This window comes from Microtus pennsylvanicus, chromosome 7 (assembly GCF_037038515.1).
Source record: "Microtus pennsylvanicus isolate mMicPen1 chromosome 7, mMicPen1.hap1, whole genome shotgun sequence".
NCBI classification, from domain to species: domain Eukaryota; kingdom Metazoa; phylum Chordata; class Mammalia; order Rodentia; family Cricetidae; genus Microtus; species Microtus pennsylvanicus.
This window is the reverse complement of record NC_134585.1, coordinates 34,809,520-34,881,608: the sequence shown is the minus strand read 5'-3', so window position 1 is coordinate 34,881,608 and position 72,089 is coordinate 34,809,520. Positions and strand designations below refer to the sequence as shown.

Genomic DNA, 72,089 nt, shown 5'->3' with positions numbered 1-72,089 from the left:
GCTGGGAATCATAAATGTCCTAAGCAGGTGCCCCTGCTTCTCAGCTGCAGAGAGGTCATAACCAGACTCTAGAGTGAGGAAGTCCTTTCCCTTTTCATGGCCGTGATGGTCTCTGTTTTTCGAGCTGCACCAGTTCCCTGATGCTCTGGCCTTCACACCATCAATCACCATGCCTGCGGTCAGCTTCAACTTCCAGGATTTTTCTAAAACCTCACATTGGAAACAGAAGGCCCTGAGGCGAGGGGTGCCTGTTTTCTTGTCCTAGATGCAGCCGCATCTGTCCCAATCCCTGTGGTCTCTGTCCCCAGAGACCTCTGTTCTCTCCAGTAACTTTTCCTTTAGAGCAGAACCACGGCCTGGCTCCTGCACTCCAGTTCCTCTGCCGTGAGTAGCTTCTGCTATAGCCTCTTCCTGAAATACGTTTCCCTTTAATAAGACACACACAGTGTGATAACCATCTGGCTCCTTTATTTCTCAGCGGAGCTGAGCATGTTCGGTACTGACCTTTGCTGGCCTTGCACTTCGCTGGAAGCAATCCGCTTATTAAATCAGAAACCAGAGAAGACCCCTGATCCTTACCCCTGACCGCATGACAAGCCTGAGGCTGGTGTCCTCCTGACTTCTGGCAGACTGGCATTTAAATGCCAACATCTCTCCAAAGAGCTGTGATGTGGGCAGTAGGCTGGGCATAACTTTTTATACTTCATTTCTCACGTACAGGAAGAAAAGGACATAGAAAATGTCATGAGGTCTTGATACTATCACTAATGGCTGCTTGAGCAGAGGAGCCACGGCTGTGGACTGGGGCTGTGGTAGGCCCTGAAGAGGTTGGGAACGCTCCCACGGTACCCCAGTGATTCTCTGAGTTTCTGCCTGTCATCGCTCTATAAAGCATAGTGACTGACCTATGGCTACAGAAACTGAGCGCAAGAAGGGAACTCATCATGGAAACTAAGAGGCAGGGACACTGCAGCCAGGTTCTTCTTTTCTATTGGGCGTGGCCATATGGAACAATGATGAGAAATGTTTGCTTAGCCAGCAAAGGCTTGGACCGGACCGTGAGGTCAGTGCAAGAAGCCATGTCCACGTCAGCTTCCATGGGGACCTGACTGGGGTATCCTGCCATCTAAGAATCCAACAGAAACCCCACCGCAGGATGGTAGAACTCGAGGCAGCACTCGTCCTGGAGCATCTGCCTCTGGTTACCCCCATCACTGATGTCGTGGCTAGAGTGGCGTGTGCTGAGAAGGAGTCCATGGTCCTCTTAGTGACACCTGTCATTAAAACCTTCATGTTCGGTTCTGAATTTAACCAGTGCCTTATGCTCAGGAGCTACTCTTTAGGGTTGGTTCACCCAGAAATTGTTGCATTTCCTGAATCCAGCTTAGGGCCATCTTTTTCTCTTATACAAAGAGGCCTAGTAGTTTATTACTTCTGTGCCAGGCACAGGCCCCATCAAGAAGCCACATTACAGACACGAATACAACAGGACTCAGAAGCGTGGGGCCCTTTGCTTCAGTGTGTGGCACCCGGAGATGCTGAGCAGGACCCAGAGTAAGTTGTCTCGTTCTAGACATCACTCTGCTGCCTGGCTTCATAGAAATTTTATATGCTGTCACGCTTGGTTTGCCTCCAAGGATTCTCTTTTTTATCTCCTTTTGTTTTGATCCTCTCAAAACTGCTTCCTTATTAGTCTTAATGACGCTTTGGTTACTTCCTCGTTGTCTACAGAAGACAAGTGCTTTGAATTGGTTTTCAAAATCCTCCAGAATTGTGCCCAACCTACCTTTCTTTTCTATTATAAAAACACTACATGAACTGACACATGATAATTGGCTCCCCAAACCTCTGTAGTCTGCTGTCTCCTCTGTTTCTGGTACATGGTACTCCTAATTCTACCGACCCCCAAACTGATGTAGGGTGGCTTTGGAACCCGGCAGTGGGTAGAATCAGGAAGAACCTTTATAAACACATAGAAAGATCCTGGGCTATTTCAAAGAGCTTGCTAAATATGGACAGTGCTGAGGTAAATGATAATTTTAGAAAATTCCTCAACTACCGAAGAGAAAGTCTAAACTTCACGGAACAGAATGCTAGCAGACACGTGTGTGGAGGAGGTTCACAAAGAGGGCTTCGTGGTAGTTTTCTAGCTTTAGGATATTAGAACAAATGGTATCTTTATGATTATAAACGAATACTGACAGCCTAGCAAAAGTGTGTCTTGTATGATCACAGAGGCATTTGAGATGTAAGGAGAACTAGAGGGCAATTATCGGCCCACAGCTGAAAAGCACAGCAGATAGGCTTTGCAAGTTCACTTTTGGTGGTGAAGGATAGATTGGCCACTCTGTTGCCCTGACAAAATAGCAATGCCTGATGGGTGCAACTTAAGGAAGGAGGGGCTTATTTGGCTCTCAGCTGGAGGGGACCGTTCACGGTGGCCAGGAAGCCATGGTGGGGCAGCACGAGGTAGCTGGTCATATTGCAGCCAGGGCAGCCAGGAAGCAGAGAGCTGGATGCTAGTGCACAGTTCACTTTCTCGTTTTCATTCAGTACAAGACTATCGTCCATGGAATGGTGCTGCCCACATTTAGGGTACCTCTTCCTACCTTAATTAACCCAGTCCAGAAACTCCCTTACATATTCCCAAAGGTTTCACTTCTAGGAGATTCTGAGTCCTCTTAAGTCGGCAATCAGCATCAGCCATCACAGGAGAACCTCTCAGCTGCGAGCCATGGAAAGCAGAGACTTTGGCTCTGCAATATCACAGAACCATTCTCTGCCAGCTGTCGAGTGATGAAGAAGGGTGCTCTCCCCAGAGCAGTTAGCCAGCAGCCTCGTTGGCTGATACCTTGATCTCAGGCTTTTCACACTGAACAGAGGAACAAGGACTTGCAAACCACAGAACAATGAGATGCTAGATGTGTGCTCTTCACAAAAATCTTTTACGTGTGTTTATTTGTTTAAGGGAGTGCATGTGGCAAGAGAACGGTTTGTGGCTGTCAGTTCTTCCCTTTTAACCATGTGACCCGGGGATGCCTCATCTCATCTCTGTCACCCAGTGCAGGGGTCACAAGGCCATGTAACCACTTTTCATGTGGGTTCCGGATTCCAGGGCCCAAACTTGGACCCCCATTTTGGGCAACAAGGCCTTTAGCAGTTGAGGCAGTTTTCCAGCCTTAGAACCTACGGTTTTAATTACTATTTTATGTGTATTTTTGTCTTTCTTGTAAATATTCAAGGAGAGAGGAACGTAGAGCCTATTCTATTTGTTGTCTCCCAGTTTGCTAACTCGCCTCTGGTTTTGTCCGATCTCCTGTGAACCAGTAGATTCATACCTTGGTTTTTCGTAAGCATGAGTTCTAGAACTTCTATTACATTCTTCTTCAAGCATTTCAGCTCTCTGGTGAACTTTATTGAAATCTTGTTACTCTTTTCGTGATACATCAATAATCAGCATTTCTTGGCATCTTTCCATGCTGTATTCCATGGCTAGCATTTTTCTCTTAGTTTGGTTTCTTGTTCTTCCCAATTTGAGATTAAAATCAGTCACCATGTTTCAGTCACTTTCTGGGTACAATGACACCTCCCCTCTCTTGTTATTCTGTCCTTCTAAGCAGGACTCTCGTGGAAGGAGATCAGTTCAGCACAGCCTGGTGTGTGCTTGAGCTGCGGGAGGCGGCCCCGGAGGCAGTGCAAGGCCAACCTGTGTGACTTACCCTCGCTGTGAAAGCTAACCCCACCGAGTCCCACGGGAGACCCAGCTCCTTTCTCTCCAGTTTTCACGCTCCCTGCTAACCTTTTTGGGATTCCAGGTTCCAGATAGAGAGCCTGCACACACACACACACACACACACACACACACTGAACTGGGCACCTTCCCTGACTCCCCAGAACCTGACCCTCCAATAATTGTTGGCTTTTGTCTTGTGCTGTCCTCCTCTGAAGAGCCTAAGATGTGTGTGTGTGTGTGTGCGTGTGTGTGTGTGTGCGTGTGTGTTCACACTCTTGTATCCATGCAAGTTTGTGGAGGCCAGAGAACATCATCAGCTGTTGTTACTCACCTGTTGACTCCCTTGCTTTTTTTGTTTTGTTTTTGTTTTTTTAACAGGGTCTTTCACTGGTCTGGAACTCACCAAACAGGAGGCTGCCTGGCTAGCAAGCCCCCTGAGTCTGCCTCTACTTCCTCAACTCTGGGACTACAAGCACAACTTACCCCACCAAGCTCGAAAGAAAACAAACAAACAAACAAAAATCTCCAACAAAGCAGAATAAATAAGCATTAAAATACATACAGCCATGTGGGCTTTGCACACGTTGATCCTGGAAGTAACACAGGAGTCCTCTGCTCATGACCCAGTAGGTAGACTCCAGTCGCATCACAAAAAAGACTGGCAAGTGAGATTTGTGTCTATCCCAGAAAGCAGAGGTTTTGTTAAGATCTGGGAAACTGCAAAGGCACAGGCTGGGTTGAAAAGGGCGAGAGGTGTAATTTGGTGAGTTTAATAACGTTGGGAATGTGGAAGATGAACTGTGTGACCCCAAAGGCACCTTCAGACCTAGTATTCCCTCTACTCCCGAGTATAGTTTATTAAAGGATTGCCTACAGCACACGGAAACACACAGGCACTAGACAAAGGCATCCCGCTGGCCTAGGGATCAAATGCTGCAATCCCAATAGCTTTCATTTTCGTGGCTGCAATGCCAGAGTGGAGCCTGTGATTTAGAATTGACCATGGATTCTCTTAAAAATAATATTCCTACACACATTAATTCAGTGAGTCCTCCGAAAGTTCAGTTCAGTGGGCTGCAATAAAATGTTCACTGGCTAGGAGATAACTCAAAAACTCTGTCTAGCATAAAGCTAAAGTGCCTTTTATCCAAGAAGAATATGAGTTGCTTTCTAACTTTCACTGTTGTTAAATTACATTCAAGTCCTAACTGTGCATTTGGCCACTCAGACCTTTAATAGCTGTTCAGGAAATGCAAGCAAAGCAAGATCATCGTGCCTTTCCCCAGCGACACTGCGCTCCCACCAGTGAAATGTAGGCAAAGAAAATGACGAAGGAGCCAGGAAGGTTTAATGGTCAAGCACCTGCTGGGCAAACCTGAGAATCTGAATTCAGATTCATAGCTCTCACAGAAAAGCCAGGCACAGCAGAACCCATCTATAACTCTAGTGATGGGGATGCAGAGACAGGAGCAGCCCTGCCATTCATTGGCCGGCCACTCTAGCTGATTTGATGAACCCCAGGACCAGTGAGAGGACTTGACTCAAGACACAAGGAAGACAGCTACTGAAGAAGACACACAGTACTGACCTTTAGCCTCCACAAGCACCAACAAGAAAGCAACACTCACTCATACATACACACACACACACACATATACACACACACGATGACCCAACACAACAGCCAGAAGACACCAACATTAGGCCTAGAAATATGCATCATATTAAGATGTTATTGTTCGTTATTTTATAAGTTACTGGGCCTTGTTTCTAGATAAGCTTTATATCTGCTGAAAAACTAAAAAGATAGTACAAAGAACTCACACACACACACCCCTCCCCCCTCTTTCTTCTGTGGGAACATTTCACATTAATAGGGTACATTCATTAAATTTCATGAACAGATGTTGATATATTATTATTGAATATGATCTATGGTTCACATTAGGGCTCCATCTTTGTGTGGTAAAATAATGTATTTTGACAAATGTGTAATGTTATTTAAGGCAGTATTGGAAAAAAATAGTTTTATTGCTATTATTTTCACTTGTAATTTTCTGATGTGAACCAGGTTCTGATGGCTTAATGTGTGAAGAGTCTGTTCAAATACTTTAGTTCATTTTCGTTCTTTGGGGATTGGGCCATTTGTCTTCCTCTTGTCGACTTTCAAGAGTTTGCTGTGGGGGTGGGAGGATGGCTTGGCTGTTGGCATTGTTTGCTGTCCTTTCAGAGTTTGCTGTAGGGGTGGGAGGATGGCTTGGCTGTTGGCATTGTTTGCTGTCCTTGCAGAGGAATAAGTTTCGTTCCCAGCACTCATGTCAGGAGGCTGACAACTGCCTGTAACTAGGGTGCAAGGAGGGGATCCAGTGACCTCTTCTGGACTCTGCAGTGTGTGTGTGTGTGTGTGTGTGTGTGTGTGTGTGTGTGTTGAGAGCATGCATGCATATATATGGAGGCCAAAGTCAATCTTGGATCTTATTCCATCCACTTTGTCTTTTGACACAGATTTCTCACCAGCCTGGAACTTGGTTATACATACTGGGAAGGATGCCCCAGGCATCTATCTCTTCAAGCATGTTCCACCACTTCTGGCTTTTTACATGGATGCTGGAATCAACACATGTCCTCATGCTTGCATGCCAAGCACTTTACTGACATCTCCTTAGTACCAGGTCAGAGTTTGGTTCTACAGAAGTCAGGCTTACCAATTTCCTTCTTCGATGGATTGTGTTCTTGCTGCTGAACCAAATAACCAGCTCTGGGGCTGGAGAGATGGCTCAGAGGTTAAGAGCACTGACTGCTCTTCCAGAGGACCTGAGTTCAATTCCCAGTAACCACATAATGGCTCACAGCCATATGTAATGAGATCTGGTGCCCTCTTCTGGCCAGCAAGCATACAGAGAGACAGAACACTGTATGCATAATAAATAAATAAATTTAAAAAAAAAACAGCTCTAAGGTCTATGAATTTCTCCTGCAAAATTTATAGCCTATAAGTTTTGTTGTGTATATTTAGCATTTTGTGTATAATGTATTTTGAATTCATTTGTTGAGAAGCAGGAAATCTGTTTGTACTGTATTCACATGGACGTCAGTATGTTCTAGCATCACTTGGTGAAAGACTTTTTCTTTCCATATTAAATTGTCTTTGTTTCTTTGACAAATGTCACTGGCGTATGTAGGTCTATTTCAGAGCTCTCTATTTTGTTCTATCAATCCAGTATTCCATCTTCCCTCCAGTTACACTGTCTTAATTACTACTGCTGTTCTAAAGGCAGTCTTGAAGTCAGATGATGAGAGAATTCCTTCAAATTTGTTTATATATATATATATAAACAAATTATATATATATAAACAAATTATATATATATATATTATATATATATATAATCTTTTAGTTAGGATTACTATTGCTGTGATGAAACACCATGATCAAAAGAAAATTGGGGAGAAAAAGGTTTATTTGGTTTGTATATCCTGAATCATAGACAATTGAGGGAAGTCAAGGCAAGAACCAAACCCGATAGGAACCAGGAGGCAGGAGCTGAGGCAGAAGTCATGTGGTGTGCTGCTTACTGACTTGCTCCAAGCGGCTTGCTCAGCCTGCTTTCTTACAGAGCCCAGGACCACCATTCCGGAGGTGTCCCCATCTACAATGGGTCAGGCCCTCCGCCATCGATCACTAATTAAGAAAATGCCCTGCAGACTTGCCTGCAGATCAGTCTTATGAAGGCAATTGCTCAGTTGAGGTTTTGTCCTTTCAGATGATTCTAGCTTGTGTCAAGTTGACAAAAAAATATTCAGAACAGGTAATGATTTATTCGTGAACTTTTCTTTTGAAGGACAAGGTGGATGGTTAGAGATTAATTGGAGATATATTTAGCTCTCTCTTTTTCCCTCTACTTCTCCCTCCCTCCCTCTCCCTCTTCCTCCCTCCCTCCCTCCCCACTCTCACTGTGCATGCACATGTATGTGTGCACATGTGTGTGCCTATGTGTGCTCCTATGTGTGTCTGCCATGATGCATATGTGGAAGTCAGAGGGTCTTGACTACTGACCCTTCCCTTCCACCTTGGGTGAGACAGCTTTTAAGTATTGCTGCACAGGACAGGTTGGTGTTCAGAGAGTCTCCTATTTCTGCCTTCCATTTCATGGGATTAGAGATGTGCACTGGGCCACCCACCTTTTTAGCAAATTCAGGTCCTTGGACTCATGTGGTAAGCATTTTACTCACAGGGCCATCTCCACATCCCTCCTTCTATTTTTAGTTTTCATCAATATCTTAAGTTTTATTATACAAGTCTTTCACTTGCTGGGTCAGAGTTATCCCAGGATTTTTTTTTTTTTTGAGGCTACTGTGAAAGGTACTATACCTCCGATTTCTTTCTCAGTATGTTTGTCATTTATGTATAGGAAGACTATTGATTTTTCTTGTTAATTTTGTGTCCTGCTACTTTGCTGAAAGTGTTTATCAGCTGTAAAGTTTCCTGGTACAGTTTTCTTTCATGTATAAAGTCCTATCATAAATAAGGATACTTTGACTACTTCCTTTTCTATTTGTATCCCCTTTCTATCTTTTTTCTCCTCTCCATTTATATTATGGATACTTGGAATAGAAATGTATCTGGAACTGTGGCAGCCATGTGGACATGGGAAGTGATAAGCATACGGCATTTACATGGAAAAGAAAACCCACTGACATACAACATGCAGTGGAGATAAGAAGGGATGAATGCAGGGCAGCCATGTGGAGATGGGAAACCATGAGCATGAGGCAGCCATGTAGAGATGAGAAGGGATGAAGGTGGAGGAGGAGAAATTATTGTTATGAGGCAGCCATGTGCAGAGGTAAAATGATGAACATGAAGAACCATATGGAGATGGGAAGTGAGGGATTGACATGAGGCAGTCGTGTGGAGATGAGAAGTGAATTATTGACATGAGGCAGTCGTGTGGAGATGAGAAATGTCTAACATGAGCTCTAAAAGCCAGCACACGCAAAGAGCCTGAACCCTTCACGGATGGCGTACAACACAAGTGGCTAAGAAATAAATGCACAAAATTCCTGGGATTGAAGACAAGTTGGACCTCTGGTGTTTGGAACTGAACACGCTGCGGCCCATCGTCAAGATCTCTTCCCTGGTGCTTGCCTCAGAATTCCTGCTCATCCTAGGAAGAAGGAGCAGGGAGGAGAACCTTGAGAGGGAGTTAAACAAAATGAGCTGAACTAGTATTAGCTTTGAGCCTCAAAGAAAAAGAAAAGTTGATGTCGCAATAATTTAGGCTAATTTCATTTTCCATGAATGTTTTCTGTAAAGAAAAAAGGAGTTTCTACATTGACAGATTTGGGCTTTTGTAAATTACTGACATCTGTGACATGCAGATAGATTAAGTTATAATGTGCCCTCCAGGTGTTCTGAGTGATAAAGCAGAGGTGCTGTGAGTGAGAAATGAGCTCCCCAGAAGGACCCCAACTTCAGCTAGGCTCACAAGCATTGGCCACGAACAGAGCACACATGTTCAAATGGCAGCACTCCGTGATTTGTCTCCATCAAGCCTAACTGACGTGCTTTCTTGCAGGAAGAAGTGAAGTCTGAGATTGTGCTCACTCTCTCCCGCTCTGGATGGCCAACCAGACTGGCAGGTGTCCCACCTATCAGGAGTGGATAAGCAGCCAGCACGCGCTGTGGGAGGCACTAGTGTCTCAGAGCATAGGCTAAGAGACGAAGCAAGATTTTCAGAAATGCCAGGAAAAGCAGCCCAGAATCAAATAGACATGCAAGCAATGCTAACGCAAAATAAAACAAAAAGCAAAAGCAATGTTCAAAGAAAATATGAATTAATTAGTATTACCTGATAGTTATGGAATAATTGTTCTTAAATTATATATCAAAACAGAATGGAGTTCTATATTGGTTATAAGATGAATATATATAAAATAGAAGGACAAAGAAAGGCTAATAAGAAACTCATGGGGAAATATAGTCACAAAAACTCTTAATAAAACCCAGCATAGTAGGGCTGGAAGGATGTCTCGGCAGCTAGGAAAGCTTAAAGACTCAGTGTTACTGCTCTTCCAGCATCCGTGGGAGGCTTACCAGTGCCGCTAACTCCAGCTCCAGGGGGATCCAGTGCTTCCGGCTTCCTCAGGCACATGCAGACACTCATCCATACACACAGAGCTAAAATAAAACAAAATGAATTATAGATTCTTAAGAAATAAAAATCATAGCATTATAAATATTAACAAAATGTATTTTTAAGGGGGAAATACTGTGGTCAATGAAGAAGCTTCCTAGAGGACAAAAGGGTAAGAACATATAGTCAGGAAGAATTAAAAAAAGTCTGAACTTTGTTTGATTAAATAACATAATCTTCAGTTAACCAAAACAAGCATTAGTGGCTTTACAGGAAGTAAATTACAAATCCAAAATTGTAAGGAAAATTTCCTACCAAGATAGCTGTGCAATTTAGCTACTTCCCCTTAAAAACCCAGATAATAAATTGGTAGAAATTGTTAGTTAGCTTCACTGTGGTATAAATGATGTGTAGAAACTTTCACAGTCAGTGTGTACGGTCTGGTGGGTTGGCATTATACATATACCCAAGAAGTCGCCACATAGCCCAGGTGAACATACCCATCACTTCCAACACTTCCAAACTCAAGACATGCTCCTTAAAAAAAAAAAAAAAAAAACCAAACTCTCGAATGTGAATCCAACTGTCCTAACAAGTTTGGATGTGTGCAGATCTTTATTCTTGTCTATAGGCAATTGTGATGGTTGATATTGAGTGCTAGCTTCATAGGACCTAGAAGGACACATCTCTGAACAAGCCTGTGAGGGATCATCTTGATTACAGTAATCAAGACAGGAAGACCCACTGTAGTTGTGGCTAGCGCCATCCCTTGGGGTAGGATCCTGGTCTGAATGAAAAGGAGTAAGTGAGCTGGGCACCAGCATCCAGCCCTCTCTCATTCTTGATTCAAGGTATGTGACCGGCTGCCTTGAACTCTTGTCCCTGTGACCTCCCTGTCATGATGGGATCCACCCTCCCATCATATCCCAAAATGAGCTCTTCCCCCCTGAAGCTGCTTTGTCAGATATTTTGCCACAACAATGAGAAAAGAAACCCAAACAGGTCACCTCTGATCATTTCTAGAACTTGTTCATCTCACGTAACTAAGACTTGATTCCAATTGAGCAAACACCCATTTCCCCCTTTGGAACCACCAACCTTTGGTGACTACTGTTCTCTTCCCTGCCTCTATGAATTTGATGAGTTCAGAATCCCTTGTCCTTTAGCTGACTTATTTCAATTAAGACAGAGTCAGTATATTACCCTGCAGTTTTATTCATGTTGCAGAAAACAACAGAATTTCTTCCCCCAAGATAATAGAAAAACCCAAGTATCCATTGATACACAAATGCACCAAGAAAATATAGGTTTTACTTACAATGTAACTTGAAGCAAATGGGACCAGTGAGATGGCGCATGAAGTAAAGGCTCTTGCTGACAAGCCTGAAGACTCATGTTCGATTCCCAGGCACCAAACCATGGAAAGAGAAAACCAGCACTTATGACTTGTCCTCTGACCTCTATAGATACACTATTCTGCATGAAAACACACACAAATATTAAAAAAGGTAAATGTATAATTATCTTAATATACATGAATAGTATAATTTAAAAATATGTCCTTCAAGCTATGAAAGTACCTTATATTCTAGTAATTTTTTCTTACTTTAGCAATGTGTTGGTAACAAAGTCCTCATAAACAGTAGAGAATTGGTATCTAAAGCATGCTTTTTTGGCTTCTTCTAAATGTAAAACGGTGTGGTGGGTCAACTTTATGAGTTTTTTAATTTCTGGGTGAAATAATAAGCTAAAGACAGCTCCTGAGTGTCCTGCAGACATAGAGTCAGAATAAGAGGGCAGACTACTCCAAGGAGATACAGAAAGGAAAGAGGCTGCTCAGTGACGTGAGATTCCCTAGTGATGCTGGAAGAGCTATGCCAGACAGCAGATGCGTGAACTGCAATCCAAAAGCACAAGAAACCCCAAATCATCAGGGGAATAGAGTGCGTCCAAATGACCATAACTCCTCAGCCACAGAACTCAGAGGTACTGAAACAGGAACATGCCAGGTGATGATTTCCAAAGTTTGCCAGCGGAAGTCATCACTGTCCTGAAATAGGACATAGGGCAGCAGATGGGTTCAGGAGAGGCCCTGGGAGGAAAGCCAGGAAAGCAAAAGAATAAGACAATCAGCAAGAGGAATGAGAAAGTCAGGCTGGTGTGAGTCGAGGGGAACCTTCTCACCTCATGGGGTGAAGGAAGAGAAGGGGGTGCGGAGAATACTGGTATACTGCTGTTTTGTTTGAGGACACCAGCTCCTAGTTGGCCTGACTTCTCCCACAGGCTCTGCTTCTTGAAGGTTCTGCCATCCCCCAGGAGCACCTGGGCTGTGGTCCAAGGCTTAACACACAGATCTTCTCAATTCCTTGCAGGCCTATAATAGGGGTAATTAGGTGTGCTCTAAATGATCATCAACATTAAAAGACATGAATAAGATGGGGAAGATGGCTCACCGTGTGAGGGCTCCTGCCACCTCACCACCTGGCTTGATCTCCAGAACCCAATTTACGGGAGGAGAGAACTAACACCCACCGGCTGTCTTCTGACCTCCACATGTATCTCACGTGTGCACACATACATAAATCAATGGAATAGCAAGATTTTTTAAGGCATAAATAAACCGTGATGTATTTACTCAATAGAAAGTTATTTAGGTGAAAGTTTATTGACAAGAACTGCCGGCTTGAACGACAGACAAATCTCAGAACTCAATGGTTTTTAGTCTACAACAACAGTCTTAAAGATTTCTACCCCACATATCTATGAAAATATTGAAGTTACAAAGGTTTTCTATTTGGTGAGTGTGGGATGTTGTATAATAATGCTTCCCATCCCATAATGCAGGTTTAATATGCTGATGTTGCAAGTTGGTGTTGTTCTCCCCTGCCGTATGTGCGCATGCTCGCACCAGGCCTGAGACTGAATCTAGTGCCTCATCTGTGCTAGACAAGTACTCTATGACTGAGTGATGTTTCCAGCCTGGAGAAGTCAGAATGCTGTTTGCTGGCACTTGGGAGAACTGCATGCATGGGTTTCTAACTATAGGGTGAGACATGAGTGCCCTTGGAGGCCTTTGTGGGACATCACATTACTTTGTTTTTTAAAAGCCTGCAGCTAATAGTCAACACATTAAAGCTTCCCAGGGCTAGCAGTGTTCATTATATGATTCTGCATAAAACTTCTTGTGTTTACAATATTTCATAATAAAAACTGGACAACAGCTAAAAGAGAAAGATGAATGTAAGCTGAATTTGCCAGTGCCTCACCACCAAAGTCTGGGACAGTGGGCTTGACTGCTGACAGGAAGCTTGGCACCCAGTGCCTCTGTCATCTGCACTAAAATAAAATTCTTTCAATATGTTCATTCATATAATTCATATAAAATTGTTAAAGTTAAAATGCATTAACTAGAGCCACTGAGGTGAACAATAGATGCCAAGGTTCAATCACACTCTCAACAGATGACCCACTCTTCTTATTACTGTGTGTGTATGTCCTGGCCGCTGTTCTGTTGTTGGGAAGAGACATCATGGCCAGAGCAAGTCTTCTAAAAAGAAACCATTTAATCGGAGTTTGCTTGCCCTTGCAAAGGTTAGTCCATTATCACTATGTCTGAGAGTATGGTGACATGTAGGCAGACATCGTGCTGGAGAAGCAGCTGCGAGTTCTACACCCAGATCCACAGACAGCAGGAAGAAAGAGACACTGGGCTTGGCTTAGGCTTTTGAAATCTCAAAGCTTACCCCCAGAGACAATCTTCCTCCAACAAGACCACACCCACTCCAATCAGACCACACCTCCAAATCCTTCCCAAGTAAGTGCCGCTCCCTGATGACTAGAAATTTAAATATATGAGCCTGTGAGGCCATTATCATTCAACCCCCCACAGTATGTGTGTGGCTATGCATGCCATTGCACATATACAGCGGTCAGAAGACAACTTGTGGGAGGCACTCCTCTCCTTTCACCACATAGGTCCTGGGATTAAACAGCAGTCAAGCCCACTGTCCCAGACTTTGCTGGTGAGGCACTGGCAAATTCAGCTTACATTCATCTTTCTCTTTTAGCTGTTGTCCGTTTTTATTATGAAATATTGTAAACACAAGAGGTTTTATGCAGAATCATATAATGAACACTGCTAGCCCTGGGAAGCTTTAATATCTTGACTATTAGCTTCAGACTTTTAAATAACAAAGTAATGTGATGTCCCACAAAGGCCTCCAAGGGCATTCATGTCTCACCCCATAGTTAGAAACCCATGCATGCAGTATATCCCAAGAGCCTTCACACACTGATCTATCCCCTCCTTACTGCACCCCCTCAGGGTAGAATGTTTCTGTGTGTAAGGAATTATATTAGAGCACCTCCAAATATCACAGGCTCCCAACCATGCTGCTTGCCCTTTTAGGGTGAAGTTCCTTGTTCCTATTTGCTGTAGACAATTCTCTCAGAGTTACAAGAAGCCACACAGATGGACACTGAATGTATCTGAATGACAGAGAGGGTGATGGGAGGTTTCCTGAACAGAATCCCAGATCAGATCAACCCACTCGGTCCCTTCCTTCTTGGAGCAGGACTTGTACCCTTCATGCCCAAGGCATGAAGGAACAGAGCAACCATGAAGGGAAAAGGTCATATACATATGTATCTGATCATGGCTCCAGAAGTCGGGTATGGCAGCCCTCCCACCCCTCCAAGAGAGGCTACAGGAAATGAACCTATAACTCTGTGCACAGAGGCTAGGTGGAGAGCCTCCTCCAAGAGGCTTTCATGGGTGTGCTCTAAGGATGAGAGAAATCGTGAATGCAGGTCCTTGGGCAGGTGGCTGGGACATGGCAAGGGGTTGGCAGTGACCTCAGCTGTGTAGCTTGCATTACTGAAATGTTGATATTTGCAGCTATGCTTGTTATCCACTGCAGCTACCTGCATCCTTCTCCATGTCTCCCTCTTTCAACAACATGAGACAGAAACCTCTTTCCACACAGTACAGTTGACAATGGTGAGTGACAGAGTCACGAGTGGAATCCAAGCCCAACTTAGAGCCAGCACCCCTCCCGGGAGAAATCATCTTGATATTCCATCTGTGGGGAACAGGAAGGAGGGGTCCAGGGGTACTGGGTGGAGATGCTGCTCATGTTCCCTGTGGCAGTCTCGCCTTGTGATGGCTTGTGAGCGAGATGTTCAGAAAGGAGGGGCACAGCATTGTGAGCAGAGTTGGTGAGCAGGGTGTTGAGTGAAGTCCCGAGTGACTGCATGCTGTTGACATGGGCACAGTAACATTGAGGACCAATGTCACGGCCCCACGCTCCCAGGTGAAGTTCAGGAGAATGGCAAAGCCTTTCTCTGGTCCAAGTGAGATTGTTGAAAATGTGTACAGACAATGCCCACGGTAGCTTTCTCCCCTGGGTGTTTATGACCTGAAGATTGCTCCCCTGCAGATACTGCTCCTACTGAGAGCAGGCAAACCTGCTTCCTTGTTCAGCTGTGTATAACAACCCTGCTTTCTATTTAGCTGCATCTGACAGGCTGTATGCAATAACTTTGCCTCCCTGGGGTTTTATGATAAACACACTTAGCTTCTGGGAAGGCTGTGGCTTCTCCATCCGAGAGCCCAGACCATTGGATTCCAATTTTTCTGTGTCCATGTGTCTGTGTGTGATTCATTTATTTATACTTATTTTTTTTAAATAAATACAAACTCAAGAGAGAAACAGCAGAGAAGAGACTAGTGACCTCCTCTCCCCCCATCCCTGCTTATTTCTCCATCTAAAAAAGCCGAGACCCTTTCTAAGCCTTGCCCTAGTACTTCCTGCCTCTCTATCTGCCCTTAGAACTCTAAAACCTCTATGGTTAATTTTGGTCAGTTAGTAGCTAGCTCTGCCCTGTGATTCAAAACAAACTTTATTGTCAGTCTTGAAGCATCAGAATGCAATCATAATATCACACAATGTGTGTCTATCTTTCTTGATTCCCTTACCACCCGGGCTAGGTCACTCCCTGGAGCCTTGCAGAGTGTAGCCTTCACGTACATACTATGCCCAGGTCTGTCCATGCGATCCAATAGGACAGACTTGGCTACTGTGGAGGGACTGGCACTATGAACAACCATCTGTGCCCTATGGATATAAAGACTGACCCTGACCGGCAGAGCCCTGTGAGACCCCTCATTTCTGTTCTGACCTCTCTGGAGATGAGTCAGCCCTAGAGAGGACTGCCACAATCCTGTTGTCAGGAGTCGCATCTTAGTGACGTCAATGCGTGCCCGGAGCCCAAAATAATGTATTAAGACTCTGTTTAATGAGCAAAGGCATTTGGTTTGGTGCATAATGAAAATAAATCTCAGAGCAGTGTTTCCGGCTGATTTCCCCAGTTAGAGTCTTTCGCATTAGTGTGACATTCTGGCTTATAAAGCTTGCACTTGGCACACTGGCGTTCCGTAAAAAGTCGTTTTCTGCGGCTGCTAAAACGGCTCAGCGGATAAAACATTTGTCACCAGAGCATGCGGATCAGAGTTTGGATGCCCGGAACCCACATAAAATTCAGGCAGGTGTGGCAGCCACCTGTGATCCCAGAACTCAGGAGGCAGTGATGGGATCCCTGAGGCAGGCTGGCTAACTCCACTAGCCTGAACTGATGAGCTCTGCACTCGGCAAGAGATGCTGCATCGGCAAATCAAGTAGGGGGCAATGGAGGAGGGCGCCTGATGTCATCTTCTGGCCTCTGGGACCACACACGCCCACACATACCTGTACACAGCTGTTCCTCCACGTGCAAACATGCCCAAACACATGCAAAATGAAATGATTCTCCCCGTCTTTGTTGAAGCCAGCATATCGCTTGGCCCCATTCATCTTCTGTACCGAGGCCGACACTCCACGGCAGCACGGTGTTTCCTCAGCCAGCCGAGCGGGGCTGGAAGTGAGATTCTAAACTTTAACCACCTCCACGCAGGGAGCAAAGCCCTCAGGAAGTAATTGTGGTGTCGGGCCCACATCAGCCCTCACGAGCAGCATGGGGGAGGATAAATGTACCCTTTGCCTCACATCTGTTTGACATGAGAACTAATTACAGGGCCAAACACACAAGAAGTCAGTCTCTCACCTTCAAGCAGAGCTCCGTGCATTGAACACAAAAGGCCGCGGTTCCGCCTACAGGTCCCCACGCTCCACACATTCTGTGTACAAAGGGCTTCTCGGGGTTTCTGATTCATTTCTATAAATTCTAACGCAGGTGAGGGCATGTTTTCTGATTGCTGACTCCCTTTCCAACGTTTGGTCCAGAATCTTTCTAACTGAAAGCCTGAAAGAACGTTTAAAAACAAAACAAAACATAAAACAAATCTGGGTAGAGGAGGCCTGCTCACTTGATGCCCAAACCCAGTGACAATTGTGCGGTTTCAAACCTCTGCTGCCCATCTATCTTCTTTTTTTTTTTTTTTTTTTTGGTTTTTTGAGACAGGGTTTCTCTGTGGTTTTGGAGCCTGTCCTGGAACTAGCTCTTGTAGACCAGGCTGGTCTCGAACCCACAGAGATGCGCCTGCCTCTGCCTCCCGAGTGCTGGGATTAAAGGCGTGTGCCACCACCGCCCGGCTTGCCCATCAATCTTATGTCTGCCTTATTTTTGTTATTGTTGTTGTTTTTTCCTTTTTCTTTCTTTCTTTCTTTTTTTTTTTTTTTGAGACAGGGTTTCTCTGTAGCTTTGGAGCCTATCCTGGAACTTGCTCTGTAGACCAGGCTGGCCTTGAAGCCTTGAACTCATGGAGATCCACCTGTCTCTGCCTCCCGAGTGCTGGTTTTAAAGGCATATATGATGTGGGAAGTCCTTCTGTATATGTGTTGCTCTTATTGGTTAAGGAATAAAGCTGCTTCGGCCTATGGCAGTACAGAGTATAGCCAGGCTGGAAGAGATATAGAGAGAGAGTAGGTGGAGTCAAGGAGACGCCATGTAGCTGCCAAAGGAGAAGGACACGCCAGACCCTTACCAGTAAGCCTCAGCCGTATATGGCTCCATTTGTAAATGGAGACTACTCATTCGTTTCCCGACTGCTCAGACCTGAGTAATCACACAGAAATGATATTAATTCCAGCATTGTTTGGCCTGTTAGTTCAGGCTTCTTATTAACTAACTCCTACATCTTGAATTAAACCATTCCTATTAGTCTGTGTATCGGCACGAGGCTGTGGTCACATTCTGTCTCAATAAACCAGACCCAGTGTGATCCTGGACTTGTCCCATCCTGTGGCACTTTGATAGATGACCATGCTGCTTTTGGGTTTTATTTATTTTGTACATTATTAGCAGAATAATTACTACGTAAATGTGTGTGTGTGTGTGTGTGTGTGTGTGTGTGTGTGTGTGTGTGTGTATCCTGGTGTCATCATCTACTACATGCCTTGTTTTTCAGACATGGCCTTAACTCACCCTCTGCTCTAGGCTTGTTGGTCAGTGAGATGCAGGAATCTGTCTATTTCCACCTCTCTGGTCCTGAGATTATAAGCATCAGCACCATCTCTGCCCTTGTTATGAATGTTCAGAATTGAGATAGATTCTCAGGCTTGGAAACCTAGTATTTCATCAACCGAACAATCTCCCCAGGCCCAATAAGGGTGTGTGTGTGTGTGTGTGTGTGTGTGTGTGTGTGTGTGCACGTGCACACACACTCATGTGCATAAAAGATTTTAGTTTTCTTCAAGAAAATTGGAGCTTGTAGAAACAGCAAATAAAAATACAATATAGATTTTAATTACAGATACAGAGTAAATTTTTAGTGCAGGTATGGCCCATGTAATATTTTATTGGATTATACTTAAACAATATTCATTTTTTCTAAAATTCAAAATTAACCCAACACTACAGCCTGCACTTAGTGGGCAGCACACTGAGTAAGGGAACTGTTGAGTGACTGTACAGGTGAACACTTAGCAATGAGAACTAGCACATTCCTCCTTGTTTGTATGCGTCCCTGTGTGTGCACATGTGTATGTGTATGGTGTATTACGCATTCATGTGACTGACATGTTCCACTACTGAACCACTCACATGAGCTTTTAATGGGCACGAAACAAAAGAAAATCCTAAGTCAATCCATTCGTGAGGACAAGCCAGTAGGCTGCAGAAGAGCTGAGAAATCTCTGCTGTAGGTTTCAGCAGCTATCTGAAGACATTCTTAAGCTCCGCATTGATGGACTCTGATGATTTGCCATGTTTGTACATTCAGAAGGATTACCTCATGGTCGGGAAATGTTGTATGAGAAGCAGAGAAATATGGCTATTAAGGAGACTAAAGGTCATCCAAGGTAGTCTTGTCTCTAGATCTGCAACATTCCAACTCCCCACAGTCAGGAAGTTCCAGCCAACCACCGTTCAGAATGCTCCACATAAAAGTGACTTTTTCAGGGAATTCTGGATCACTTTTCTGAGCCAGTGACACAGAATTCAGTTCTTTCCACCTCTCTGACAGCTGAAGCAAGGGGATGCTGGGACTGAAGTCGACTCCTAGCCCTCCCCACTCACAGACCAGAGCATGGCTGCGGCTGCTACCACCAGGGTTTGCTCAGATCACAACCAGCTAGACAGCAAGCCAGCAAGGTAGAGGCCAAACTGAATTCTTTTGTGACCTAGCCTCGGAAGTCCCTAATGCTACCACATTTCCACTCTGTTCCTGGGAAGCACTAAGGTTTGCCAGCAGGAGAACGAAGAGGATGCATGCCACACAAATAGCTCCCACTGGGGTTTTAAAAAAGATCCTTGCACTTGACCCTCATGGGGTAGAAGAAAAGGAAGCCAGCAAATTCCCTTTCTTTGAAGTCTGGCCTGCAGATATGGGAGGGATTGTGTCTTCTACAAGATCCAGCAGGATAACGGCTTATTCAGCATGGTCTTCTGAGTGGTCTTCTGGCCCTTAGTAATCCTGAAGGAACCATTCACCACTTACCATGCTTTGCTCAGAAACAGGAAGTGGGAGCATAAGCTGGTGGCATTCTTCAGCGTGGGCAATGGTCACTGAGTTTGCAAATGGGTCCCTATTCTCTGCGGCCATCAGGGTAGAGGTTTCAGGAGCCTCCTGAGGAAATGGTGGTTTTGACTGGCTGTGTGCCAATGGGACTCAATCCAAATCAGCAAATTCTCTCTCATGCTACCTTTGACCTTCTCCAATTCCACCCTAAACCTAGATCAGGAGGCAGGGTGTCTCCCCCAAGAGGTGACACTGGCTTTTCCAAAGATGGCAAACACCTGCATTCTGGGTTGCCACTTCTCTGAACCCTAAGCAGATGTTCTCAGCTGAACAAGTTTTTATTTCCTGCCACCCCAAATCTAGGTGTGTGTGTGTGCAGTGTCTAGGACTATTTCTGTGTATATATCTACATATGTGTTGTGTGATTTTGTACTTTACATATATGTATACCTATATATGCATGTTTGTATTTTAGTGTTCACGTGTGCATCTGTATGCTTTGTGCCTATATAACTGTTTGTATTTGTGTGTGCCTACTGTGTGTGATATGTGTGTGTCTGTATGTAATTGAGTGTGTCTGTGTCTGATGTGATGTAGTTGTGTCTATATGTCTAGTATGTGTGACACCCTGTGAGTATGTGTCAGCAGGGAGGTACGAATGTCTTCTTGCTGTAGCCATTGACGGGGAGCTCAGTGGGGAGAAGTAAGCATCTCTTGTACAGACCCAGAAACTTGGCTTTCTGATCCCAATGTATTTGCCCAGAAGAGCAAACTATGCCCTCGGTGAGATTCCTGTGTGAACCCAAGAGGCAGCTGGGATTTCTAGAACAGGCGATATCGCCGTTCTGAGGGTGACCAGCACCAATAGAGGACAGGTTTTGTTGGGGGACGATGGCTGCAGGCTGTCTGTGAGGGGAGCTGCTGGCTGCGGAGTCCTGGGATGACAGCCTCTGGCACTCCTTGCTCTCCTGGGAAGCTCAAATTCAGTGAAAACTTTCCAGTTTCAGCTTCCAGTCCTCTCTATTTCTCACCTGAATAAATACCTTTTTAGTTTTAATTACTTCCCTGGAGTATTGAATACGATGACTTTCAAGTTACAGAGCCAAAAAATTTGAAAACTGGGGTTTTTGTGAAAAGAAATCACCCATGCTTAGGTGGCCTTCTGGCAACAGGAGCTGTGTGCGTCCTGTCTGGCTGATAGCTCCTGCCATGTCTGAGTCCTGTCACATAATCATGTTGGGGTAACTTGGTTGAGAAACATTTTTTGCAGGAGTCGAATGAATGACAGGGAGTGATGGACTTCCTATTTCCTTCTGGTTGGGAGAAGTGGCCAGGGAAGAACGATCCAAAGAAGGTCTGCCCCGTACTGGGTTCCAATGGAGCATGGCTGAGATGCAGGCCCAGGCTGGTAGTAAGAGGAGGTGGGGCCAGGTGGGAGGGTAACTTCTAGGAACAGCCCCACCCACAAGATCCCCTCCCGCTTTAGACCCACCTGATCTGGTCTCCATAAAACAGCACAGCTTTGTGAAATAGATTATTCTGCCTTCTAACTCCCAAGGCCCTCTGTGAGCAGGCATGGAGCCAAGAGTGCTTAGCTACCTAGGGGAGGCACCCGGTTCAGAAGTGCAGTCTTTTTTTTTAATTTGTTTTTTGCTTTGGAGCCTGTCCTGGAATTGGCTCCCGTAGACCAGGCTGGCCTTGAACTCATAGAGATCTCCCTCCTTCTGCCTCCTGAGTGCTGGGATTAAAGGTGTGCGCCACAGAATTCACTCCTATGAACTCACAGTGGCTGTGACTATGCACAAGACTGAACCAGCTCAAATCCAGCACCAGTGGGGAGGGACTCATGAAGTCCCACCCCTAGCTGAGGAGCTACTGGCAATTGATGGCTTCGGGGTGAAGGAAAGTCAGTTTTTTTCAGGGATGCAGCCTTTGAGAGGCTGCCCATGATCCAGTAGATGGTTTTATAACCATACACATACAGGCAATCTAAGTGGACTCTGTGAGGGTTTTTTTTTTTTTTTTTTGGTTTTTCGAGACAGGGTTTCTCTGTGGCTTTGGAGCCTGTCCTGGAACTAGCTCTGTAGACCAGGCTGGTCTCGAACTCACAGAGATGAGCCTGCCTCTGCCTCCCGAGTGCTGGGATTAAAGGCGTGCGCCACCATCACCCGGCCTGGACTCCGTGAGTTTAAAGAAAGCACACATACATTTGGGAGGGAAAAGTGGTTGGGATAGGGGAGTGTCAGAGTGGAGGAAATGAGGGGTAGAGGTGGATTTGATCAAAGAACATCGTAGCATATATGAAATTCTCAAACAATAAAGAAAGAAGAAAGCTCTCCAGGCTTCAAATATAAAAAAAAGGCTTTGAAAGAACTAATATTTCTTTAAATATTTACTTTTTACCAGCTCTGCAGCAGATGTATTGAACCACAGGAGTCCTGTGAAAACCTCTACATGGTGACCACATGCGTATACCTCATTTACCAGAGGAGAAAAGGGCCGCGTCCAAATAACTAAAACCAGTTGCCAAAATTAGATGCAAAGCAAGGGGCAGCGTCAACACCTCTGCTCTTAAACCATGTTAGGAGTCTAGATAATGGTAACGATTACAGGTATTGGACTACAGGATACATTGATTATCTGGAGCCTGATACACCGCCAAGAGCCACTCCATCCACCTTTATAGCAACCCCATAGTATACATCTTTAACAGATGCCAAAACGGAAACTCAAGCACCATGTCCAGGACTGGCTTCCACTTACTTCAGGTGCTTATGTGTTCACGAAGGCAGAGTACCTGGGATGGTGAGGGCACAATTCTCATCCTAGTCCCCTTCTTTCTTGTTCCCCAGCTGGTTGCATACAAATATCTCTAGCACTTAAACATCTGAGTCATCCTCAATCCTACAGGATCATAGGCAGAACAAATATATATTGTTACTTGTTGGAATACTGCCCAACCGTGGAGTCATGTGAGAATTCTGAGTGCTTTTGAGAATACGCCAAGAAAATAAGACAAGAATCTTGTGACTTTAGTTTCTTAAAAAAAATATGGAATTGTTCTTGGGATGTCTCAATGTTGCTCTCAGGTATAGTGGGTAGGAGTGAATGTATTTCGGATTGCTCATATCTCTTCCTGTTGTTATTCAATTAAGTGTTTAAGCCATATTTGATATGACTCTATGGGAAAACATGGTTGCTCGTCCTTGTGATTGCATACAGCTTGGACTTATGAGACCTTAATTCATGTGACCTTTATTAACCTCCAGAGTATAGATTATCTGAGGCTCTGAACTCATGGCCAGTGCATGAGTCTTTAGTCTTCCTCATTTATTGGCTCCATTCTCCCAGGTCCCACCACCTTGAGAGCAGTGACAACTATCATTAGTCAGGTAGTGACATAATAACTCCTAGTTTCCCAGGCTCCAGTGGATGGTTGCTGGGCCCCATCGCTGGGGCCAGTGGTGGAGCAGAGCCCCATGACAGGTCTGTTTCCCTCATGGTGTCGGGGTAACAAAGAGAGAAATGGGAAAAGATGGGATCTCAATGTCTCCTGCACCAGAACCTAACCCTACCTTGCTTCAGACGCTAGCTGTGAATTCAAGACTCCCCTGGCTATGCACACTTCATGGAAATGGGGGATTCTTAGGAAATCATTGCCCCTTTTATAAAGCAAAGATAGCCCGATAGCCGAGAAAGTCTGGCTGCTACTTTCTGTCATTCAGATTTTCTTTCTGTCTGTCCATTCTTAGGGAACACAGATGATTAATCATGGGATCCCTCTGTTACAGATGCATAGGAAGGGTAGAATAAACTGGCAGAAGGTTCTGGGCAAGGATGCTGAGGATGTAGGCACAAAAACATGAGCAATTGTATCTAGACACTCGTGGTGGCTTGAGACAGGAAGTTCAATGCCAAGTAAAATACTGTCAGCTCGAAGACTGACAGAACTCCACTATGTTCAATAGATTTCCACAAAGAAAAGAGCTCTAATAATTCCCAAAGCTTATTTTTCAAGACGGCTATTTGAGCCTAATCTTATTGAAATCTGTAAGCCTTTCACTTAGGATTCTTTGCTCCATAAGTGACATTTATTGATCACCTATTATGTACTGGACATCTCTAAGGCTTCTTGACATTAGGAGACTGCAATCGCTCTTTCAGACAGGGTTTACAGATCCAATTTTAAAGGATCAACCTTGAGGTTTAGCTTTTCTTCCTTCCTTCCTTCCTTCCTTCCTTCCTTCCTTCCTTCCTTCCTTCCTTCCTTCCTTCCTTCCTTCTTTCCTTTCTTCAATCCATCCCTTTTCCTTCCTTTTTGAGACAGAGTTTCTCTGTGTAACAGCTCTGGCTGTCCTGAAACTCACTCTGTAGACGAGGCTAACCTGAGAGATCCACCTGCCTCTGCCTCCCAGTTGTTGAGTGAAGGTGTGAGCCACCACACCTGGCTTGCCTTTCTTATATATGATCAGAACACGGAGGGAGTCAGTGGGCAGGCCTTTGGACAGCCTTTAGTCGTTTTACTCTCCCACAATATCTCAGTAGAGTTGACAGTGGGAAATGTGGGGACCTGAGCGAATGATTCAGATTCCTTGGTCTGTAGAAGGAGGCAGAAAGAGGTTTACAGAGGGACACAAAGCATTAGTATGTCTCCGTGGCTGCGGCAAAACACCGTGACCAGAAGTGACTCGTGGAAGAAAGAGTTTATTTTCACTCCAGAAGAATAAGAGTTCATCGTGGTGGAAAAGCATGGTGGCAAGTAGCAGACATGTCAGCAGGAACAGGAAGCTAAGAGATCATATCCCAACAACTAGCTTAAAACAGAGACTGGGGCATTAAACTCTCACGGTCTACTCCTAGGGGAGGACAACTGGCACTTTGTTAAGCTCATAACTTCCAAACGGTTTCTATCTCTTTGTCAGGATGTTTGGTCTAACACACAGAGAGTAAGGAATAGCTATTTACCAGGCTAAAGATCGCCCTAAATAAATTGTAACGGGGCCCTGGACCTGCAACATTCCCACCCCTCCACTTCATTGCAGCTTTAGGCGATCAACTCTTTCAGCTTCATGTAGTTTCTTCCAGACATTCTTTCACAACGTCACAATGCTGACTGCATTTAGTCCAGCTTCAAAGTCTCCAGAGTCTCTCACAGTCTCGAAACTGTTCAAAAGTTCAACATCTCTTCTAAGACTCAAGGCAATCTCTGAACTGTAACCATCTCTAAAACTAAAAAAAAAAATTAAAAAGAGCAAATGATACAACACTTCTACCCTGCTTCCTACCCTAAACTCCCTCTAGTTCAGAAGCATCCCTCTCCCAGCTTCTCAATCTCTTTCTAAACCTATCTCTCTGTCTCCTCCTGTCCCTATGTTGCTCTCCCTCTCTCTGTGTCCCCTCTTCTGTCTCTCTCCATCTGCCTCTCTGCTCTGCTTCTGCTTCTATCATAGGCATGTGCAGTTGACTATGATCGCCAACATCTCTTTCTGCTCTGGGTGATTTGATATGCCGCTGTCTGTTCTATCTCTGATAGGTATAATAGAAGCTTTCTCCTTAAACATGTCACCAAGAGGTCATGCCATCAGCTTGTACAATACAAGGAAACAGTTTAAAATATTTTCATAGCACATTTTAATGAAAAGCTACTAAAAACTTATATACAAAATTCAATATATACTGTATCAATTTTCAGAGAAATATTTAACATTAAAATTTCTAAATTTTTTTCTGAGAGTAAGAATTTTATTAATTATTATTATTAAAATTTTTCACCTCCTCCCCTCCTATTTCCCTCCTCCTTCCCTTCTTCCCCCTCCCCCTCCCCTCCAGTCCAAAGAGCAGTCAGAATTTCCTGCCCTGTGGGAAGTCCAAGGTCCTCCCCCTCCATCCAGGTCTAGGAAGGTGAGCATCCAAACAGACTAGGCTCCCACAAAGCCAGTACATGCAGTAGAATCAAAACCCAGTGCCATTGTCTTTGGCTTCTCAGTCAGCCCTCCTTGTCAGCCATGTTCAGAGAGTCCGGTTTGATCACATGCTCCATCAATCCCAGTCCAGCTGGCCTTGGTGAGCTCCCATTAAATCAGCCCCACTGTCACAGTGGGTGGACGCAGCCCTTGTGGTCCTGACTTCCTTGCTCATGTTCTTTCTCCTCAGTGGTAAAAAACAATGACATCTTGAATTTTGCATCCAAATGGATGGAAATAGAACACACTATCCTGAGTGAGGTAATCCAGACCCAAAAAAGATGACTATGGTATGTACTCACTCATTAGTGGATTCTAGCCATAAATAAAGGAAATTGAGCCTATACATCGTGATCCTAGAGAAGCGAAACAGGAAGGTGAGCCTAAAGAAACACATGTAGTTATCTTCCCGGATATTGGAAGTAGACAAGATAGCCAGGCAAAAATTGAGAGCTTGCGGGTGGGGGTAAGGTGGGAGTAAGGGGAGAGGGGGAGAGAGAAGTGAGAAGGGAAGGATGGGGAGAACTTGGGGGGATGGGACGGTTGAGGATGGAGGAAGAGTGGATATGGGAGCAGGGAAGTATATATCTTAATTAAGGGAGCCATTTTAGGGTTGGCAAGAGACTGGACTCTAGAGAAGTTTCCAGGTATCCAAGGAGATGTCCCCAGCTTGTTCCTTGAGCAGCTGAGGGGAGGGCGCCTGAACTGGCCCTATCCTATAGCCACACTGATGAATATCTTGCATATCACCATAGAACCTTCATCTGGCGATGGATTGAGATGGAGACAGAGACCCACATTGAAGCACTGGACTGAGCTCCCAAGGTCTAAATGAGGAAAATTTCTAAATTTTATAAAATATTTCTGACAGATTGTCACTTGAAAGCCAATGTAATAACATCATAAAAACATCATTTTTAAAGGTGTTTAATATCTTTAATTTTTTCAAAATAATGTACAACAGGTTAATAGGTTTTTTAGAATACTACAAAAGGAGGTGAACTAAGAAGGAACTAGATTACTATATGCTACCAGAAATACATTCTAGTTTATTTTTATGATATATTTTGATAGTATTATTTCCTCCCCTGCAGTATATTCCACATGCTTCCTTAAAAATACAGTTTTAAAATCATGCATTCTGACTACGATTGAGCTCATTTAAAGGACCAGGTATTTTAATTGTACATATATACATACATAACCCCCCCACACGCATATGCCATGTTGATTTTTATATTCTAACCCTAGCTGAGCCTCTTAGCCTCAACAATTCTCAGTGGAATTTTTCATTCCTGAATGTTGAACAATAGGGTGCCAAGGAACCCATACATATCTATATTTGTATTCATAAAGATGTGGCAAACTCAGCATCTAATATTTGTAATCTTTTGTTACAAATGAGCAACTCTACTCATTTTCTGGAAATGTCATGAAATTCATTCTAGGCAGAAATTGATTTCAATATTTTATCGGATGGCAGAATAATGAATTTATTGACCTCTTGGAAATACTTTTGACCCTTTGCTCCTTTCAACTCTCCATTACAGATCCTTAACCTCCTTAGAATTCCACACAACTAGGAGGCTTCTGATCAAGGATTAAGAGAGAAAGTCCAAGTAGCAAAGTGTTTTTGTTTATCTTTCAGAATTTATCAGTATGTTCCACTAGATAAAGTCAAATTCCTATTGAATTGTGTATCCCCTTGAGTTGTGTCCTCTCTCTGGGGATGCATGTACAGTACATGTTTAAATAGGTGAATGAAAGTTTAGCAAGCTTTACATGTACTGAAAGCATAATAAGGTCTATAGAATTAGATAAGATTTAATGTTTTAATGCCTGGCCAGTAATTCAAGGAACAAAACACTATATGTAATTTATCTGCAAAAGTGGTGAAAGATGGATGTTATGTCTCCCTCCCTCTTTTAATAACTCACTTGGTCCAACTGATAATGTCCACATGCACTTGGCTGTGGGGGATCCTACTGGAAGTCTTACTCCTTAAGATAAATGACACAAAAATGGGATGAGGACAAGTTAGGGGATGGGATGGAGGCAGAGGACAGAAATGGGGAAGCAACATGGATGATCTGAATTACATACATTAAAATGTCAAAGAGTAAACTGAAAATAGTCTTCAAACAATAAAATGAAAAAAACTCAAAAAATATATCTGACACTCGATGACAGGAGCTCCTCATAGGTTGTTCAGCAGAAACTAAAAAGAAAAGCAAGAATTATCAGTAGTATCAAGAACATCATTGGTGGCATCGTCAAGATAAGCAGTAACAGAGGCATCACCCGTAGAATCCTATGTAGTGTCATGTCACAATGAGTATCATTGTATTTGAGAACGGTGACAATGTGGAGTCTTGTCTCATTGGTTTTATTCTCAGAGGTTGTTTCTTTTGGGGTGTTTGTTTCCAAAATAATGCTGTCCACATAAGTCACAGTGTATGGACACAGAAAAATAACAACTAATATCTAACAGTTACATTTCCCTGCTTAGCCATTCGGAAAATACAAGTTTCACATTAAGAGTGACAATCATTTCCTCATTCCAGATGGGAGGCAACTGTGTGCTTACCAACTTTACTTGATCAGTTTGGTTGAACTAAACTGATTTTGTTAATTTTATGTGATGCATTTTCAATATGACTAGAAAAGATAATCATTTTTTCTAGTTATAGGTAATATCTAAAGAGTCCTATACAAAGTATGAAATTTATTTATCATCATGCATATTAGAGCCAAAGAGAATTGGATTTCCTGCACAGAAATATTTATCTATTTTAAGCCATTGGTGTGGTCTAACTCACCTTGTTAAGCTCCTTTAACTTTAACTGTGCAGGATTTCTAAATTAGGTTCCATATCCACGGCATTGTCAAAGCCACCAACTGCAGCAACCACATTAACGATGTTAGGAGGAGCAAGGATGTGGTTGCTGCCCAAATTGGAAAAACCTTGACGGGAATATTTGCTGCATAGCTGGTGCCGTGAGCAGGACTTGAAGCAAGAACCTGCATATGAGCATTCTGAGGGTCCAACGCGTCACCTGGGATACAAACAAGAGCAGATTTCTGGTCAGTAGTGAAGCTAAGACACTGTGTTCTCTTCTAAGCAGGTATCAAGAACAGGGTCAGAATGTTGCACAGGGTCCATGGTGTCACCAGTGTGGCTACCAGGAGCAAGCTCAGGGACAGCATGTGTTCTCCCCCTTGCATGCCCAGTATAAGTACCTAGAGAAGGTGTGTGATCCACGCTGGTGGTGTTAACAGTAGTTTCTTCAGATGACTGACGATTGTCACCTGTTTCACTAACGCTGGTGGTGTTAACAGTAGTTTCCCCAGATGACTGACGATTGTCACCTGTTTCACTAACATGAGAAGTTGATGTGGCATTGGCATGGGCAGGAGGCTGGGGCACGATGTCATGCATATTGGATGGAGGAAGGAAACTTTCTCCCTTCTTTGTTTCAACCTTTAAGGAAATTTTGAGATGTTAGATTTCATTGAAAATTTCACTTATTTTTTGTTCATTTTAGAACTTATCTGTTAATGTCAGGGTCTTGATTTAGAGTCCCCAAATGTTTGTTTTCTCAGGCTAATTTTATCACTATAACTGCTGATATCCTGAAACTTTTGCTTCCATTGGTTTAGTCAAAGGCCCAGAGTTTGAGAATCTTAAAAGGGGACCTATTCAGCTTTATGCCTTCTTTTCTACTGTTCTTTGCTACCTCTCTATAATGGAAAGATGGAAAAAAAAGACACAATGTCTTTTTGCAATTAGTGTTGTTGAATTCTAACTTTAACCCATAGGTGATCCAATAAGACACAGGGTTATTTCCACTTTTTTTAATCTGTTGAGGTTTGCTTTGTGATCAAATATGAGGTCGATTATAGAAAAAAAAAACCCTGCAGAAACAGCTGACCCAAGGTTGTGGGAGCTCGATGGCTCCTGACTGACAACTAGGGAACTGGCACAGGACCAAACTAGGTCCTCTGAATGTGGGTGACAGTCATATGGTTTGGTCAGTTTTGTGGGTCCACTGGCAGTGGGTCCAGCATTTATTTACCCCTAGTGTGTGAACTGGCTTTTTGGAACCCATTCCCTATGGAGGGATACTTTGCTCAGCCTAGATACAGGGAGGATAGCCTTAGTCCTGCCTCAAGGGATATGACAGACTTTGTTGACTCCCCGTGGGAGACCTCATCCTCTATGAGGAATGAATGGGGAGTGGAATAGTGTGGAGTGGGGTGGTGGGGAGTTGGGAGAGCAGGCAGAAGGGAGGGAGAGGGAATTGGGATTGGTATGTAAAATAAAAAAGATTGTCTTAAAGAATAAGAGAAAAAGTAAAATAAATAAATAAAAAACAAAGAAGGCTATTACTTTTATAGTTGCTGTGACAAAATATCTGACAGAGATTATTTAATCAAGGGAGAAAGGCTCATGTCTACAGGGAACTACTGTTTGCCTTCCCTGCTCTAACTGACTGACTTTCCCTGCATCAGTTGAAGTAGGTAAAGCAAACAGGGAAGCTTTGTCTGTGGCAACGGTCTATTGCTTCTCACATGCTGGTAGACAGGGAAGGAGACAACTCAGAACTGATTCCAGAAGTAGTGATAACCATTAAGACCCACCACAGACAACCTTCTGCTAACCAGACCAAATCCCATCCCAAAGGTTAACCAATCTCCTAAATTGTACCAAAGTATTCAAACACATGATATCCCTTCTTTCTCTGTCACTCTTTTTCTCTTGTTTGATGGGGGTGGTGCAGGTGGTGCTGGTGGTGTGTGAGAGTGCTACAAAATTTCAGTCCAAGTGTAAATCAGAGAGCCAGTGTGATGGCTAAATGGATGAAGGCACTTGCCAGCATGACTGACAACTTGAATTTGATACCTGAGCCTGAAATGAGAAAACTTACTCCTATATACATTATCCTTTGACCTCCACACTTCTGCTTGGTGCACATGTTCCTTGCCTCCCCCCATCCTTCAAATAAATAGAGACCAGGGTGTCCTTGAACTGACAGAGAACAGTCAGCCTCTGCTTCCTGATTACAGGGATTAAAGGTGTGCACCAACATGCCCAGCCTCCTATGGCTCTTTGTGCTGCCTCTGTGTTCTCTGGATTTCAGAGTGTCAAAGTGGCCTAGGGCTAGCAGTTTAGTAAACATCCTGAGACTGACTACTCAGTTCCACTGATGATATACTCTATTTGTGTACCAAACAGATTGATTCTGGGGACTGGAAAGATGGCTCAGTAGTTTATGACACTTGTTCCTCTTGCAGGGACCTGGACTAGATTCGAGCACCCACACATATGCTGACAACCGTCTGGAACACCAATTCCAGGAGATCAAATGCTGTCTTGGGTGTCTGTGGGCAGCACACACACAAGGTGAATGGAGAGAATGCATGCAAAATATTTATACACATAAAATAAATCAGTTTAAAACATTGTATGTATGTTATGTGCACTCACGTTGACAGTTATGACTCCAGGAGTCTTTATTTTTTATTCTCTGTATTTCATGAGTCCTCCACAACTGTGATAAAAGTTACTCACTTTCTGATTTTTGTTTCCATAGTCTAATTTGCTATCACTTACACCTTAGAACAGGGATTCTCAACTGTGAACCCATTTGGGGATCATAGGACCTTTTTACAGAGATCATCTAAGGCCATGTGGAAACACGGATATCAGCATTATGATTCATCACATTAGCAAAATTACAGTTATGAAGGAGCAGCAAAAATCATTTTACGGTTAGGCTCACCACATGAGAAATTGTGTTGAATGTTCACAGCATAAGGAATATTGAGAACTACTGTCTTAGAAGGGGACAGGCTCGCATGGGTATTCATAGGAATGAGAGAATGATGGAGGTGAAAGATATGTTCAAGGCTTTGTCTTCCCTGACATGATTTGCAACTATACAGACTCAGAAACACAAAGTCAACATTCTCCTCACAGGAAAATATGTTACTTTTTAAATTAATAGGAATTACCATCAAGCATGATTTCTTTTTAGAGACTTCAGGGAGTGCCTCTCCCAGAGTACTTAGGTCTATCATTGCTTTTGATCTGCTAAGACCTGCTTGGTCCCGCTTCTTCATTGCAGCGATCTTCTTGGAATACAACATTTTTTTCTCTATGATCTGCAATGAAAAGACAGAGGATCAATTTTCCTAGTTTGATTAGGAAATGAACTCTTGATTTGGGGTGCACAATATCAAAACTACTTTATTCCTTACTAGCTAGATTGAGAAAATCATGAATTGAGAAATTTGGCCTTTCCCTGTGATTGAGACTAAACTTAACTCACTATATTTTAAATTTTCTGAATCTTATTTGAGATGATTATTACTTTTAATAGCCCCCCTTCATCAGTGTTTCTCTTCTATGTTTGGGAGGCAAAATGTATATTATTTTCAACTTATAAATATACTCTCACTTACTAGTGTCCTCCATATCATAGTATCTGTGAAACTGCTTTATAGAAACCCATTTTTCTGCTGAGTCCCATTCAAAAGTCATTAATATTCAACTTCTGATTCACACAACACTTACGCTAAGGCTCCAGGTTACAAACAGGATTCCTAACCTCCAGCAGCTCACAGTGATGAGGTCACTTTACTATGAACACATAAATGCTAAATATAACCATAAGATATTTTAAATAGGTGAACATGATACAAAGAATCAGAGTGTATATTATTGTCAAATACAGAGCAAATATCCAGAAACCAAAGTGTTACTATATGGTAATTGAGTCTTCACATCTACAATTGCTGGCTAATTGGGGAAAAATGCTTACCGTGTACCTGGAGGAAGAGTTGTCAATATCCTCCTAGTGGAATCAAATAGAAAACAGACTGTAATCTCTTCATAATGAAAACTTGGTTGAACAGATTACAAATAGCTAAATTTCCAAACTTTCTTGCTAATGTAAACACAGAAGAAAAGAGACAAACAGAGGAGATGCTTTTATCTGTGATCCTGAAATAGGAGTATCCAAAGGAAGAGAAAACCTACCTGCAATTATGCTGAGAGAAAAGGCACCTGGGTGATGCCTGGACCACTACAATAACCGGACCCTCTAAAATGTATTCAGATGTATCACCACAGTTGTTTTTAAAATCAGTCTAATGTGTATCTATTTCTGCAAACCATCCTTGATCAAGCACCAGGCATCTTCTAATATATGAGAACTGCACTCAATCTTCCCTTCCCTGTGTTTCCAGTTCATTCTCTTATTGGGCCACCGCTATCTGCAAGGACTTACTGCTCACTGGAATTTATAGAAAAGATGGTTCACTGATACCAAACACTTTTCTCTGACCAAATTTCCATATAAAACTGTGATAGGTAGAGTACTGCTGCATTTTAACAAAATTCATAAGGAAACAAATTTCACAAAGGAGAATTTTACCTTAATAGCAGAGGTGGTGGCTGTGTCCTCTGTTGTAACATGAGGGTTTTCAGAGAGCCTTTAGAATAAAAACATGCAGTGAAGGGTGAGTTTGGTCCTTAGAGCATCTCTCTTAAAAGATTTGTTATCTGTGCACTAAGTGACATTTTTGCATTTATGTAATTCAACGTTGACCCCCGTTTTAAAAAGTTTTTACTTTGGCAGTTTCAACTTGTCTCAATCTATGTAACATTCAGTGAAGACTCACTCATAGTTCTATTTAAAAATGAAAATTTAAAAAGCCAGTGGTTTGGGAGATGGCTCAGTCAATAAGAATGTTTGCTGCCAACACAGATCAACCTGAGTTTGAATCCTCAGCATCCACATAAAAAACTGGGCATGGACACATGCACATGTACCCCAGTACTGTGGGTGGAACAGGCTACCAATTGGGCTTGTTGGCTGCCAGACCAGCTCCAGGGTCAGTCAGAGATCTTATGTCAAGTGGACAAGTTAGAGAATGATGCATGACACCAATATCCTCCTCTTTCCCTCATGTCTGCACAAAAAAATATGCAAAGCATGCAACAGGCACAGACACATGCACACATGCAACACACACATGCACACACACACACCCAATCACATAAGAGGGGGAAATGGCGAGTTTTGCACACACTTGTTATGATGCTTGCACTAACTGATTGTTTTGAGCACTTAATGCTCCTATTTCATTTGTTCCCCTAAACCTAAAGTACCATGGCCTGTTTTTTGTAAAAAAAAAAAAAAAAAAAAAATTAGCGGACCACCGGGCGGCGGAACGCAACGCGGCCGGACCACCGGGCAGCGGAACGCAACGCGGCCGGACCACCGGGCGGCGGAACGCGGCCGGAGGACGCCCAGCGCAGCCGGCGGGGACCCACTGGGACCAGAGCGGCAGCAGAGGACACAGGCTGCTGGCGGCGGGAACCGTCCCAGCAGGAGAAGCAGGCTGCAGGGACCGCACGCGCAACACCAAGAACAGATCGCCCCACTACAATTAAACCAAAGAGGTAGGCCTTCGGTTGGGGAGGTCCCTGGCAAAGGAGGAGCCGGGTCCTATTCCTGAAGACCTTTCTGAGGGGAGAGAGGGATCTTGGCCCCCGGCAGGATCCAGGAAACAGAGCAAGGGCATTTTGTAAGAGGAGCCCCTGGCCAGCAGGGGAACCTGAACCAGTTTTAAAAGACCCCTTAGATAGCATCGATAGGAGGAGATGGGCAGGCGCCAAGGAAAGAATTCACCCAATAATCTGAAAAACAACATGAAAACACCAGAACCCAACGATCTTACAACAGAAGGTCTCCAACACCATAACACAGAAGAAGTGGAAAAAATTGACTTTATGAAAGCTGTAGAGTCCCTTAAACAACATGTGAAAAATGCCCTTATAGAAATGGATGAGAAGTATAACCAAAAATTTGAAGAAATGAGTAAATACGTACATAATACCCTGGGAAACCAAGAAAGAACGATCAAACAGGTAATGGAAACAGTTCAAGAATTGAAAACTGAAATGGAAGCAAGGAAGAAAACACAAACTGAGGCCCAGCTGGATATGGAAAATCTAGGTCAACGAGCAGAGCCTACAGAAACAAGCATAATCAATAGAATACAAGAAATAGAAGAGAGAATCTCAGATTCTGAGGACAACATAGAGAAAATAAACGCTCTGATCAAAGAAAACTGCAAAGCCAACAAATTCTCATCACAAAACATTCAGGAAATATGGGACACAATAAAAAGACCAAATCTAAGAATAATAGGAATAGAAGAAGGAGAAGAGTCACAGCTCAAAGGCCCAGAAAATATTTTGAACAAAATTATGGAAGAAAACTTTCCCAACATAAATAAAGATATTCCTTTGAATATTCAAGAAGCATATAGAACACCAAACAGACTGGATCAAAGGAAAACATCCCCTCGCCATATAATAATCAAAACACAAAATATACAGGTTAAAGAAAGAATACTAAGAGCTGCAAAGGAAAAAGGCCAAGTAACTTATAAAGGTAAACCGATCAGACTTACACCTGATTTCTCTATGGAAACAATGAAAGCCAGAAGGTCCTGGATAGAAGTACTGCAGAAGCTAAGAGACCATGGATGCAAGCCCAGACTACTATACCCAGCCAAGCTTTCGTTCACTATAAATGGAGAAATCAAGACATTCCAGGATAAAAACAAATTTAAACAATACGTAGCCACGAATCCAGCCCTACAGAAAGTAATAGAAGGAAAATCGCAACCCAAGGAATCCAACATTGCCAACACTGCTTACAATAACTCAGGCATCTAGCGACCCTTCACTAGCACAACTCAAAGAAGGGAGACACACAAATTCTACTTCCAAAAACAATAAGAATATCTGGCGTAAACAACCACTGGTCATTAATATCACTTAATATTAATGGTCTCAATTCACCTATAAAAAGGCACAGGCTAAGAGATTGGATACGAAAACAGGATCCAACATTCTGCTGTTTGCAAGAAACACATCTCAACCACAAAGACAGGCATCTACTCAGAGTAAAGGGCTGGGAAAAGATCTTTCAAGCAAATGGTCCTAAGAAAAAAGCAGGTGTGGCCATATTAATTTCTAACAAAACTGACTTCAAACTAAAATCAATCCGAAGAGATCGAGATGGACACTTTATACTCATAACAGGAACAATTTGTCAGGATGAAGTCTCAATCCTGAATATTTACGCCCCTAATATAAAAGCACCCACGTATGTAAAAGAAATATTACTAAAACTCAAGGCAGACCTCAAACCACACACACTAGTAGTAGGAGACTTCAATACACCTCTCTCAGCAATGGACAGGTCAATCAGACAGAAACCTAATAGAGAAGTAAGAGAACTACTGGAGGTAATGAAGCAAATGGACTTAACAGACATCTATAGAACATTCCACCCAAATAGGAAAGAATATACCTTCTTCTCTGCAGCCCATGGAACCTTCTCGAAAATTGACCACATACTCGGAAACAAAGGAAACCTCCACAGATACAAAAAAATATCAGTGTCCACCTGTGTCTTATCAGATCACCACGGATTAAAGTTAGAATTCAACAACAATCCTACCTCCAGAAAGCCGACAAACTCATGGAAACTGAACAGTCAACTACTGAACCACACCTGGGTCAAGGAAGAAATCAAGAAAGAAATTAAAGTCTTCCTTGAATTTAATGAAAATAAAGGGACAACATACTCAAACCTATGGGACACCATGAAAGCAGTGCTAAGAGGAAAGTTCATAGCACTAAGTGCCCACTTAAAGAAAACAGAGAAAGCATACATCGGAGACTTAACAGCACACCTGAAAGCTTTAGAAAAAAAAGAAGCAGATGCGCCCAGGAGGAGTAGAAGACTGGAAATAATCAAACTGAGGGCGGAAATCAACAAAATAGAAACGCAGAAAACAGTCCAAAGAATCAATGAAACAAAAAGTTGGTTCTTGGAGAAAATCAACAAGATCGACAAACCCCTATCCAAACTAATTAAACGACAGAGAGAGAACACGCAAATAAATAAGAGCAGAAATGAAAAGGGGGACATAACCACAGACACAGAGGAAATTCAGAGACTCATTAGATCTTACTACAAAAGCCTGTATGCCACAAAACTAGAAAATACAAAAGAAATGGACATTTTTTTAGATAAGTACCACATACCAAAGCTAAACCAAGACCAGGTGAACGATCTAAATAGACCTGTTAGTCGCGAAGAGCTAGAAACCGTTATCAAAAATCTACCTTCCAAAAAAAGCCCAGGACCAGATGGTTTCAATGCAGAATTCTACCAGAACTTCCAAGAAGAGCTAATACCTATACTCCTTAATGTATTTCACAATATAGAAACAGAAGAGTCATTGCCAAATTCCTTTTATGAAGCTACAGTTACCCTGATACCAAAACCACACAAAGACCCAACCAAGAAAGAAAATTACAGGCCGATCTCACTCATGAATATCGATGCAAAAATTCTCAATAAAATACTGGCAAACCGAATCCAAGAACACATTAGAAAAATTATCCATTATGATCAAGTAGGCTTCATCCCAGAGATGCAGGGCTGGTTCAACATACGCAAATCTATCAATGTAATCCACCATATAAATAAACTGAAAGAAAAAAACCATATGATCATTTCATTAGATGCTGAAAAAGCATTTGACAAAATTCAACACCCCTTTATGATAAAAGTCTTGGAGAGATTAGGGATACAAAGATCATACCTAAATATAATAAAAGCTATTTACAGCAAGCCGTCAGCTAACATTAAATTAAATGGAGAAAAACTCAAAGCCATCCCACTAAAATCAGGAACACGACAAGGCTGTCCACTCTCTCCATACCTCTTCAATATAGTGCTTGAAGTTCTAGCAATAGCAATAAGACAACATAAAGGGATCAAGGGGATTCGTATCGGAAAAGAAGAAGTTAAGCTCTCGTTATTTGCAGATGATATGATAGTATACATAAGCGACCCCAAAAACTCTACCAAAGAACTCCTACAGCTGATAAACACCTTTAGTAATGTGGCAGGATACAAGATCAACTCCAAAAAATCAGTGGCCTTCATATACACTAAGGATAAGGAAACAGAGAGGGAAATTAGAGAAGCATCACCTTTCACGATAGTCACAAATAGCATAAAATATCTTGGGGTAACTCTGACCAAGGATGTGAAAGATCTATTTGACAAGAACTTTAAGTCTTTGAAGAAAGAAATTGAAGAGGACACCAGAAAATGGAAAGATCTTCCTTGCTCCTGGATTGGGAGGATCAACATAGTAAAAATGGCAATTCTACCAAAAGCAATCTATAGATTCAATGCAATCCCCATCAAAATCCCATCAAAATTCTTCACAGATCTGGAGAAGACAATAATCAACTTTATATGGAAAAACAAAAAACCCAGGATAGCCAAAACAATCTTATACAACAAAGGAGCATCTGGAGGCATTACCATCCCTGACTTCAAACTCTACTACAGAGCTACAGTATTGAAAACAGCTTGGTATTGGCATAAAAACAGAGAAGTCGACCAATGGAATCGAATAGAAGACCCTGACATTAACCCACAAACCTATGAACACCTGATTTTCGATAAAGGAGCTAAAAGTATACAATGGAAAAAAGAGAGCATCTTCAACAAATTGTGCTGGCAAAACTGGATGTCAACCTGTAGAAGAATGAAAATAGATCCATATCTATCACCATGCACAAAACTCAAGTCCAAATGGATTAAAGACCTCAATATCAGTATGAACACAGTAAACCTGATAGAAGAGAAAGTGGGAAGTACTCTACAACACATGGGCACAGGAGACCACTTCTTACGTATAACCCCAGCAGCACAGACATTAAGGACCTCATTGAATAAATGGGACCTCCTGAGATTGAGAAGCTTCTGTAAAGCAAAGGACACTGTCACTAAGACACAGAGGCAACCCACCAACTGGGAGAAGATCTTCACCAACCCCGCAACTGACAAAGGTCTGATCTCCAAAATATATAAAGAACTCAGGAAACTAGACCGTAAAAGGCTAATCAACCCAATTATAAAATGGGGCATTGAGCTGAACAGAGAATTCTCAACAGAAGAACTTCAAATGGCCAAAAGACACTTAAGGTCATGCTCAACTTCCTTAGCGATCAGGGAAATGCAAATCAAGACAACTTTAAGATACCATCTTACACCTGTCAGAATGGCTAAAATCAAAAATACCAATGATAGCCTTTGTTGGAGAGGTTGTGGAGAAAGGGGTACACTCATCCATTGCTGGTGGGAATGCAAACTTGTGCAACCACTTTGGAAGGCAGTATGGCGGTTTCTCAGGAAATTCGGGATCAACTTACCCCTGGACCCAGCAATACCACTCTTGGGAATATACCCAAGAGAGGCCTTATCATACAACAAAAGTATATGCTCTACAATGTTCATAGCAGCATTGTTTGTAATAGCCAGAACCTGGAAACAACCTAGATGCCCTTCAATGGAAGAATGGATGAAGAAAGTATGGAATTTATACATATTAGAGTACTACTCAGCAATAAAAAACAAGGACTTCATGAATTTTGCATACAAATGGATGGAAATAGAAAACACTATCCTGAGTGAGGTAAGCCAGACCCAAAAAGAGGAACATGGGATGTACTCACTCATATTTGGTTTCTAGCCATAAACCAAGGACATTGAGCTTATAATTAGTGATCCTAGAGAAGCTAAATAAGGAGAACCCAAAGAAAAACATATAGGCATCCTCCTGAATATTAACCTTCAGCAAGCGATGAAAGGAGACAGAGACAGAGACCTAAATTGGAGCACAGGACTGAAATCTCAAGGTCCAAATCAGGAGCAGAAAGAGAGAGAGCACGAGCATGGAACTCAGGACCGCGAGGGGTGCACCCACACATTGAGACAATGGGGATGTTCTATTGGGAACTCACCAAGGCCAGCTGGCCTGGGTCTGGAAAAGCCTGGGATAAAACCGGACTCTCTGAACATAGCGGACAATGAGGACTACTGAGAACTCAAGAACAATGGCAATGGGTTTCTGATCCTACTGCACGCACTGGCTTTGTGGGAGCCTAGGCAGTTTGGATGCTCAACTTACTAGACCTGGATGGAGGTGGGGGTTCCTTGGACTTCCCACAGGACAGGGAACCCTGATTGCTTTTCGGGCTGGGGGGGAGACTTAATTGGGGGAGGGGGAGGGAAATGGGAGGCGGTGGCGGGGAAGAGACAGAAATCTTTAATAAATAAATAAATTAAAAAAAAAATAAAAAAAAAAATTAGGCATTTCATTTCATAGAACTCTCTCCCAAGGAGTTGCTTTGGGAAAACATGAAATGTACTCTATGTCTAAGCATTAAGTTGCCATCAATCTCAGAAGTCATCATATTTTGGTGCCTTGAAGATTTGATAGTGTGTCCACATGCACATGTTGAAACTCTTTATACTCAAGGGTATTTCTGAGTCATTTTATAGGACACTAGGGAGCAACATTGTCCCCTCAGCTTTGATTCATCTGAACTACAGCTAAAAGTTCCTAATTTCAGGGTTTCTGATTGGCAAACTCTGGAACAAACACTTTCTTTTTCTAACTTCCACCTACCTAGGGATTCACCACAGAGGTGGAACTCATTAAGAGGGAAATAAACCTGCTAAACAGAAGCATGTCTATAAGGCCATTCTGAGGTGATTTTCTCAGCAAAGTTTGGGAGAGTTTTGCCCACACTCTTCCCAGCAGACACCTTGTCCCAAACATACTAGTAAACAGGATTAGCAGCCTGAAAACTAATATTTTTACATATATGTAACTGCATGTTATGTGCAGTATATTTGTAAGTATATATGATTTCAGATAAATACGTGCCAGTGTATAGGTGTGGTGATTGGAGTACAGACTTGGGTGTCGACCCTCACCCTCAGCCTTAGTTATATGGCTGAATCTCATTCATGAATGCAAGCCCCAGGCTAGCAATCCAGGCAAGACATCCAGAAAATGTGAGAGTATGCTCTGTCTCCACCTGCAATCTCACCAAAGCTCACCAGGATTTTAGAAGCGCACAAGACCAACAGGCCTCATGTGGACCCTGGGCATCCATCTCCCATTCTCCCATATGCACAGCCAGCATTTTATCTGCTGAACCACCGCCACAGACAGGGAGTCCTAACAGCATTGCACGCTGTATCTGAGGCATAATTCAGCTTTCATTAGCAAATAATCAAGAAGCTAAAATTGTCTTACACAGAGGAAAACTTGGTGCCAGCTTCTGAACTTTATATTCTCTACATACTGTATTTAAAATCCAGACATTCTTACCTGAGTGGGATTTGGTCTTGATTTCTTCCATTATCTACAGAGTAGAAAGGCAAAATATGTTATAAGCAACTGTAGAAAAAAGAGCATTGAATGCCAAGGCCAATGCTTCGTTACTACATATACTTTGAATCTGTGTAGCCTTCAAGGTGAATACTGATTTACAGACAATAAAAACAAGGATAATTCTTAATTTACACTTCTTTGTATGTTTAAAATACGAAGACAATTTTATCAAAAGTCGATACTAATAATAAATTGGTATACAAAATACCTATGATCATGAGCATATCAAACAGAGAAACTGACATCTTAACCAGAATCAATATCACAAGCTGAAGTGTTAATTGGTAGCAGTGTTGCTGCTGCTGGATTTGTCTCTGGACTAGTGGTGTTAGGAGAATTGCAAGTGAGCATACTCATCTTGCATGGAAGTGAAAAGAGCCTCTCTAAAGATTAAGTTGAACTTATTTTGTTGACGATGAAAATTCCAGACACAGGGAAGCTAAGTCTATGAGGACTGCTCTTTGCAGCATAGCAAAAGTTAAGAAACACAGGTAGACCAAGGGCAAAGAATTTCCAGATGCCAGGGTGGCAAAGCTACAGAGAGAGAGAGAGGGCATTGTGTGTACTCTCCTCAAGTGCTTCTGAGGAAGCTGCAGAAGCCCCTCAGTTCTAGCTTCTGGTCCCTTGCTAACGAGCAGTGCGAAGAAGCTCAGCACTAGCTGCTATCACCTCCCATGGTAAAAGCTATGGGAAAGCCCCCTGCAGTAGTTATGCACCCTGAACTGTATCTCCAGGGTGAGAAGCATGGAAGAAACATGGGGAAAAAGCAGCAATTCCATGGGAGTAGTACCTCACAGGAAACGTTTGTGTCCACACATACACAGCTTCAAGTGAGCAGCTTTCACTGCATGCTAACAGCCTGCCCTCTACAAAAGAATAAAGCAAATTTTTGCTTATTTCATTCACAGTATAACCGTCTTGGCATTGCCTATGGCTGAGGCAGAGCATTTGTCCCACCAACAAATGGACTGCCAATGAGGCTTAGCATGTGAGAGACCTCCATCAACCATCGTCACCACAAAGGAAATTTAGTGTGGAAATAATGTAAAGGACAGTCATCCACATTACAATAATGCTGACTCTTTTCAATAAAGTCTTTCAGACCCTCTACACTGCATGTACTCCTATTCACTTGATGCTGTGCTCTCAATAGACAAGGTAGGTGTGAAGACACTGTGGTGACAGCGGAGAACCCAAACTCTGTAGCGTTCCTCCCACTCTTAGGATCTTATCCAGACTCAGTGGACCAGTCAGTGCTGTCCCCTGCAGAATGATGCTCTTTTCTCAGCCTTCCTCCTACTGTGGTGAATTGTTCTGGAAATTATGTCTATCAGCATATAAACCAAGTATCACCATATCCTACACTAATAAAACCAAAGGAAAAACGGTGCTGGCAGTATAGCCATTAGGGTGAGCGCTAGTCTAGAATGCTTAGAATGGCAATGTTCAATCTGCAGCACTGCCCACAGGATTCAAAGTCCATTTTTTAAAAAAGTTGACCAAGACTATTATTTCTTATGCCAAGAAATAGTCAGATTAAATAGCAGATAAAGATAAACATAAAACCATATGTGAATTTTCTAATATGTCTAAGTAGAGAAATTATAGAAAGGAACAAAACCCATAAAAATGTAGTTAATTTAGTTCTCAAAATCCTTAATGAAAGTAATTGAATACTGTATTTCTGTTTTTTACATGATCACCTTTCATTGACACTAATATATATGTAGCATAAATGTAATATATTTATTATAAAAATGAAAGAAAAATTCATTGTATAACAAGCAAAATTGCTGTCACATAATTCTAGAGGACACATACTGTGGACTAGTTAGAGGTCCTTTTATTTATACAAAGATACTGTGTGCATCAGAGGCTCATGTTAAATAAATAAACGTGGTTCAGATAATATAGTTTGATACTGAAATTTCTCAGAAAATCATTTCTGAAATAATTTTGAATGTGAAGAACATTAGGAAGCAAATTTTAAAAAATGAAATTACATTTATATCTTATTTACTTTGTTCCTTTTTTGAATGAATTAAGTTGCTATTGAAACTAGGGAAGTAGCAGCAAAGTATTCATGATTACTCTTACCTCCACTGGTCTGAATAGACTTCTTAAGTATTGGTTTCGGCTCTCCAGGTGGTTGTATGCCGCTGTTGCATATTTTAAAATGTAATATTTTAATATTCATACAAGAACATTTACCAAATGCTTTGATTATTTGCTGTTTGATTTCCTAACATACATTAGAGATTTACAGTCAAGCATTAACTTGTCCTTCAATCAGTTGATTAGGTTTGGTGACGCTTTTTTAAAACTTTTCCCATGTGAAAGAAAGGAAAGATTTAGTCCACAGAAATTAGTCCACCGAAAGCATAGAAACACACGAGGGAGAGAAAGAGAGAAAGACAGACAGAGATAGATAGATAGATAGATAGATAGATAGATAGATAGATAGATAGATAGATAGATAATAGATAGATAGATAGATAGATAGATAGATAATAGATAGATAGATAGATAGATAGATAGATAGATAGATAGATAGATAGAGAACACCAAAGACAGTAGTTTCTTTCCAGCACATTTTTTAAAATTGTAGTAACGGATGGTCACTCTTGTGCTCAATGTAATTAGTACCCCGATTCCACTTGGTAAGCTCTGGACCAACCTGTTTGTTTTTCTAACTTCACCTACCTTGTGAGTCACCACAGTTGGGTAACTCATTAAGGGAGCTATTGACCTGCTGGACAGAAGCATGTCTATAAGGCCATTCTGAGGTAATCTTTAGCAAAGCCTCGGAGAGTTTTGAACCTTGCCATATTATTCATACTCTTCCCACAGACAACTCAAACAAACAAATTACTGAAAAAGATTAATGACTTGAAAATGGATCCCTTTACATATATGTGCAAAATATGTTATATGCTGTGTATTTCTATGTATGTGTGATTTAAGATAAATACATGCCAGTGTGTAGGTGTGGTGATTGGAATATAGACTTGGGAGTTGACCCTAACCTTAAGCATTAGTTTACTAGCTGGGTCTCTCACTCATGAATGCAAACCCCAGGCAAGCAATCCAGAAAATGTCAGGGGATGCTCTCTGTCCACGTGCAATCTCATCATTACCTCACCAGAATTTTAGAAGCACACAAGACCAACAGGCCTCATATAGACCCTGGGAATCCGTCTCCCATTTTCCCATATATACAGCCAGCACTTTACCCACTGAATCACCCCCACAGACAGGGAGTCCTAATAGCATTTCATGCTGTATCAGAGGAATAATCAGTTATTTAAAACTATATGCTTCGCCATAGATAAATATTCAGCTTTGATTAGCATATAATCAAGAAGCTGAAACTGCCTTACACAGAGAAAAACATGGTGGCAGCTTCTAAACTTTATATTCGCTACATGCTCAGTGTATTTTAAAATCCAGACATTCTTACATGAGTGAGACCTCGTCTTTTAGTCTTCGACTACCTATAAAGTACAAAAACAAAATATGATATAATCAATTGTAAAATATAAGAGCATTAAATGCCAAGGCCAATATTTTTTTTTACTACATATACTTTGTCCCCAAATGAGGCTAAAATTTAAAGTGAATATTGATTTATAGACAACAAATATAGATAACTCTTAATTGAGACTTCTTTGTATGTTTCAAATAGAGACAAACTTATCAAAAGTTACTACTTATAATAAATTGGTGTACAAAACACCTATGATCTTGAGCACTATAAGACATCTTAACCAGAATCAATATCACAAGCTGAAGTGTTAAAGTAGTAGCACAGTGTTGCTGCTGTTGCTTTTGTCTCTGGACTAGTGGTGGTAGGAGAATTGTAAGTGAGTATACTTATCTTGTATGGAAGTGAAAAGAGTTTCTCTAAGGTTTGAGTTGACCTTATTCCACTGAAGATGAAAATTCCAGACTCAAGGAAGCTAAGTCTATGATGACTGCCCTTTGCAGCATAGCAAAATTAAAACAAAACAAAACCACAAGCAGACCAAGGACAATGGCCCCTGCAAAGAATTTCAAACTGATAGGTTGGCAAAGCTCCAGAGAGGGGTCAAGGTGTGTACTTTCCTCAAGTGCTTCTGAGGAAGCTGCAGAAGCCCCTCAGTTCTAGCTTCTGGTCCTTCGCTAATGGGCAGTGCAAAGAAGTTCAGCATTAGTAGCTATCACCTCCCATGGTAAGAGCTATTGCAAAGCCCCCTGCAGTAGTTATGCACCCTGAACTGTATCTCTAGGGCGAGAAGCATGGAAAAACATGGGGACCAAGCAGCAATTCCATGGTAGTAGTACCTTACAGGAAACATCAGAGTTCCCACAGACAATGTATCAAGCTCCCACTGCATGCTAAAAGCCCGCCCTCTGAAAAGGAATAAAGCAAATTCTTGTTTATTTTATTCACAGTATATAAACTGTAATATAACTTCCTTGGCATTGCCTATGGCTGAAGCAGAGTGTTGGTCCCACCAACAAATGGACTGCCAATGAGGCTTAGCATGTGGGGGACCTCCATCAACCCTCTTTACCGCAATGAAAATCCAAGGTGGTTCCTGTTCACCTGCAAGCTCTGTGGAACCCTAAAACACAGTTTGTTCCAACACTGACGGGCCCCAAGAGCCTGCGAGCTCCGTGGAATTCTGAAACACAGCTTGCTCCAATACTCAGGAGACCTAAGAGACAGCCACAGCAAAAATTGGACCAAGATGCCAAGACACTGCTGGCCTCATTTGAAGGAAGAGATGGGTAGGTGCCTATGTAAAAATTCCTTCAATATCCTAAAACACAGCATGGTAACACGAGAATCCAGTAGACACACAAAAGGAAGACTTGACCATTCTAACCCAGAAGTAGAAGAAAACGACTTTTAACATAACTTTATGAAAATGATGAATACCTTTAAAGAGGAAGTGAAAAACTCCCTTAAAGAAATTGAAGAGAAGACAAAGTTGGAAGAAATGAATAAATCCCTCAAAGACACCCAAAAATACCCATGATAAAACAATCAAACAAGTGAAAGAAACAGTTGCAGACTTGAAGACTGAAATATATGTAATAAAGAAAATACAAACCAAGGGAATTGTGGACATGGAAAATCTGGGTAAATGAACAGGAGCTACAGAGACAAGTATAACCAACGGAATATAAGAGATAGAAGAAAGAATCTCAGGTGCTGAACATACTATAAAGAAAATACTCATTGGTCAAAAAACATTAAATCCAACAAATTCTTAACACAAAACATTCAGGAAATCTGAGCTACCATGAAAAGGCCAACACTAAGAATAATAGGAGTAGAAGAATAAGAACTCCAGCTCAAAGGCACAAAAAACATATTCAACAAAATTATAGAAGAAAACTTTCCCAACCGAAAGAAGGATATCTTTATGAAGACACAAGAAGCTTACAGAACACCAAATAGACTGGATCAAAAGAATAGCATCCCCTAGCCATATAATAATCAAAACAAAGAACATACAGAATAATGAAAGAATATTAAAAGGTGCAAAGGAAAATGGTCAAGTAATATATAAGGCAAACCTATCAGAATTATGCCTGATTTCTCAATGGAAACCATGAAAGCCAGAAGGTCCTGGATAGATGTGTTGCAGACACTAAGAAACTATGGATACAAGCCCAGGTTACTATACTCAGCAAAGCTTTCACTCACCATCTATGGATAAAGCAAGATACTCCATGACAAAAGCAGATTTAAACAGTACATATCCAAAAACTCAGCCTTACAGAAAGTACTAGTAGGAAAACTTCCATCCAAGGAAGCTAACTACACCCACAACACCACAGAAATCTTACTAAAAGAATGTTTCTTAGTAAAAGAAACATTACTAAAACTTAAATCATACATCAAACCACACATACTAATAGTAGGAGATTTCAACACTCCTCTCTATCCAATGGACAGTTCAACCAGACAGAAACTTAAGAGAGAAATAAGAGAACTAACAGATGTAAAGAATCACATGGACTTAACAGATATCTATATAACACTCCACCCCCCCCCCCAAAAAAAAAGAACTCACTCAGAAGGAGTAGAAGACAGGAAATAATTAAACAGAGGGCTGAAATCAACAAAATAGAAACACAGAAAACAATACAAAGAATCAATGACACAAAGAACTGTTTCTTTGAAAAAAAAATCAACAAGATTGACAAACCATTATCCAAACTAATCAAAAGACGGAGAGAGATCATTCAAATTAACAAAATCAGAAATGAAAAGAAGGACATAACAGACATTGAGGAAATTCAGAGAATCATTAGGTCATACTACAAAACCTGTACTACACAGTATTGGAAAATGTAAAAGGAATGAACAATTTTTTAGACAGATACCATATACTCAATGCACCAATCTGTGCTGTAGACTGTAGAATGGTGCACTTTCTCAGCCTTCTTCCTATTGTGGCAAATTGCTCTGGAAATTATGTCTAATTATGTCTATCATCATATAAACCAAGTATCATCATATCTTAAACTAACTAATAAAACCAAAGGAAAAAGGTGCTGGCAATATAGTCAATAGGGCGTGCGCTACCGGAGAATGTTTATAAGAGCAGTGTTCAATCCCCCGAACTGCCTACAGGACTCAAAGTCCGTTTATTTCTTTAAATTTTGGGCAAGCCTATTATTTCTTAGGTCAAGATTTTTGTCAAGATATATTCAGATTAAATAACAGATAATTAAAGATATGTGAATTGTCTAATATGTCTAAATTGAGAAATTATAGAAGGAGCAAAACCCAGAAAAACTTATTAGCATTTAGTTCTCAAAAAACTTAAAATAATTGAATACTTTATTTTTGGTTTTTTAACATGATCATCTTATTGACATTGACATTGATGTATATAATAATAATATGTAGCATAAACACAATGTGGTTTTAATAAAAAAATCCATTTATAACAAGCCAACTTGTGGTTACATGACCATAGAGGACACATACTGTGGAATAGTTAGAGATCTTTTTATTTATACAAAGATACCGTGTACATCAGAGGCTCACATTAAATAAACAAACATGTTTCAGATGATAAAGTTTGAGACTGAGAATTTCTCAGAAACTACTTCTTAAATAATTCTGAATCCAAACCCATTTGAAGGCAGATCAAAAGAAGATAGAATTACATTTCTATATTATTTCCTCTGTTCATATTTTGAAAAAAACCAATCTGTTTTTGAAATTAGGAAGTTGGTAGTCAAGTATTCCCCCATTACTCTTACCTCTCTTAATCTGGAAAGACTTCTTCAATAGGGATCTTAGCTGTCTTGCTGGTCTTACTGCACTGTGGCATAATTTAAAAAGTAATATTTTAATATTCATATAAAAACATTTACCAAATGTTTTCCTAAGATACATTAGAGATTTACCATCAGCCATTAAACTGTCCTTCAATCAGTTGATTAGGTTTGGTGACAATTTCCTTAACACTTTTTTTCATGTGAAAAAAGAATTTAGTCCACTAAAAACATAGAAACACACACACACACACACACACACACACACACACACACACACACACGAAGAAAGACACTAGTTTCTCCACAGAATTTTTTTAATGCTGCAGTAACTGATGGTCACTCTTGTGCTCAATGTAATTAGTACCCCGGGATTCCACTTGTCATGTCATCATCTGTTCCTAGAGCATCACAGAACCCCTCTCTCTCAGGTTACTTTGTGGGCTCTCAATACATGTGATGCTATCTCTCACAAGGTTTGTTTGTGGACCATAGAATAGATTCCTGCTTCTGCTAGCACTCTGACAATATACCATGGCCTAGGATATGCTCAGGCTGTCCCTTAGTAGTCCATTCATGAGTGGACTTGAAACTACAATCGGCCTGTTTCTATGCCAAATGAGCATTGTTATTCACTTAACGAGATAAAAATATGAACAAACAACAATAAAACTCAGTGGATAATTTCAGCTTGAGACAGTTTAGAACTCTTAGTAGAAGAGAACATAGTTTTTACAAGGTGTGTCTTTGAACAGTTGTAGCTACTGTAATTTATGAATCTGTACTTTGGATATTAACTGTGATGCATTTTGGACCTTTTAACTTGGAGTAATTTATTAATAAATAATTAGTAATAAGCAATTTACTAATGTGTATCGAATGCTTTATGATACATGTTCCCACAAATGATAACACAATTGTCCTCTATTCTGGAAGTAATCAATTAAGATGAGCACAGAACTAGCTTGACATACCATCTTTAATTTTCTGCCAAATCAGTGTCTAAGATAGCAGATCACTGACAGAAGGGGCCTTTTACTCTATGTTCATGTCCTACTGATGGGGAAGACAAAGCCCCTTTTATAGACACATAAAGAGTAGACATGCCACAGTTTGGCTCTCTACATCCAGATAATCTACTGAGATCCAAAGACTTCATGACTGTAGAAAACAGCTCACAGGAATAGAGAAGCGATGGATGGAGCACTGTGGTAGGAGGAAGGCATGGGATCTTCCACCATCTATAAAAGGGTGCTACACAGAACAAAAGGGCCTCTGCATGTGGAGATGGTGTCAAAGGAGGTAAACAATTTGTTGATTTCTTGTAACACTATGTGATAATGCAGAATGATCCCAAGTTCTGTCAGCTTTCAGAAAGACAAATGCAATGAAGATCTAGTTCACTAGCTGAGTTCAGGAAGTTTTGAAAAGGCAAGGAGTATCAGATGGACGTAGTGTGTGTGGTAAACATTAGGAAGCTCATTTTCCAAAACACAGAATTGGTACAGGGGAAGTGATGGTTGAGTAAAAACCTCATGCCCATGATCTAAAAACAATAAATTTTCAGTCTAAAAATACATTGAAAAAACTGTGGGGTTGTAAGACAACACAAAAATTGAGTGTATAAATCGGTATCTATCTGAGAATACAACCAATAATTAGCTTGTTATCTTTGAATTTCCTTAGTCTTTATATATTGTTAGACCTTACCTGCAAGAAGGCTGTATGTCAGTGCTGAAATTTTCTTCTAAAAAAATCAAAATTAATTCATTACAATGCTAGAGAAATATAACACATAAAATTTATTAGACAAATAGTATAATTTTTTGAGATTAATCTAGATTATTCTAGAGTAAATACTCCTTTGTAAGAAATTTCCTCATGGGGAATTCATTCATTTTCTTAATATTTCAAATCAAAGAAGACTTAAATTTAACAAGCATAATACCTAAAGGTAAACACCCACCCATAAACAATTGAGATGATCCTAAATGATCTCTCTCAGACAGATGGAGAGTAGCATCCTTACCAGTATAAGCATTAATTGACTGTGTCACAAAATAGCTTCTGTGGTTCTTGTTTGACTTTGGGATAATGACACTTGAGAAAAATTCTAGAGTCTGGATGGTGGCACACAACTTTAATCCCAGCACATGGATGGCAAAGGCAGGTGGATCCCTGTGATTCCCAAGACAGCCAGAACTACCTAACAATGAGATGGTTTCTCACAAACAAAACAACAGATTCAAAATGGAAAAAAAATCCATGAGCCTATACACATTTTTATTCTTCAGGTAAACAAAGAATCTTGTTCAGCTTTTTAGTTAAAATTGTTCATTTTATGGTACAAAATGCTACCACTGGGACTACATGTATGGCTTTTGTCTTTTGTATCAGGGTATAACCTAACAGAAAGAAAGAGAAGAGGGGCAAAGACTTTTACCTAACAGCTCAAGGGAGTGCAACAGGATTCCTCTCCTCATCCCTGTTGAGGGAAGAAGTTCCTTAGTTTTATCTGTGTTCCCAGGCTTATATGCAGCTTAAAGGATGCTCATGAAAGCAGGCATCATCTCCCCTGAAAAGAATTATTGGAAAGATCCCTCCCTTGGTAGTAATAACCCCGAGCTCTACCTAAGGTGAGAGATCAGCAGAGAAGAAGCTGTGAGACTGCAGCAGCAAATTCCATGGGCTTCCTTCTGACATAGGATCATTGTACATGTTTACATATGTAAACAATAAACTCACTGAATCCTTCCCTAGACACTTGCAGCTTGCTTTTAGAAATAAACATTTGAGTTGGGCAGTGATGGTACACTCCTTTAATCCCAGCACTTGGTACCAGAGACATGCAGATCTCTGTAATTTCAAGCTTAGCATTGTCTACAGAATGATTTTCAGGTTAGGCTCAAAGTCAACACACAGGAAAACCCTGTCTCACAAAACCAAAATAAACATAAGAAAACAAAAATGAAATGAAACCTTCATTTATTTGTCTTGATTAAAGTCAGAGAAACTTAATGTGCTTTTAAGCATTCCTCATGACTCAGGAAGGTCATTTGAACCACCAACTAGTGGACTGGGATTGCGGCTCAGTAGGAAAGCCTATGCTTATTACGCAAGAGGCCTCAGTCAGTTCTCACCACCACAAATGCCATGAACAGCAAACTTCATAATACAGTGACACAAAGCTGTCTCCATTACAATAATACTGACTCTCTTCATCTTACCTCTTGAGAGAAGAGGGTTTTGGATTCTCTACCTAGTGTGGTTGTCACTGACAACGTAAGGTATAAAAGGCACTGTGGTGACAGTTACTGAATGTAAATAGTACGTGGGGCTCCTGCCACTGCCACAAAGTCTCTCCAGACTCAATGGAGAAGCAGATAATTCTTTGAAATACAGAATGATGTCATTTTCTACACTCTGCTTTTTTCCAATATTTATTCCTGAATCATGCTTTGCAGCATGGAAATGATATTCACCCTTACCATGTTCTAGAAGAAAAACTAAAGAGAAAAGTACTGAAGGTAGGGATAATGGGTAGGGTGCTTGCCTAGAATGCTCCCAAAGCCTTGTGCTCAATGTCTAGCTCTTCAGAAAACCAAATCAAAACAAAAAAGAAGGAAAGAAGAGAAGAAAGGAAGGAAGGAAGAAAGGAAGGAAGAAAGAAAGAAAAAGAAAAGGAAAACATGTCAGGATTGATAAGTCTTCATAAACTCAATACATTCATTACAGAACGAAGCTTTCACCCCTAAATGGGAGATTTCTAAAGAAAACAATTATACAGTAGGACAAAACTGTCCAAGTTGAGAAATTGCACAGACATTAAAGAGGTCAGAAGATTTTAATTATATCATAAGGTAGGAAATTATTTAATGAAAGTTATTGATTACTGAGGTTGGTTTGTGACATAATTACATTCTAGTGACACCTACCTGTGTACTGTTATGCAGTACAAAATACAAGACTTTTGTCATAAAACTCAAGGAGAATATGTATTTCTAATAATCCTATTTGCTGCAATGTGACTATGGAGGACACGTGTGTAAAGTTGATTTCTCCTTTATTCAAAGGCAGTACAGATATCATCATTAATATAAAATAAGCAATGTTTTGACAATATATTTTCACAGTTGAAAGTTCTTTGAAATAAATTCTTAATTCTGACTTTTCAGAATATTTGAAAACCACAGAACTGCATTTATACTGGATTTCCTTAACTCCTTTTTGAAGATCTAAAATCTTTACTCTTCCTTATTTTCTTTAGGGAAGGTAGGAGCAGTTGGAGTCATTCTTACCTTTGTTAAAGTCGGCACACGTTTTCATTGATTGTTCTGATTCTACTGCAGCTGCTCCTCCACTGTGACATATGTTTAAAAGTGATCATCATTTAACTATTCATATAAAAATACTTAGCATGTTTTCTAAATTCTTTATTTTTGAGTCCCTAATATATCTCTCATTAGATATTTACAAATAATTTTTTGAAACAGGTCTCATTATGCAGTCCAGATTACTTTAAACCCACTATATGCATCATGTTGGTCTTGAAATCAAAGAGATCTCTGTGCCTCCTGTTTTCCAAGTTCTGGGATTAAAGGCATGGGCAACAAGGCCCAGCCTAAGAACTCTATACTAATTCTTCAACAGTTGGTGATGATTAATGACAGCTGTCCTTCCCACCTTCCCTCATAGAGAAGAAACAAAGAAAATTTAGCTCTTGATTAAAACTCTCTCTCTCTCTCTCTCTCTCTCTCTCTCTCTCTCTCTCTCTCTCTCTCGCACACACACACGAATGATAGCAGTGCTTTTTCCATAGATTTGCTTTGAATGCTCCAGTAACCTTGTATTTCTATGCTCGTCGAGTCAGTGTTCCTGTTCCACTCATCTGCCTGCTTGTCCCTATGGCCCCACAGTCCTATCTGTCAGAACTCTTTGGAGGTATTTTGTTGAGTACTATGCTCTCAATGGACGTATATGAAAAAGTATTTTTTTTCTTTTTGCTTCTAAGCATCCTTCTGCCTGCATTCTTAGAAGCCATGACAGTTGTGGCACCTTCAAATTGTTTTAACAGTTCTTTCATGTGTGAATGCTGAAACCACCGCCTGGTTGTTTCTTTGTTCATAAGCCTTTTTGTGTAATCCTGAGTCTTTGTAACTCATGACCAGCTACCAAACTCAAGAAAAGCAACACTCTTTTGTCAGCTATATTCTTCCCAGGTCAGAGCTAAGACTGCTGTACTTCAGGGCCTATTGCCAGTATATTCTGGACCAGCAGCTTTATTTTCCTAGTTTCTACTTTGGCTGTCATCACAGTCTTGGAACTTGTCATGGGGACTTTTCACCTGCAGTGTGAACCTAGTCCAAAATAGCACCGCTGCTGAAGTGATCTCCAGAAAACTAAGAAAACCTTCAACCTTGACCACTATTTCCAATGTCTTTTTAGCAGATAATGATCCCCAGTCTTACTAGATCAACAACCTAAACTTACTTTTTCATCTTCATATTTGATATGCATTCTTGTTCACATCTGTGTATGCATTTGTGTCTGTTGATCCTAGTGCATGTTTTTTAGGTCAGAGGACATCCTTGACTGGCAGTCCTTGCCTCCTAACTTAGTTTTGAGGCAGAGTTTCTTGTTGTTAACAGCTGTAAAAAGCAAGTCTATCTAAAGTATAACTTTCAGACAGTCTCCTGTCTCCATCTCCCATGTCCCTCAAGGTTCCCTGAGATTAAGATGCACACAGCACATGAGGTCCTTTCTGTGTTCTGAGGAGTTGAACTCTGAAATCTTGGGTTTGTGTGATAAGTACTTTATTCCTGAGACATGTTCCTAGTCGTGAATTCCTAAAATTGTGCTATTCCATGTCAAAGTCACAAGCATACTTTATTTGCTTCAAAAGTACCAGCTTTACAAATTTCTGTCTATCTTGTATTAAAGGAAGAATAAATGACCTCAAATGGTTCTTCTTAGAGGGAAACACAGGCCCTCTAACTGGATTAGAGGTTTAATTGAAAGTGCTCTGCACTCAGAAGCCTTAGTTCCATAATTAATAGCAATACACTTATAGCCACCTCTTTAATTTAGACCCAAAGTCTTCTTTTAAAAATTGAGTGTTTTAGAGCCAGATAGATGGCTCAGTGGGTATACATATTGTTACAGTAGCCAAGAATTTGAATACCTGGAATTCAACAAAAAGTCAGACACTGTGTAATGTATCTATAATCCCAGCACTTTTATAGTACAAAGGAAGTGGAGGTAGTAAGATACCAAAGAGGCTTCCCAACCTGCTTACCTGGAGTAAGTGGCCAAGTGCCAAATAAAAATAGAAAACAATGCCTCAAATAAGATGGAAGACAAAGCCATCACACAGTGTTGTACTGTCTTGGTTGGGAATATCAGTGCATGCACGTCCTCTGACACAAAAACAAGTACATGAAGATGAGGGATGCTAAACCGTGTTTAGAATATATGGTATGTACAAAGTGTATTTTCAATAAAAAATACACAACACACAGGCTTTACTTTTTAATCCATCTGACTTTAAACTTGCATGTATGAACAAAAAAGGTAATCATTTAATTTTTAATGCTGAAATCATCTTAAATACCAAGTGTCCATTTTAGAGCTGATATTTCTGTGATAAAACACCATGACCAATATGAACTTGGGGACCAAAGGATTCATTTGGCTTATATGTCTGCATCATAGTTCATCATTAAAGGAAGATAGGGCAGGAACTCAAACAGGGAAGGAAACTGGAGGCAGGAGCTTACAGAGGCCATGGAAGAGAGCTGCTTACTGGCTTGCTCATTCTGCTTATAGAACTCAGGGCCATGAGCCCTGGAACAGCACCTCCCATGATGTGTTGGGCCCTTATCCATCAATCACTAATTAAGAAAATGCCTTACAACCAGATCTTATGGAGGCATTTTCTCAATGGAGTCTTAGTTCTTTGTACTCATTTTGGACAAGTGTCCCTATCCAGATTAGCTGTTTCAGGAGTTTGGGTGTACAGATTCACATCTGACTAACACAGTGTCAAGATAGTTCAGACAGGACAGGGGAAAATAATAGCATCTGGTAATATCATCTAATTGATGTATACCCTAAACTATTTGCTTACTCAAATTCACTTAAAGCAAAGTGAGTGATCAAAGAGACAACATGATTTGAAAAAAATATGTAAGTTGAACATATATAAGAAGAAAATATATAAGGAACAGGTTAAAAATAATAAAATTATACATTTCAGTGTTGATAATAAAGTTGACACTTTTCAAAGTAAACAACATTAATGTGAAGTTGCCTTAACAAGTAGAAAATTGCCAATCAAATCAGATTAGAAATGATCACTTGTTTTTGAATGGGAAGCTGAGCCCTGGTACACACTGTTCCTTTGTTTATGTTGGAACAGTCTCTTTTCCAGCTAACACTCCCTGTGAGCTAGTCTTTCTCAATATATGCTTATGAGTTGAAGCCATTTTCACTCTAGAATTTTAGTGTTCATTACTTAAGCAATGACACCCTCAAGAACAGCACTAAGATTGTAAAAAAGAAACGGTACCTATTTGGTGTAAGCTCCGAAGGTGCCTCTGCACCGTTCTCAATTAAAAACTCCGCCATCTTAAGTTGATTTTCAAACAAAGCGAGTTTATAGGGTGTCAAACCATACTGTAAAGGAAAAATTTCATTTTATAAAATGACATGCTTTTCAAATGAAAAATGTATCACAGATTTTGAAAACAAAATGAGTCACAAAAGGATAGATTTTCCTTCAGCCCTTGCTGCAGATTCACACACACAGGGCTTCCCTTTCCTTTGAAACATCTTTCCCTGTCCAACAATGCCCGTGAACACCACTATTTCCAGAACTTCCCACAAACGCTTGCTGGTTCCAAGTTTCTTAGCTCCATAGAGAGCTCAATTGCCCCAATCCTAAAACATGGATATAGATTTGGTATGCCTCTGTTGAACGAGTGAACCTAAGTGGCATCTCTGGAGCAGTTTCTCAACCTGTTTTTCAAAACTATTTTCCCTAACCTAAAAATTTTCTCCCAAACCAAACATCGTTTCCTGTTGTAGTGGTCCAAAAGATGCTGGAGGAAGACCTCAGACTCAAATGGTATGTAAACACAAAGAGTGCTTATTCTTCAGAAATAGCCAGCATGCAACAGTCCATCACCCATATACAGTGATAATGAGGACCACGGACAAAGACATACAGGCCCTTCTAAAGTGGACATGGGGAATTCTATCTTTTTAATCTTTTAAATATTTTTTCAATAATTGGGCAGTCAGGGAGCAGTTACATGGGGGGCATGTTGATTGGACAGAATTAGTAACAGTTTCATCCATTGTGGGATTTTTCTGTCACATATAGTCAGTAGCAGCCAGATCCTGCAACTCTGGTCTCCCGGCCTTATAAGGCCAGGTTTGGAACTGTTTAGCCAATTGGCTAAACTTGACTGGGGAACATCCTGGATTCAGGCTTAGGTCATTAGTTACAATGGAATTGCTCCTTGTCTAAGATAGAGTCCCATTTTGGCCCCTTTGTTATGTACATGTAACATCTGAAAAAGTTAAGTGAAAATGTCTTCTCAGCATGTTTTCTTCAATGATCAAATTTTCACATTTACCTGTGTGCCTGTGACCTTCCCACTCTAGCCTCATCTCTGAGAGACAAGTCACATCAGTAACTTCTTAATTGCAACAGATTTCTGTTTTTTCTTCAGACATTTATCTTAAAATTATTTTTTTCTATTGTTTGTGTGTATGTGAAGTATGTGTGGGCCCAAGTCCTTTACTTGTTGGATTTTAAAGTAAAGCCCAAATCTCAAACAAAATGTGCTGTGCTGAGTTCCTTTAAGTTACCTACAAAACTATGAAAAACAGATTTGAAAAAAATGCTTTACTCTGAAAAGATTCAGTGAGACTGCTTGAGCTTCAGAATGTGGAAAGTGATCTGAGTGTCATTGCTAGAAGTGCATTGTGAATGAAGTTGAATGATTCTTACCTCTGTTTTGGCTTTAATGTCTACATTATACTCCAGCAGTTTGCTCACAACTGGTATGTTCCCTCTGCAAATGGCGTGGTGGAGGGCAGCATCGCCATTGGCATCTACAATGTGGGGATCAGCCCCGTGCATGAGGAGAATAGAGATGCATTCTATATTATCCCGCTGGGCGGCCTGTGGGTATTGGATAAAGAAAGAGACACTGAAATCAAGAACTTTCAAAAGCATTCCAACAATTCCATTGACTAGTTACCCTTGGATCAGACCAATTGTTTAGGTCATGCATATTATCACTCTCAAGTAACCAGACTTTCCTAAATTCATAACCTCCCCACCAAAGTTTTCCAAGTGGTAGAGTTTCAGAGGTGTGCCACCACACCTAGATACTAAAGGATTTCACTAGCACTGTCTGGCCATTTTTGTAGTGGGGGAGGTTGCTTGTTCATTTGCTTGTTTTGATAACTTGACACAGGTTGAAGACACCTGGAAAAAAAGAATCTCACTTGAAGAATTGGCTCCACCAGACTGGACTCTGGGAAGCGTCTATAGTATTTTCTTGATTGAGGTTGATCTGGGAGGGCACACCTTCCTAGGGGTGGTGGCATGGCTGGGAAGGTTATCCTGAGTAGTATAAGATATCTGAGCAAGTCTTGGAAAAAGCCACGGGAAAGCATCATTCCCCCATGACCTCTGCTTCATTTCCTGCCTCATGTCCTGATTGAACTCCTGATCTGGTTTCCCTTCATGACTGACTGTGATGTAGAATTGTAAGCCAATACACCTTTCCTTTCTTGAGATGGTTTTGGCCAGTGTTTCATCACAGCAACAAAAACCAAACAAGGATAATTTCTAATCCATTTTATACCAAAAGTGTTTCGCGATAGCTACCTTAATTAGGGGCGTGCAGCCTTCATCATCCTTCATGTTAATATCGGTACAGTCGATGGATAATAGCAATGTTACTACATTAGGATGATTATGGGCAGAGGCGTAGTGCAGTGAACTCCTACAAATTGAGAGGACATTTTAGGAAATTACAGATTATTATGTAAAGGCACACTCAAGTAGACACCAATGTGCATTTCCTTCTGATGTAAAAGAAGAAACTAAAATTTTCTTATTTACTTATTTCTCTACTCAGGTGTTCATTTTCTGTGCTAGGCATATAGCGCATGGCTGTCCCATTCAAGGCGAGTGCTCTATCACAAGCTTCACCCTTCCTCAGAGCAGCCTCTCTGGATAACAGGAGAATGCCCAGTAGATTGAACTCAGATTGGATTTGAATCCTACTCTAATCACCGAGTGTTACTAGTTAGAACATAGACCTCCTATGAGCTCCACAAATCAATCTCTCCATCTGTAGAACGGGGATTCAACACTGCAGCTCTCTTACACAGTGCTGCTGTGACGCTTCAACTCACATCTTCAAGAGCACGTACAAATGCTTCCAGCACCTGACAGCTCAGTGTTGCTGGATACAATTACAATTTGTTCCTAATGGTAACAAACGCAATATTTCAATGAAGAGAAATAGCAGAATTATACCTACTGCAGATGTGAAAGTTTTTACTCAAGTATCTTTACAATATTTTAAAACTATATTCCCTAAGCTGGCCTTGAACTTGGTAATCCTCCCAGTAGGTAGGAATGCAGGCAGTTCCACCGCACCCACCTTACTCTTTATCTCACACTTTAGCATCGCTGATGTCTGCCACTTATAATTCATGATATTTTATGACTATAATTGGCGATGTTTTTTACTTTGCTACCATACAAAATAAAAGGTCACCATGCAGTCCATTGTGTCTGACATCCAATGAAATATGACACAATCCACAGGCCCACGACACTTCTAAAGGTCACATGTATCTATGTAAATTTCTGCTCTTAAGACTATGAAATGTAAACTATTTAGAATAGCAATAACAACAAACAAAAATCTAAAATTTCAGTCATCAATACTTTAATTTTTTTTCATTTCTCTTTGCCCAGAATTAATGTTTGTATATTTGCTGCCAACAGGGACACAGCATAGTCCTCAGTCAATAGACAAAATGTCCATGTTAATATAGACACCAGGTGGTATCAAATGGCTTTGCCTTATACCTCCATGAATTAGCACCAAAATTTAGCAAATCTATCCAGAAGGAGATAACCCATGGTATCATAGCTCCCTTGCTTTGATTTTCAAAAAGTTTAAAGACAAAAATTACTAGGGATTCAATTGAGCATCATTCATTGTTTTCAATATTTAAATTTATAGAACGTCAGGAAAGCTGACTGGACAGAGAAATGTAATATCTTACGAATGAGAGGGTCTTGAGAGCTAGTAGATTTGTATGCTGTACAGTAGATATCTAAGTTATGTGCAGGGAATAAGTGGATTGGTAGAATGGATAAATATAGCTGGAAAATTCAGTGTTTCTAAAGAACACACATATTAAGCAAAAATACTTTGAAACAATAATTTACTGTTCTATTATTTGTATGAAGCTCTAATTTGGAAGACTGAACAACTATAGACTAAATAACCTCACAACTACAGACATGATCAAGAAGCATGTGAGCTATAAAGAATCTACTGTTGAGGGTCATTGTTTCCTGCTTATAAGCTAGTGAGAAACAGGAAACAAGGACTAGGAAAGAGGGCTGCAGTGATTGTTACAACTCAGTTGGAAAATCACTCACCCTGCAAGCCTGAGACCCCAACTTCAGAACCCCCAGCAACTTGAGAAACTGGTGCTGGAGATGTGGATACAGGAGGATCCCCAAATCTATCTTGCCAGCAAGTCTAGGTCAATCAGTATACTCCAAGACAATCAGTCAAACACAGCGGGGATTTGGGTGAGAGAATCTGTCTAAAAAGCTGAGGTGGAGGAACCACAGGGTGGTTCATCAGGTGAGGGCGCCTACTGGCAGAGCCAATGGTCTACGTTCAATACCCAGAATCCACAACGTGGCAGAACACAGCTGTCGATAGTTCTCTTCTGACCTTCAGACACTTGCTTGGCATGTGTGAGGCACAGGTGCACACACACATATGATTTTTTTAATGAGATGAAAAGAAATTTTCAAAGAGAATGTCAACCGTTAGCCTTCATGTATTTACCAAAACACACACAACATGTATATAAGGGGCCGGGGGACAGAGTTATAGTTCAAGTTGAAAATTTCCTTATGAAATCCCTCAGCAAGCATAAAACAGACATAAGATTTCTTGTTAATTCTTTGGGTTTTTTTTTTGGCCCTGAGTTGGCTTTTTATGTGAAAATTTATCTTATGATACAATTTTCTGTGTTGCATATAACATAGCATTAAAACATATACATTAAAGGGCTGGAGAGATGGCTTGGCATTTACAAGCTCTAGTTTTTCCTGCAGAGGACCTGGGTTTGATTCCTAGCATCCACACAGCAGATCACAACTGTCCATGACCGCAGTTCCAGGAGATCCAACACCCTCTTCCTATGCTTGTGTGGTACACTGAAAATACATGCAGCCAAAACACTCAAATCTAAAAAAATTATAAGTGTAAACATAAAAAGATGTATGTGGTTTCCTTAGCTAAATTCCTTTAAAGCCCTCAATAAAGTGCTCTAAAAGAGACAATGTAAAGGGATTTGTAAACTAACTGAAGCTCTTTGTTTTGCTTCTCTTAAAGAAAGCCTCGGAGCTGCCCTTCCAAGGTGTGCAGGTTTCAGGTGCCTAGGAGCTTAAAGCAGGTACAAACCCAGAGGTCTCCATGAAAGAAGAGCCTTAAGCATGATATCTGCCCTCCCACAGGCTGCAGATCTGGAAGGTATGTTTCTCCCTGGTAGACCCTGACTGTCTCCAACAGTTTCTGCCCCTCCTGCCCCTCGCCCCTCCTCAGGCCCCATTACCTGCCCCTCCGGTCGCACTCGTTAACATGATGTTCACTGGCATTGATCAATCTCTCGACTAATTTGACATCACCCACACTGGCCGCCCTTTGGAATCGGCCCACGGGATCGTACCCAATTAGGTACAAAGGAAATCGCTGCTGTCTTCTACCCAGGCACCCACAACCCAGGCATGCGGGCCACAGGTGAGACCGCTGAGGGGCCCGAATGGTTAGGGCATCATACTCCATATCCTCCTGCATGTTAAGGCTCAAGGCTCTAAAGGCCCTCCTGGCGCTCCCGACAACCCTGCCCTCCCTCCCAGCCTTCCTGGCCCTCCTGGCCCTCCTGGCCCTTCTGGGCCTACTGCCCCTCCCTTCCTTCCCCTTTAACCACCCCCACCCTCCCAAACCCAATAGTAAACGTTCAAAAATCTGCTTAAAACTCCCCACTGAACCAAATAAGCGTCCTGCTTGGGCAGATCCTTGGTTCAGTATGAGCTGAATTCTGATTCACTCTTAGCAACACAGTTCTAGGGGCATAGTGATGCGCTATGAGCTCACAATGGTACTCAGCAGCTGTACACTGAGGTTGTGTTCTGTGCGTGCCCATGTCAGACTCCAGCATCAAAAGCATACAGTGCTCAGTACATGTAGACAAATATTGTATGTTTTCTCTTTTAAGGATGTTATGGTTCTGATATGGGAACTTCAATCTGAATACCCACAGAGGTATGGAACCTAGTAAGGGACCAGGAGGGAGTAGAGGAAAGGAAAGAAAAAAGTCTATAGTGTTATTTAGCTATTAAGGAAAACTAGAAGTGGATGGTTTAATGAAAGGGGGATGGGACAGAAAGGTAAAGGAAGGAAAATGGAGAGGGACAACCAATATTAAAGGTCCTTTGAAAAACTATATGGACACTGACTATCCTAGAATCTTCCTTTACATATGTGAAAGGAACCCACAGGGAGACAAAAAACAACAGGGGAGTGAAGACTTCAACTAGATATCTTGTGCCACCAAATTAAACCTCCAGTGCCAGGAACACTGAGTCATTCACCAAAGGGACCCATGGAAACCATCAAATAGCACAGGCTATTGCCAAGGCTCGTGGTTGCTCACACAACCTGATGTTAAGGTCTTGTTTCTGGAGGGAACACTTCTGTCACTGAATATGGAGAAGTCGAGCTGGTGTCTAACTACATTATTCACCTACTAACCACAGTTCACTGTACTGGAAGGTAGTCTACATGCCCCTGGAGGAGAAAAGTAGTCCTCAATACCTCTCAGCACAAACCCTTCAACCTATAACCACACCCAAATGGAAGGAAGCTCACAGATATTTTTATCTAGGGGATCCAACACCCTCTTGTCTCTTTGCAGGCACCAGACATGCACACAGTGAACATACATATATGCAGACAAAACATACATAGACATGAAATGTGATCTGTAGATATTGAGAAGTAATACATTTATGTAGTAAGTTTACTCTTTTAAAGTATATAACCCAGTAGGTATTTTTTTACTATGTTCTTAAAATAACGCAACCATTATTCTATTTACTTTTAAAATAATTTTGTCATTCGAGAAAAAACCCTTTATTCATTAGCAGTTACTCTTCATTTCTCCAGACCCCCACCACCTATTAGTTACTAATCTAACTTTCTGTTTCAAGTTTCTCATTCTGGGTATTAAAGAGAAATCAAATCATCTAATAAAGAAGTGTCCCATTCTTCAGTCCTTTGGCTACTTTCAACTCAATGTTTGTGATATTTATTCATGTTATAGGATTTCTCTACCCCTTTCCATGACTAGAAACTAGACCACTGTATTAACACACCACCCTTTGTTTACCTACTCATCAAGCAGTAGGTAATTGGGGTATCTCCTTTTTTATATATATATAAACGCTCACTTGCTAGTAGTTGCACCAGCAGTAATGTAGCAGGTTCCTGTTCTCTGGTATGTTTACACTCTCACATATGTCCCAGCACCTGTGCATGCTAGACAAGTGCTTTCCCTGTGACATATCCTCAGCATGCAACATGTACTTTTCAATTCTGAAACCAGCTTCAAACTCATATATGATAGACACACCACACACACACACACACACACACACACACACACACACACACACACACATTCACACACACACACTCCTCTACCAAGTGCTGGGATTGCAGAGCTGTGAAACCAGGACTGACTTATCTTTTGTATTTTCACCATCTTAATGATATCAAGTTATCATCTCACTGAAATTTGATTTGCAATACTTGACGGCTGATGGTGTTGAACATCTTCCAGTGTGCCAGTGGGACATTTGGAAATCTTTCCAGGTCCCACGGCATGTGGGTGAGGTTCAACCCGCGGCTGGTAAGGGACAGACAAATATGCCATGTAGATGAAGATTGAGTGCAAAGTTTTATTAAAAGGGGAGGTGTAGTGGGGAGGAAGGGATGGGAGGAAGGGACAGAGAGAAAGAGAAAGAGAGGGAGGAGGGAGAAGGAAAAGAGGCTGAGACCTGCTTGTCTGGGGGGGGGGATAGAGAAAAAGAGAGGGGGGAAGGGGGAGGGAGGAAGGGAGAGAGAGCACTAGAGAGACTGAGAGTGAACGGAGGGTCTCTTAAAGGGACAGGATAACATTTGCTATACACCCAGGCAGATGGTGTGAGGTGCTGTGTGAGGGTGTGCCTGAATACTAACAAAATTTCTCTTCAGATCCATTTATTGCCCTCTGTGTCACTGGGCTGTCATTCTAGTGTTGAGTTATAAGAAATCTTAAATTCTGAAGAAAATTCCCTATAGGCCTATATATGATTATATACAACACATGAGAATAAATCAAAGAGCAGGGGATATATAATGATTTCTTCTGGACCCATGTATGAGGCAAGCTCACACTACCCCCAAGCTGCATGCACAGCCCTATGTTTTCCTTACTAGACAGCATTTTACAAGCATTTACTTATTTAGGGAGGGAGAGAAATATAAGAAACACTTCTGTTTTTATTTTTTAATGGAAAGAAAACATGGGAAAGGGGCCATTGAAATGGCTCAGCACCTAAGACCATATTCCATACAAGCCTGATAACCTGAATTCCATTCCTGGAATTCATGATAGGAGAATTAAACCAACTCCCAGATGGTGTCCTCTGACCTCCACATATCTACCTTGTCTTTCACACTCACTCACACACACACACACACACACACACACACACACACACACAGAGAGAGAGAGAGAGAGAGAGAGAGAGAGAGAGAGAGAGAGAGAGAGAGAGAGAGAGAGAGAAAGGGGGGGGCACAAAGGAGGATCACTGCTTATTGGCCTGTTCCTTATGGCTTTCTCAGCCTGCTTTCTTATGGGAATGAGGACCATCTGTACAGATTGCTGCTACCCACAGTAAGCTGGACCTTCCACATCAATCATTAATCAAGAAAATGTCTTCAATGACTTGCCTACAGGAAAATGTGACAGAAAATTTCCCTCTTCTTCCCACATTATGTCTAGGTTGGTGTCAAACTGGCAAAAATTAACCACCACAGCAGCACCCAAGGCTCAGGTGTTACTATAGAAGAGGGAGCAAGAAAGGGTGTAAAATCAGAGTTGGGGGAGAATTGCTGGAAACGGTCTTCAGGAGAGGACACAATGACTGCACTCAGGAATTCCATGCAGCCATGTTTTCCTGAAGCAGAGCTATATAATATTGGGGCTTCACCACTCCATCATTCATTGAGAAAGGCTCATAAGGTCCCATCCCTCTATGAGGAACTATGAGAAGTTAATGGAGGGTAGGTGAGGGATCAGCATAAAATTTTTACAGAGGAGAAAAATGCAGGTAAAGCATTAATCAACTGTTTTTTCTCTCTACCAAAATATTTAGTGATATGAATAATATTTAAGGGGGTATCACTTGGGCAGAAGGACTGGTTGCCACCTTAAAAATCCACCAAAAAGCTATTGATGCCATAAAGAGTTTTAAATGAATGATTTCTAATTAATGTATTTTAATAGAAAACTCTTAAATATGCAAACACTTTAGTAAATTTTTGTCAGCATTCAGAAAATGCTTTTCTTTAAAATTTCTATAGGTTTTTCATTCTTCCTGACATAGATTGTGAATGTCAGCATACTGTTCTTAAAGGAGGAGCTTACAAGGAACAAGGATGTACTTGAGCAGAACTTAGACAGAAAAGCAAGAGTAATATGTTCAATCTTAAAGGCTTTAGAAATAGGTTAGCATAAGCCAGTAGGGCAGATTGAGAGCACCACTCATAGTTGAGAATAAAATTATGTAAGTACCCCTACATTACAAAACGAGAAGAATGCAATATGCTTATGTTTGTACCCAGACTTTGTCATCATCTACCTAAAAGCTGGATAGTTTTCCATTGTTATCTAGTCAACAACCATGTACTAGGACAAGCAGTAGACTCACGAAAAGATCTACTATTCAGCAACCATATGATATAACCCTCCCAAATCAGATGGACAGCATGTCCAAACTGGTCATATTCTATGTACTTGTAGTACAGGGAACTGCTGGAGCACACAGAAGGCTTATATGTCAGACTTGGGCCAGCACTATAGGCTCTAAGGTGGAGAACAGTGAAGACAAAGTAAGCCAGAAAGACAGAGGCAGTACCTGCAAACAGCCAGAGGTGAGAAAGCACACATCTGGTGGGAAGCTACAGAGAAAGGAGTGGATGGGGCAGTTGGTGAGAGGTGAGGATGAATAACTGGATGATGGAGGAAGGTCATTGGTTAATTAATAAAGAAACTGCTTGGTCCTGCCTGATATGTTAGAACATAGGTGGGTGGAGTAAACAGAACAGAATGCTGGGAGGAAGAGGAAGTGAGCTCAGACTCGATAGCTCTGCTCTCTGGGGCAGACACGATGAAGCTCCGACCCAGGATGGACGTAGGCTAGAATCTTCCTGGTAAGTGCACACTGGGGTGCTACACACATTAATAGAAATGGGTAATCAAGATGTAAGAATTAGCCAGTAAGAAGCTAGAGCTAATGGGCTTGGCAGTATTTAAATGAATACAGGTTTTATGTTGTTATTTCGGGGCATAAGCTAGCCAGGCAGCTGGTAGCTGGTGACAGGAATGAAGCCCGCAGCTCCTTCAACAACTGGACAACTTAATTGATAAGGATTGGTCACTTTATTCAAAGCCCACAGTGTATGACAACTATCATTAGTCAGGTAGTGACATAATATCTCCTAGTTTCCCAGGCTCCAGTGGATGGTTGCTGGGCCCCATCGCTGGGGCCAGTGGTGGAACAGAGCCCCGTGACAGGTCTATTTCCCTCATGGTGTCAGGGTAACAAAGAGAGAAATGGGAAAAGATGGGATCTCAATGTCTCCTGCACCAAGATCTAACCCTACCTTGCTTCAGATGCTAGCTGTGAATTCAAGACTCCCCTGGCTATGCACACTTCATGGAAATGGGGGATTCTTAGGAAATCATTGCCCCTTTTATAAAGCAAAGATAGCCCGATAGCCGAGATAGTCTGGCTGCTACTTTCTGTCATTCAGATTTTCTTTCTGTCTGTCCATTCTTAGGGAACACAGATGATTAATCATGGGATCCCTCTGTTACAGATGCATAGGAAGGGTAGGATCAACTGGCAGAAGGTTCTGGGCAAGGATGCTGAGGATGTAGGCACAAAAACATGAGCAATTGTATCTAGACACTCGTGGTGGCTTGAGACAGGAAGTTCAATGTCAAGTAAAATACTGTCAGCTCGAAGACTGACAGAACTCCACTATGTTCAATAGATTTCCACAAAGAAAAGAGCTCTAATAATTCCCAAAGCTTATTTTTCAAGACGGCTATTTGAGCCTAATCTTATTGAAATCTGTAAGCCTTTCACTTAGGATTCTTTGCTCCATAAGTGACATTTATTGATCACCTATTATGTACTGGACATCTCTAAGGCTTCTTGACATTAGGAGACTGCAATGGCTCTTTCAGACAGGGTTTACAGATCCAATTTTAAAGGATCAACCTTGAGGTTTAGCTTTTCTTCCTTCCTTCCTTCCTTCCTTCCTTCCTTCCTTCCTTCCTTCCTTCCTTCCTTCCTTCCTTTCTTCAATCCATCCCTTTTCCTTCCTTTTTGAGACAGAGTTTCTCTGTGTAACAGCTCTGGCTGTCCTGAAACTCACTCTGTAGACGAGGCTGACCTCAAACTCACAGAGATCCACCTGCGTCTGCCTCCCAGTTGTTGATTCAAGGTGTGAGCCACCACACCTGGCTTGCCTTTCTTATATATGATCAGAACACGGAGGGAGTCAGTGGGCAGGCCTTTGGACAGCCTTTAGTCGTTTTACTCTCCCACAATATCTCAGTAGAGTTGACAGTGGGAAATGTGGGGACCTGAGCGAATGATTCAGATTCCTTGGTCTGTAGAAGGAGGCAGAAAGAGGTTTACAGAGGGACACAAAGCATTAGTATGTCTCCGTGGCTGCGGCAAAACACCGTGACCAGAAGTGACTCGTGGAAGAAAGAGTTTATTTTCACTCCAGAAGAATAAGAGTTCATCATCGTGGAAAAGCATGGCGGCAAGTGGCAGACATGTCAGCAAGAACAGGAAGCTGAGAGATCATATCCCAACAACTAGCTTAAAACAGAGACTGGGGCATTAAACTCTAGAACTGGCACTTTGTTAAGCTCATAACTTCCAAACAGTTTCTATCTCTTTGTCAGGATGTTTGGTCTGACACACAGAGAGTAAGGAATAGCTATTTACCAGGCTAACGATCGCCCAGAATAAATTGTAACGGGGCCCTGGACCTGCAACATTCCCACCCCTCCACTTCATTGCAGCTTTAGGCGATCAACTCTTTCAGCTTCATGTAGTTTCTTCCAGAAATTCTTTCACAACGTCACAATGCTGACTGCATTTAGTCCAGCTTCAAAGTCTCCAGAGTCTTTCACAGTCTCGACACTGTTCAAAAGTTCAACATCTCTTCTAAGACTCAAGGCAATCTCTGAACTGTAACCATCTCTAAAACTAAAAAAAAAATTAAAAAGAGCAAATGATACAACACTTCCAACATACCATTAGATTGGGATTGATCAAGAAAATATGAATGTAAAAGAGGAGACAGACTCAACAGAAGTAGAAGTCCTTTGATTAGAACCAAGAAGGGCAGCTTCTCCACAGGATAGAAGACTGTGCACCTACATGCAGGGGGCTTGGGGAATTACAGGGCAGAGAACGGAATTTTCAGGAGGAAATTTTACCAGCCAACGTGTTGTTTATAGTTCCAAGACCAGGTAAGCTCAGCAGATGTTCTCATTACTATCTTGGCTCTTACTATGTTGGGCAGGTGTTCTTATCAGTATGCCAAGCCTGAAGTTCCTTACTTTAGGTCATTAACCCTTCATGTACAATGACAGAATAAACATTACCATTCAAAAATGGAGGAATCGGGGCATAATGAGGAAATATTGAACCAAAGCAAGACTGAAATCCTGAAGGACAAACTCCAAATCCATAGCCTCAAAGTCCATATCTTTAGTTCCAAAGAGAGCCACCCTTCCAGCTTTGCTACCTACAATATACATCTCTCTTCTGGGTGGGTTCTACCCTATGCATGCAGCTCTCCTGGGCAAATATCTCACAACCCTGGCATCCATAGCATCTTGGGAACTGCAACACAACCTAGGTCTTACTCTTAGAGCTTCATGCAATGACCTCTCAAGGCCTCCCGCTCTCTTTTATGCAGAGACTCTCCTCGCGTGTTGCCTGGGAACTGAGGCTCTCTGAAAATACAAAGGAAGACTCTGTCACATGACTAAAGGCAGCACCATTTGGATGGCACTGCAGAGTTAGGCAGCCAGCTTGAGCCGGACACTGGTCCCCTTGAGTCACATTAGCAGCAGCTTTATCCAGTTGCCTTCTAGGAGAAGACAACCCCTAAAGCTCCTTTAGGAGTTGGCGGCTTAGTTGGGTGAAGCATTGCACCCTTGGCAGTCTTCTCATTGCTCCAGTGTTAAAATCTAACCTCCTTAACAGTACAGCCTCTCTGCCCAGGCCTTTTGTCCCTCCATCCATCTATCCATCCTCCATTCTTCCACCCATCTATACATTTATCCTTCCTTTCATTCATCCATCTCTCCATTTATCCTTCATTCTTTCAGTTGTTAAATTAATATTTATTGATCTTCCTTTCATATCTCACTTCTAAATGTACTTCGGCCATTGAAATCTGTCTTCATGAGTCCTTTTCCTAATGAGAACAAAGGGTCCTTTCTGATCTCACATTTTTGGCTCTTATAGGCAGTTGCTTTATCATCTTCCCTCTTTTATCAACCTCCAGATTGAACAAAGCCTCTTCCATTCACCTTCTCGGAGAGGTCTTCTCTCACATCCTTTTCTCATTTTTAAAAATAAACCTCCGAAGTAAAGGTGAGGAGAAGCAATATCAGAAGAGCTCTTGCATGGACAGAAGCATCATTTTTTGGGCCCCTGGTCCTCCCAGAATCTTTTCCATGAGCTGTAGGAAAGTTTAGCTGGAAGGATGGTAGGTTAACACCTTAAAGGAGGAAGCAGTTGATCAAGTAACTCACTCAAGAGTACAATTCTCAGGAAAAATGAAGGGAAGTTAGAGACAGACCCTATTACCCAACTCCTTGGGTTTGAGAAAGAGCTCAGGATGGAGACCTTCTAGGATGAGAAAACATCTTCAGGATGTATGTCTTCAAGAAAGCACTCCCTCCCCTTACAAACAAAACAAAAGTAGCAGCTGAGTCTTTCCTGCAAAGTCCATTCTTGTGCTCCCGGGTCTCCACCCACAAGGTTCATACCCCAAAGTAAGAAGGATCACAGTACCAGGAAGGGCCCATTTGCAACCATACTGGGCACCTCTGTATCCGACAGAGGACTGTACTAGTTGATGAGCCTTGGAGAGGCCTGGTCCAGGTTTGCCCAATTTACAGCAAGCTTGAATGTGGCTCTGTGGGTGACTTACTCCTCACCCAAGTAAACTGAGAGATGCTTGTGTGAGCATAACTCCATGGGGGTTCTTTCCACAGTCCTGGGCAGAGCTGTCTATGATTGTGCCCCCTTTAATCTCCAAGAAGAAGCTAGTCTTAAAATAATTTGTGAGCTTGTTTGAACCTTTCTGGAATCTTTGTGTCCATTTCCCGATAAGGGCATGGTAAGGACTCATGTGCCAAAGATTCAGTCTTACAGACAGCAAGCCTGGGGCGTGGCTTTATGAGGATACTCTTTTAGCCAACACTGCACAGGTGGTGCAGGGCAGAGCCATAATGAAAACTGAACCACTCATCTCTGCATTCAGCCTACACGATAATCTGATTATTGTCATGTCTGTTGTCCATAGGCTGCATTTCCAAGGTAGACGAACTACAGAAGAAGATTAACATGTCTGCATGTCTTCTAGGATCCTCCAAAACCAGTCAAGGGGAGAGAGCTGGTAAGAGAAAGAAGAAATACTGTGCCCATTCTCTCCCACTGAAAACATTTAACGCTTCAGTCTCGGCTTCCCAGCTCTCCTTTGTCCTTTCCACCTAGAGCTGAATGCAGATCTGGCCTTTCACCGTAACACCAGAGACAGTGTCTTATGTTGCTGCTTTTCTTTTCTTTGTTCCTCTTTGTCATTATCTCTGGATATACCAATCATAACAACAGCAACAATCAAAGATAATTAGTACACACACACACACACACACACACACACATATCACATGTCAGGGGTATCTGAAGAAGCCAGCATCACAGATTCCCTGGAGCTGGAGGTATAGGCAGTTATGAATCACCTGATGTGGGTGATGGGAACCAAACTCAGATCCCCTGAAAGAGCAGCAGATTCTCTCAACCTTTGAGCCATCTCTCCAGTCCTTATAAATGTGTATTTCTATGGAGTAACTGGGGGCAGAATCCAGAGAATTAGAAAGGATCCCTTGAGAAGGGAAAAGAAAACACTTAAGGCAGGAGTAGGGGAGTGTAATAGAACATACAGCATGAAAGTGGAAGGTGAAATGCCCATTCTATTTCATCTGCATTCGTTCTACCATGAATAGGACCACATACCTTCAGCTTAACACACCAGAAATTTGTTCCCTGGTGTTGCAAGTCTAAGAACCCATGGCTGGGAAGACCACAGATGCTGAGGGAGAACCTACGAGTATTATTTTGTTAAACAGATTTGGGATCAAACTGCCTGTGGAATTAATATTCCTATACCCACAAACTAGTGCAACTCTCAGTTCTCATCAGATAACTTTTTTTGTGCTGTGAATGGCACTTAGAATAGAGATTTAGAACTGGTTAGATTGCAGATAATGAGTAACTGTGGAGTTCTCAGTCCCTAGAGGAGTATTCCTCCTCACCACACAACTCATAGGACATTACAGAAAGATTTTAAGTTCCAGGAGTTGAGAGGCCTGGGCAAGACAATACTCATGAACTCATAGTGGCTGTGATTGCCTGCACTGGATCTGTATAAAATTAAATCAGTTAAAATTACACTTGATGAGTTTAGCAGTTGAGAGCTTCCAGGGTATGGAGAATCAGCTCTCCTATGGGAAGCTAGCTCCTGCTGCATTGCCCATGTGCCAGCGGATGGCTCTACATTCATGCTTGTAAGGGCAGTACTGGCTGGATCAGTGGGTTATGAAAACAAGGAAAGAAGTTGTGAGGGGCCATGTGCTATTAAACTATAGCCTCTTGGCCAAAACAGCTGCAGTCTTCATCAGCTATGCCTGCTATACGAGCAAATCATGATTGGACCCGTGGACTG

At 41.6% G+C, this 72,089-nt stretch overlaps 1 protein-coding gene and 1 long non-coding RNA gene across 2 annotated transcripts; both read right to left on the bottom strand.

Annotated features, from left to right (window-relative positions):
- Positions 1-31,899: 31,899 nt before the first annotated feature.
- Positions 31,900-41,110, bottom strand: LOC142853702 (uncharacterized). Its single transcript, XR_012911239.1, has 4 exons — positions 41,083-41,110; positions 33,228-33,285; positions 32,613-32,645; positions 31,900-31,953 (listed from the first exon to the last, which is right to left on the bottom strand). It is a non-coding gene; the product is annotated as an uncharacterized LOC142853702 (long non-coding RNA).
- A 10,574-nt stretch (positions 41,111-51,684) lies between these two features.
- Ankrd30bl (ankyrin repeat domain 30B like) lies at positions 51,685-61,568 on the bottom strand. The gene is made up of 6 exons (XM_075979136.1): positions 61,327-61,568; positions 58,334-58,451; positions 57,446-57,619; positions 55,997-56,103; positions 52,728-52,789; positions 51,685-51,923 (listed from the first exon to the last, which is right to left on the bottom strand). The coding sequence occupies exons 1-6, from the start codon at positions 61,566-61,568 to the stop codon at positions 51,685-51,687; spliced, it is 942 nt and encodes a 313-aa protein (XP_075835251.1).
- Positions 61,569-72,089: the final 10,521 nt, after the last annotated feature.

Excerpts from the sequence above, each read along its gene's own strand:
- Ankrd30bl (XM_075979136.1), bottom strand. The coding sequence starts at position 61,568 with ATGCAGGAGGATATGGAGTATGATGCCCTAACCATTCGGGCCCCTCAG. Across the intron at positions 58,452-61,326 it reads GAGTGCGACCGGAGGGGCAG|GAGTTCACTGCACTACGCCT; the intron begins GTAATGGGGCCT and ends CTCAATTTGTAG. Across the intron at positions 56,104-57,445 it reads ACATTAAAGCCAAAACAGAG|TATGGTTTGACACCCTATAA; the intron begins GTAAGAATCATT and ends TTTCCTTTACAG.